The sequence below is a fragment of the Silurus aristotelis genome (assembly GCF_946808225.1).
Source record: "Silurus aristotelis genome assembly, chromosome: 2".
Lineage (NCBI taxonomy): Eukaryota > Metazoa > Chordata > Actinopteri > Siluriformes > Siluridae > Silurus > Silurus aristotelis.
This window is the reverse complement of record NC_139575.1, coordinates 22,550,449-22,619,296: the sequence shown is the minus strand read 5'-3', so window position 1 is coordinate 22,619,296 and position 68,848 is coordinate 22,550,449. Positions and strand designations below refer to the sequence as shown.

Sequence of the window (68,848 nt, the reverse complement as noted above, 5' to 3'; positions counted from 1 at the left end):
TATAAGAGTGGAGGAAGGTGCACACAGGTGTAATATGTTCTATGTAGGAGATGCAACCTGAAGGAGATTGGAGACTGCAAGGTGTTGGCAGGGGACAGTGTAGCTAGACAGCTTTGGATGGTGGTCTGTAGGAGTAAGATAGAGTACATGTATGTAAATGAGAGGGAGGGCAGCGGAGTGGTGCGGTTGCAGGAAGAAGAGGTGGAGAAGGTGGAGGAGTTCAGGTACCTCGGGTCAGCAGTGCAAAGTAATGGAGATTGTGTTAGAGCAGTGAAGAAAAAAGTGCAGGCAGGGTGGAGTGGGTGGAGAAGAGCGGCAGGAGTGATTTGTGATAGAAGGGTATCTGTGAGAGTAAAAGGAAAAGTTTATAGGACTGCGGTGAGACCTGCAATGTTGTTTGGTTTAGAGACAGTAGCATTGAGTAAAAGACAGGAGGTGGAGCTGGAGGTAGCAGAGCTGAAGATGTTTAAGTTTTCGTTGGGAGTGACGACGATGGACAGGATTAGAAATGAGTTTATTAGAGGGACAGCGCATGTAGGAAGACAAGGTGAGGGAGGCGAGATTGAGCTTGTAACTAAACTTAAAAAGTAGTATAAATATAAAACAGATCTGATTTGTTGAAATCTTAACTAATGTTTTATAGTTTACTATATTATGGGTCACCTAACTGACAATACTTAATGCATTAGTTAACAAAACATGGATTTTTGCATTAATACATAATTATCATCAATGCACAGTTTGAACCAACACATACATATTTGTGGTTGGTAACAGCAAAATTCAGAACCGAGGCACAACTTCTTCTTCTTCTTCTTTCGGCTGCTCCCATTAGGGGTCGCCACAGCGGATCATCCGTCTCCATACCACCCTGTCTTCTACATCTGCCTCTTTCACACCAACTACCTGCATGTCTTCCCTCACCACATCTATGAACCTCCTCCTTGGCCTTCCTCTTTTCCTCCTACCTGGTGGCTCCATCCTCAGCATTCTAATTCATGACACCAATATAATTCATGTCCCTCCTTTGCACATGTCCAAAGCATCTCAATCTCGCCTCCCTCACCTTGTCACCAAAACATCCTACATGCGCTGTCCCTCTAATAAACTCATTTCTAATCTTGTCCATCCTCATCACTCCCAACGAAAACCTTAACATCTTCAGCTCTGCCACCTCCAGCTCCATCTCCTGTCTTTTACTCAATGCCACTGTCTCTAATCCATACAACATCGCAGGTCTCACCACAGTCCTATAAACTTTCCCTTTCATTCTTGCAGATACCCTACTATCACAAATCACTCCTGTCACTCTTCTCCACCCACTCCACCCTGCCTGCACTCTTTTCTTTACTTCTCTAACACACTCTCCATTACTTTACACTGTTGACCCGAGGTACCTGAACTCCTCCACCTTCTTCACCTCTTCTCCCTGCAACTGCACCACTCCACTGCCCTCCCTCTCATTCACACACATGTACTCTGTCTTACTCCTACTGACTCTCATTCCCCTTCACTCCAACGCATATCTCCACCTCTCCAGGCTCTTCTCAACCTGCTCACTACTCTCACCACAAATGACAATATCATCCGCAAACATCATAGTCCAGGGAGACTCCTGTCTGACCTCGTCTGTCAACCTGTCCATCACCACTGCAAACAGGAAAGGGCTCAGGGCCGATCCTTGATGCAGTCCAACCTTCACCCTGAACCAGTCTGCCGTACCTACTGCACACTTCACTGCCGTCACACTGGCCTCATACATGTCCTGCACCACCCTCACATACTTCTCTGACACACCTGACTTCCTCATACAATACCACAACTTCTCTCTCGGCACCCTGTCGTACGCTTTCTCTAAATCCACAAATACACAATGCAATTCCTTCTGTCCTTCTCTATACTTCTCCATCAACATCCTCAAAGCAAATAAGGCATCTGTGGTGCTCTTCCTCGGCATGAAACCATACTGTTGCTCACAGATTGTCACCTCTTCTCTCAGCCTGGCTTCCACTACTCTTTCCCATAACTTCATGGTGTGACTGATCAACTTAATTCCCCTGTAGTTACTGCAAGACTGCACATCTCCTTTATGCTTGAAGATCGGTACCAGCACACTTCTTCTCCATTCCTCAGGCATCTTCTCACCTTCCAAAATCCTGTTAAACAACATGGTCAAAAACTTCACTGCCATCTCTCCTAAACATCTCCACGCTTCTACCGGTATGTCATCTGGTCCAACTGACTTTCCACTCTTAATCCTCTTAATCGCTGCTCTCACTTCCTTCTTACTAATCCTATCTACATCCTGCTTCACCAACTCCACATCGTCCAACCTTCTCTCTCTCTGATTTTCCTCATTCATCAGCTGCTCAAAATACTCCCTCCACCTTCTCAACACACTCTCCTCACTAGTCAAGACATTTCCCTCTCCATCCTTTACTGAAAAGGATATGCCTTTTCCTTGGCTTTCGCCACATCCCTCTTTACCTGCTGCCACATCTCCTTGTACTCCTGCCTACTTTTCTCATCACTCTGTCTATCCCACTTCTGTTTTGCCAACCTCTTTCTCCTTATGCTCTCCTGCACTTCCTCATTCCACCACCACGTCTCCTTGTCTTGCTTTCTATTTCCAGATGTCACACCAAGTACTTTTCTAGCTGCCTCCCTCATCACTCCTGCAGTAGTTGCCCAATCATCCAACACCTCTTCAACACCACCGAGCCTCTGTCTGACCTCTTCCCTGAACCTCACACTACACTCTTCCTCCTTAAGTTTCCACCATCTTATTCTTCTTTCAGGCCTCACTCTCCTCTTTTTCTTCGCCTCCAAAACCATCCTACAGACCAACATCCGATGCTGTCTAGCTACACTCTCCCCTGCCAACACCTTACAGTCTCCAATCTCCTTCAGGTTGCATCTCCTGCATAGCACATAGTCCACCTGTGTGCACCTTTCTTCACTCTTATACGTCACCCTATGATCCTCCTTCTTCTTAAAATAAGTGTTCACTACTGCCATTTCCATCCTTTTAGCAAAATCTACCACCATTTGCCCTTCCACATTCCTCTCCATAAAACCATACCTACCCATCACCTCCTCATCGCCTCTGTTCCCTTCATCTACATGCCCATTAAAGTCTGCCCCAATCAGCAATCGATCTTTCCTAGGTACACCATCTACCACTTCATCTAATTCACTCCAGAATTTTTCCTTCTCCTCCATCTCACAGCCAACTTGGGGAGCATAGGCACTGATGACATTTATCATCATCCCTTCAACTTTCACCTTCACGATCATCACCCTATCAGAAACTCTCTTTACCTCCACTACACTCTTACTGTACTCTTCCTTCATAATCACCCCTACACCATTTCTCTTTCCATCCACACCATGATAAAACAGTTTAAACCCACCTCCAATGTTCCTGGCCTTACTCCCTTTCCACTTGGTCTCCTAAACACACAACAGATCTACCTTTCTCCTCTCCATCATATCAGCTACCTCTCTCCCTTTACCCGTCATAGTACCAACATTTAAAGTACCAACCCGAACCTCCACTCTCCTACACTGCTCCTTTCCCTGCCATCTCCGTAGACGTCTTCCTCCTCTCCTCCTCCTCCTTCGGCCAACAGTAGCCCAATTTCCACCGGTACCCTGTCGGCTAACGATACCTGTGGCGGTCGTTGTTAACCCGGGCCTCGACCGATCCGGTATGAAATTCTCGTTTGTGATCCGCATATTTGATTTGGCACATGTTTTACGCTGGATGCCCTTCCTAACGCAACCCTCCCCATTTACCCGGGCTTGGGACAGGCACTAAGAGTGCACTGGCTTATGCATCCATAATGGCTGGGTTAGAACTGAGGCACAACAGTACATGGTAAACAAAGTTCAATAAGATAAAAGCATTTGTATATAATGGTGTAATTAGATGTATACCAATTTAGTTGGATATATTTTTGGCATGTATTCAGACTTGGTGACTTAAATTGATGACTTAAGATGTCAAATGTTACATCTGTATATATGAGTTGTAAAATATATGAATTGGGATGGGGTTACACATCTGCATTTCAGGTCATTTGCCATACCTTTGAGTCTGCCAGATTGCCGAACAAAGGAGCTCACTGCACTTGGCGTTAAGCAGGAAAATAATCCACAGACATAAACTGTTGGAATTTTGTAAAGACAATATGAAAAATTACAACAAAACAGCCTTGAACAATGATCCAGTGATCAGTAAATTAGAAGATAGTAAGCATAATCATAAATATCTAAGAAAATATCAATTATATTATTGTATGTATTATATTTCTTTATTTTATACTGTTTTATATTATTAGATTTTACCGACTAGTCTATGGCAGATATAGGGCTGCACAAATAGTCACCAAACAATAAATCTGTTTAATTTAACAATACGGATTACCTTTTTAATGAAGCTGTGAGATACCAAATTGACCTCTTTTTTGAAGAAAACATGCTGACATTTGTAAGAATAAGGTGCCTGAGCAGCACTCATCTGACATGCTTAAAGCTCACTTCAAGTAAGTGTTGTACATAATTTTATGCATAAATCCCCATAGGTCTGCAAAAGTCTACATTCACTTTGATTCTGATGTTGACTCCTTGGATGTGTTTCGTTGGGAATGGACTACTTTCATAATCATGGATATTTGCCTCAAATTGCAAATTCCAAATTTTTTGTGGTTACATCAAACTTTCAATCTACTCCTTGTTAAGTATAGTGCAAGAAAAAAAGACACACCTTTGGAGGCAAACTGCAACTCCACCATTCTTATATAACCTATGAATAAGTCCTTTAGCTTTGTCTAAGTTTTAAGTGCCATTTTGTGTAATTTGGAATATAGTCTGGATATCTTCTTCTTCTTCTTTCGGCTGCTCCCATTAGGGGTCGCCACAGCGGATCATCCGTCTCCAAACCACCCTGTCCTCTACATCTGCCTCTTTCACACCAACTACCTGCATGTCTTCCCTCACCACATCCATGAACCTCCACCTTAGCCTTCCTCTTTTCCTCCTACCTGGTGGCTCCATCTTCAGCATTTTTCTACCAATATAATTCATGTCCCTTCTCTGCACATGTCCAAACCATCTCAATCTCGCCTCCCTCACCTTGTCACCAAAACATCCTACATGTGCTGTCCCTCTAATAAACTAATTTCTAATCTTGTCCATCCTCATCACTCCCAACGAAAACCTTAACATCTTCAGCTCTGCTACCTCCAGCTCCACCTCCTGTCTTTTACTCAATGCTACTGTCTCTAATCCATACAACATCGCAGGTCTCACCACAGTCCTATAAACTTTCCCTTTCATTCTTGCAGATACCCTACTATCACAAATCACTCCTGTCACTCTTCTTCACCCACTCCACCCTGCCTGCACTCTTTTCTTTACTTCTCTAACACACTCTCCGTTACTTTGCACTGTTGACCCGAGGTACCTGAACTCCTCCACCTTCTCCACCTCTTCTCCCTGCAACCGCATCACTCCACTCCCCTCCCTCTCATTCACACACATGTACGCTGTCTTACTCCTACTGACTTTCATTCCCCTTCTCTCAAGCGCATATCTCCACCTCTCCAGGCTCTTCTCAACCTGCTCTCTACTCTCACCACAAATCACAATATCATCTGCAAACATCATAGTCCAGGGAGACTCCTGTCTTACCTCGTCCGTCAACCTGTCCATCACCACTGCAAACAGGAAAGGGCTCAGGGCCGATCCTTGATGCAGTCCAACCTTCACCCTGAACCAGTCTGTCGTACCTACTGCACACTTCACTGCCGTCACACTGTCCTCATACATGTCCTGCACCACCCTCACATACTTCTCTGACACACCTGACTTCCTCATACAATACCACAACTCCTCTCTCGGCACCCTGTCGTACGCTTTCTCTAAATCCACAAATACACAATGCAGCTCCTTCTGTCCTTCTCTATACTTCTCCATCAACATCCTCAAAGCAAATAAGGCATCTGTGGTGCTCTTCCTCGGCATGAAACCATACTGTTGCTCACAGATGGTCACCTTTTCCCTCAGCCTGGCTTCCACTACTCTTTCCCATAACTTCATGGTGTGACTGATCAACTTAATTCCCCTGTAGTTACTGCAGGTCTGCACATCTCCCTTATGTTTAAAGATCGGTACCAGCACACTCCTTCTCCATTCCTCAGGCATCCTCTCCCCTTCCAGAATCCTGTTAAACAATCTGGTTAAAAACTCCACTGCCATCTCTCCTAAACATTTCCACGCTTCTACCGGTATGTCATCTGGTCCAACCGACCTTCCATTCTTCATCCTCTTAATCGCTGCTCTCACTTCCTCCTTACTAATCCTATCTACATCCTGCTTCACCAACTCCACATCGTCCAACCTTCTCTCTCTCTGATTTTCCTCATTCATCAGCTGCTAAAAATACTCCCTCCATCTTCTCAACACACTCTCCTCATTAGTCAACACATTTCCCTCTCCATCCTTTATTGCTCTAACTTGCAGTACATCCTTCCCAGCTCGGTCCCTCTGCCTGGCCAATCGGTATAAATCCTTTTCTCCTTCCTTAGTGTCCAACCTCTTATACAGCTCCTCATATGCCTTTTCCTTGGCTTTCGCCACATCCCTTTTTACCTGCTGCCACATCTCCTTGTACTCCTGCCTACTTTTCTCATCACTCTGTCGATCCCACTTCTGTTTTGCCCACCTCTTTCCCCTAATGCTCTCCTGCACTTCCTCATTCCACCACCACGTCTCCTTGTCTTGCTTTCTATTTCCAGATGTCACACCAAGTACTTTTCTAGCTGCCGTCCTCATCACTCCTGCAGTAGTTGCCCAATCATCCGGCACCTCTTCACCACCACCAAGCCCCTGTCTGACCTCTTCCCTGAACCTCACACTACACTCTTCCTCCTTCAGTTTCCACCATCTTATTCTTCTTTCAATCCTTAGTTTCCTCCTCTTCTTCTTCACCTCCAAAACCATCCTACAGACCACCATCCGATGCTGTCTAGCTATACTGTCCCCCGCCAACACCTTACAGTCTCCAATCTCCTTCAGGTTGCATCTCCTACACAGAACATAATCCACCTGTGTGCACCTTCCTCCACTCTTATACGTCACCCTATGATCCTCCTTCTTCTTAAAATACGTGTTCACCACTGCCATTTCCATCCTTTTAGCAAAATCTACCACCATCTGCCCTTCCACATTCCTCTCCTTAAAACCATACCTAACCATCACCTCCTCATCACCTCTGTTCCCTTCACCTACATGCCCATTAAAGTCTGCCCCAATCACCAATCGTTCTTTTCTAGGTACACCATCTACCACTTCATCAAATTCACTCCAGAATCTTTCCTTCTCCTCCATCTCACAGCCAACTTGTGGAGCATAGGCACTGATGACATTTATCATCATCCCTTCAACCTCCACTTTCACGATCATCACCCTATCAGAAACTCTCTTCACCTCCACTACACTCTTACTGTACTCTTCCTTCAGAATCACCCCTACACCATTTCTCTTTCCATCCACACCATGATAAAACAATTTAAACCCACCTCCAATGTTCCTGGCCTTACTCCCTTTCCACTTGGTCTCCTGAACACACAGCATATCTACCTTTCTCCTCTCCATCATATCAGCTACCTCTCTCCCTTTACCCGTCATAGTACCAACATTTAAAGTACCAACCCGAACCTCTACTCTCCTACACTGCTCCTTTTCATGCCGTCTCTGTAGACGTCTTCCTCCTCTCCTTCTCCTCCTGAAGTTTACCTCTTAGCAAAGAATGGACAAACTCTGCCATGCACTGTTTAACAAACACATATGACCATGATTATTAGGTGTTACCATATACCTTAGATACCACTGACATATGTCCAGTGTTCCCTGACCCTGTAATCATTCTGAAAGGTAGTTCAAATAGTGGCTTCTCAATTTTTACAAGGCCATCTAGATAAACAATGCCACATACACTATGTGGACAAAGGTATTGGGACACCTAACTTTTGCAGCCATATGTGGTTCTTTCACAAACTGTTACCACAAAGCTGAAGACACACAATTGTAGAGGATATCTGTCTGGAAGAGGCAGCGAGTCAACAGGAACTACCTTAACTTCCGGACTATTAAGCGCACCCATATATAAGCCGCACCACTGAATTTTACAAAGATTTTTATTTTGAACATAAATAAGCCGCACCTGTCTATAAGCCGAAACTGTCTACACTGAAACTAATGAACTTTACACAGGCTTTAACGAAAGACAGTGTCTGTTACACGGTGTAACGGGTAAAATATGTTGTGGCTCCTTTAAGAGCAGAGCGATATTTTGGGAATAGCCTCCCGCCGCATTTTTCCGCTATTACGGCATGTGTGCAAGACCGAGGATTATGTCCTTATTATTATCTGATGCCAATTTTCTTTGACTAACCCGTAACGCTGTTGCCAATAAAAATAAAAAAGCACGAGTTTTGGAAACCTGTCTGTGCTTATATGATTTCTGTTGTAACTGGAGTTAGCGAGCTCTCCCATGACCCAGACTCAACGCGTTACAACGGCTTGTATCTAAACAGTAGCCTACCAAGAAAGTCAATGTTCACTGTCTTCCTCCTTCCGTGGAAGTTTTTTTCTCCCGATGCCGTGCAGCTCAGAACACAGGTTAGGTGCGTTTTTTTGTTTCCGTTCAGAAATTTCATTGGTCTAATGTTATGTCGCTCAGTTTTTTGGCTTGAAGTTTGTGAAACCGGGAAAAACCCAGAAAAAATCCATAAATTAGCCGCTTCATTGTTTAAGCCGCGGGGTTCAAAACGTGGAAAAAAAGTAGCGGCTTATAGTCCGAAAAATTCTGTATATAAATACTGTTGATTACTGCCTGCTTGTGGAAGTATCACCCAGCCATTGTGGACTTTATTTCCTACACTTAATTTACATTTAAAGGCTAAATCCTCTTTACACTTCAAAAAGAAGAACAGTATAAAATTTGAACAAAATCTGTTCTTTTTGACTCAGATGAACCCAAACTACTTTATGTATTTTGTCACTGCTATGCTGGTATAAACTTCTTTATTACAATCATCATTGTCCTCATCATTTTTTCTTACAATAGTGTACCGTCATTTCCGGACTATAAAGCGCACCCATATATAAGCCGCACCCACTGAATCTGACAAAGATTTTTATTTTAAACATAAATAAGCCGCACCTGTCTATAAGCCACAGGCTAAAATATGTAACGGGTAAAATATGTTGTGGCTCCTTTAAGAGCATAGCATAGGTATTTTGAGAATAGCCTGGCGCCGCATTTTTACCGCAATTACTGCATGTGTGGAGACCGAGGAATATGTCCTTATTATTTTCTGATGCTCATTTCTAGGTTTCTTTGACTAACCCGTAATGCTGTTGCCAAGAATGATAAAAAGCAGGAGTTTTGGAAACCTGTCTGTGCTTATATGATTTCTGTTGCAACTGGAGTTAGCGAGCTCTCTCAAGAGGAGTGCCACACTTTAATTACTAGGATGGGTGATGTTAACATTGTAGATCCTGAAGTGGCTACATGGTGATGACCAAGTGGGAGTGAAAGACTTCTGAGTGTGGCATGACTCTATGCGATGTCCATTAGGAGGAAATGATGCCCATAGAGTGGCAGGCAATTTTAGGACTGATAATGATACCCATTTTCCAGTAGAACTGTCTCTAAATGTCATTACAACATGATAAAAGGTTAATTTACTGAGCTGATCATGCTATTTGAGCATAGTAAGGTCATAATAAATGTTAAAACGCTGACAGGTCAATGACCTGGTTTACTAAAGATAAATGACTTTGGGAAGAAACAATGAGTTCAACAATAAGGTCACTTCTGAGTCACTGAGCCATTAGCATATGTAAGGATACAAAGGCACCTTATATTTGGTAGACAGATATCATACATTTTGTTCACAAGTGACAGTCCTTTAGTCCACTTTAGGGCCATGAGCAGCACTTCATCATTGACTTTTGCACACTGTCATCAGAATCACTGTGTACAATAGCCAGAGAGAGGAGTGCATTCTGGCATATTGGATTACTTAGCATCTCCAGGAAAAACCACAATAGACAGTGAGTTGAATTGGCATCAGTGAAAAGGCCAACCTATTCCCTCACAACCTTTTGCATATCTGACACACCATTTTTGAAGGTAGACGACATCTTTCTCTGCATTTAAACTCAATATGGCAACAGACGAGGCATCCTTGCACTATTTGGATGAGCAGCAGAATAAAGAATCGGCTCTTGGGCAATAAGGAAGACTTAATTATGCTCAGCATCAGTTAAGGATCAGTGGGTTTAGTTGAACCACATCTGATGCCAGGTGTGACAGCTTCCAGATTCTTCCTCTGTATATCTGTTTAGTGGACAAAGGAGGGGTTAATGAAGAAAACTTGGCTCTAAATTAAACTATGTTGCTAGAGATTTGGATAACATTGCACTCTTGCAGCACCTGAATATACTAACAGTACAGGTGTGGGAAGATAGAGGAAAACCATCAAGAGAGATTAATAGAGCAACTTTGACAACATACTGAGGGAGATTTAGGCATGCTTGGCCACTGACCCACTTGTCAAAAGATTCTTAAGTCACTAAAGGAGGTCATCATCAATGGGAATACAGGTGAATGGAGGGTAACCCAACCTGTGCCCCTGTATGTATATTCACAAGCTCATTGTTGGAGAGTGTGATAGGGCAGGGGAAACCCACACCAGCATGCTATATGAGAATACTGTTATCTAATTGACTTAAAAAGTATCTAACATTATAATAATGAATTGCTTGCCAAGTTGTTGTACATCGGTAACCCATAGATGAGTTGACTAAAAGTGAAGAGGAAGCAAGGCACACAAATAATGGAAGTCCTAGCAGAACAGAGGACTTATTGATATACCTTTTGAAATCAGTAAGAGGGGGCTTTCACCAATTTCAAAAGTAAAGCATTCCGAAAAATCGGGGTGTCTTTGACACCTGTGACATTGTATAAAGAGACTAGATGCATAAAACTCACAAAAAGTATCCAGGTGATTATAAAATTGCTGCTGAAATGAGGGGTGAAAGAGCCAATATGCAAAAGGCGTTAAAATTCCGCAAATGCAGAAGAGCCCTCATGAGCACCTTGAGAAAAAATAAAGCCAACAAGCATTTCAACTTTAAATAAGATTTGTGCATAGTGTCTCGCAAAGAAATGGCATCCCATTCAATTCCCACTGCACACACAGGTTTCCTGGGATAAGCTCTGGTTCCACCATAGGTGTAACAAGGATCAAGAAGTTATAATATATGAATGGTTGAATATTATGATATAAAGAATAATTTAAAGAATATTATGATATAAAAAATATGCTTACTTTAGCTTAAGTGGCAGTTTCTCCACTAGCCTCCTTCCACCTCTGAGCCAAACTGCACTGAAAACATTAACAAGCAACTCTGTTCTACTGGAATCATTTTTAAACCTAAAACATCTGAACAGATAAATACATCAAATGAGTACAAACATGCAGTGGAATTGCATTTCTGTGTGCAAATGACAGTTTCTAAATTAGTCTTAAAATTATATGATTGTACTACATTAATTATACTACAGACACAGACAAAGACATTTCAGGAATAGATATGTGGTGGGTGGCATGGTGGCACAGCAGGTACAGTAGTTTTACCATTTCATAGCTTCACAGTGTCTGGTTTGATTCTGAGCTTGGGTTAAACAATGCATAGGGTTTTTGTACATGTTCACCCTATAGTTTCATCTGGTTTTTGGGTTGCTCACACCCACAAACAAACAAGTAAGTGGGTGAGCTACATTCATTTGTCCTATATGTTGGTGGCCCACAATGAAATAACATCCCAATCAGGGTGTTTTACCCATCTCATGCCCAGTTTACCCTGAATAGACTCTGGATCCACCATTACCCTGACCAGGATATAACGGTTTTGGAAAATTAATTAGTAATTCTTCTCATTTGCGGCTTTAAAATTTTATCAACAGATATGGATGAAGTTTACTTTTCTTTTACTTTACTTGAGCAAAATTATAGACCCCTTATTTAAATATGACTTCAGTAAAAGTACTTTATTTTGGTACTGCTGGGTTACGGTTCTGGTCTTATAACAGGTTCTTATTTAACACAAATACGATGCACTTACAAAATGTACTTTACCATCTTGTGTATGAAATTAAGAAGGGAAGTATTGTCACAAAAAAATTGAACATGCACTGACTGTGAGTTTAACTTGTTTTAGAGTTGATGGCATTGATGGCCAATGCACATAATGCGATGCCCTAGATTTGTCAGCCATCTTGAAATTATTTTCTCATCCATTGTTAGGGTTTGGTAACCGTTTTCCTTTTCCTTCATGTTAGCAAAGTTGCAACTGTTGAATGCATGCAATAGTCCAACATTCCACACTTTATTATTTCGTTTGAATAGGTGCGTACTGATCTGAGCTCAGGAATTGCACTTGTCCCTGTTGGGATTTAATTATTCGTAATTATTATAATAGATTATAATGTCATATTGTGTAGGATTAGATTAGATTATATCTAATCAATGTACAGGATCTGTGTTTTTTTTTTTACTCAACATATTGCCGCTCAAACACACATGTACATCGCTTATCGGATTGTGACAAGGAAGTACCCACTTTACACAGATTTAACTTTTCTGTTTAACAGATTGTTTAAAATACATTATTACATCTTGTTCGGTCAAACAAGACCAGTAACACGATTTATGTATTCACTTCAAAAAATGCAATGTATTTATGTACTGTACAGTAAGGAAGTAAAATTCTTTTTTTTTTTTTTACTGTCCCTCACTGTTTATTATTCGGAAAAATCAGCATGCTGTATGCGCTGTCAGAGGCTATGAGAGAAACTGCATTTCCCATGATGCCTTTGCTCATTGCGCGTGTGAGAAGCTTTGACTGTCTGCTCTTGTATCGGTGTGCATGTGTGTGTGCAAAGTCTGGGTGTCTCGAGCTTTTCTTTACACCACGGTATCATCATGTTGACGCTTCCACTGAGATATTTAGTCAGGGTGAGTATAAAAGCATGGGTTTTATTTGTACAATATTTTTGGATTTTAATGGTTTTGGTGGGTAGCTGAACTGTGTGTGTATGTATATATGCATGCATGCATGTTATCCGACTGGCCTATTGGTGGGATTTATAGGATTGCAGGCTTTGGCGTGCACGTGCGCGTTCTAAAAGCCGTAAAATTCCAAACACGCTGATAACCGGCTCCGGGTTTAGCCTGTTAGCTTCCCCGTGAAGCGGTTTGCTAGCCGTTTTACATATAATAACACCAGTCACGTGCTACTAAGGCTAAACACCGAGCTGTTTTTTTTTTTTTTTTTTTTGCCGCTGAGCAACTAGTGAAAAAATGATATTTTTTATTCACACGTCCTCACGTGTCGTGTTTTGCAGTTTGCCAGCTAAGTACGCTAGCAAGAAGTTTCACAAACTGCAAGCCTGCACCTAGCTTCCAACTGAACTGAGTCCTGGAAACGTTTTTACTTATCACGACTATACTTCTACTTTTCTTTGTTTTGTTTATCTTTTTCTGTCAGACTGGGAGCGGTTTGCCCTGTGGGTTTTGGGTGTAGCTGAGATTATAAAGCTGTAGGTGTAGTGCTGTAGAAGAACTTACAGCGGAGTGAAGCGCTGATGCAACTCTTTCATCAGAACTTTTCAGGGGAAAGTCGCGAGTGCACGATTAAGAAGTCGCTAAGTGACGTCACGAAACATGCCCTCATTGTATATTCAAGGTTACTTTAAGAAACCTGTTCAAATTGGAACATCAGTACATCCTGTGGTCCAGCTGTAGGTAGGTAACAAGTACGATGGTGTGGATAATATTGCTTTTTATTCAGCAGACATGCATATTGTTTAATACTTGATTCTGATTTGTTGACATTCTACGGTGTGTGGTAAGCCTTCATGTCGCCAAGCCCGGATTAATTTTCCGGGTTGCGTTAGGAAGGGCATCCATCCTAAAACGTGCGAAATCAAATATGCGGATCACGAATCAGAAGATTCTATACACTCTATTTCCTCATCAATGTTTTCTAAAGAGTTCATGCCGTGACTTATCGATCTCCTATCGGTTATAAGTCTTCACATGATAAGAATTCGCAGGTTAGAGTTCACCAAACTTGACTTTTGGGGTGCGGAGAGAAGCAGAACTTCTTCAGCGCTGAGTCAATGGAGAAAAAGTGCAGCTTTACTTGAGGAAAACCATTTAGTGAGGGGGAAAAAACACCTTAAAAGGATTAGCAAAAATATTTTTTATTAAATATAAGCAGTGATTTGGAAGCAGGTAGGTAATAAGTAGGACTGCACACATGATGCTGTTTATATATCCGTTGTAACTACATGAATATTACCTATGCAGCAATGATGAATTCTTGATTCTGCTTGACAATATGCTTAAGGGTACAGTCAATTTTTCACATTAAAACAGCTCAAGTTGTTCCTGTCAGGTATTAAGAGCAAGAAAGTTGAGCATCATTTCGTCTGGTTAACTGAAATGATTGAAAAGTTTACTTCCTGTCTGCCACAGAACCCTGATCTAATAACTAACACACGGGATTAATTATTTATTACTGCTGACAATGCAACAAGGCTTAAAGGTCATTGCTAAAACATAACAAGCTCTTTTTTTGTTGTTGTTTGTTTATTGTTTGAATACAATAGAACTTCTTAAGTCTGCTCTCTCTCACATTTGCTTTCCCCCACCAGTTACTACCTACAGTATCAGTTGCTTAAACCTCCATTACTAGTTGTAAAAGGACAGAATTAGCAATGGCAGCTTGAGTTTGGTTGTGTACATACTTAGTTTCATACACAGAAGTGTTTTAAGGAGAAAAACACACACGGTGTAATGGCAGTGCCACTGTGGTCGTGCATATTTTACTTAAACTTGTCACTTTTTGCTTAACTGAAAATTCCGACACAGCATGGCCAAATATATAGTTTATTTTTGCTAATCAATAAATATAATTCCAAAAGGAACATTTTATTAATCAACACAAGCCTCTTCAGTCAGTGCACTTGTTACCAGGTTTTGCCCCCTGTGCCCACCTGTACCCTAAACTACAGCTGGCTGAAGGCTCACTAACAGTACAGCTCCAAAAGGTTACTCATTCTCACTCAATGTTATTCTCTCACTCTCTCCAAAAGTTGTTTTTCCGCACCGTTGGCTCCGGTCGGATGCCGTCAGCTGATTTTTGGTTTATTCTGCATGTTGAGCGGCGGCGGAGCTCATCGGCGAGAAAGAAAACTCAGATAAGCTATTTAGCTTAATGAATGAGCACACGAGGGAAATAAAGGGACACTCTTGTTGTCATTCTTGCGCTTGTCTGAGCAACTTAACAGACATGATTGCAAAAAGCTACAGAAATCTATTAGTAATGATCGCAGCAAGTGTAAACGCTTGCTTTTCCAGTCTTAGCTTTTCCAATTTACTGTTTGGATGCGAAATACAGTTTACTGCCACCTGCTGGTATGGGAAAGTTTTGTCTCTCACGCAAGCACAGAACGTACACGCACGGTGTATCATTCGGTGCAATAATTGACCTCGTTGGCAGCACAGTCGGCCCGATGGCGTTTCATTAAAAATGCCAAAAAACGCCCCAAGAATCTCTAATTGTAAGTCATAGACTTTATTATAACTGTGGCGATGTTGGAAATCTATACCAGTGTGACATATACCAACTCTAATGACAGTATAGGTTATTATAGCATCAAAGCAGGGAGACATCATCAGGAGTGGGATATTCAAAAGAACATATGGGTGTGATGTGAGGTTTTGGCCACCGAACAGCCTAGAACTTTCTTAAACTGCTGAGCTACACGGAGATTGGCAGGAGCTGCAGCCAATCAGAAGAGATAAAGTTTCAGAGTTTACACAAAGCAAATAAAAGCGAGTGTGTGCCACATTTAGATCTGTCCTGCCATTTTTCTCTATAATAATTGTGGGTTTAGAAGTGATTGCTGGTTATTATATTGAAAAAGGATGGCTTTTTACAACCTCCCAGTAAGGATTATATAAAAAAAAATATATATATGATTGAGCATATGGTCTCTGGCATAAAACTGTTACACATGCAGATAGGAGCATACTGATAGACAGATGCAGGACCATTTGTCATTCTTTAGTCTTAAGCATGAATTTCGAACATGGTACACAGAATAGCTGTTTGCCGTTGAACAATCACATACACACAAAAAAAGTGTCAACTATTTTTAAACGTTTATTCAGACTATGTATTACTAGCTTATTTACTTTCTACTTAATATACACTTTGGGAAATGAAAGTTTGGGGAAGTAATTTTCTTTGTTCATGTTATACTAGTTATTATATAATATCATTATACATCACACATGCATTTTCATTCACTGCTGATAACATTTTTGACTTGTTAACTGGGTTTATATAAACGAGTCCTAGAGCCAGTAGGCATTTCAGCCTGTGTAATTACATCTCTGCCTACAATAGGCTGTGTGACAGTACAGTGTGGGTTAAAGTGAATATTTGGGAGCACATTAAAAAAAAAAAAAATTTTGGTAACAATCACTATGAGAGGTGTTTCAAGAAAATCAGTTGCATTTAATCAGAGAACCTTTTGAGCAGACACCTGTATCAAAAACCGGCACCCAAATCTGATAGGGCAGAAACGATAAATCAGTTCTATCTCAACTTTTATTGCTAAGGATCAGTGCCCTTCCTCAGTCTACAGGGAAAACAAAAAAACAAAGCTTTCATTTTCTGCTATACACCTTAGAGCCAAGTGTAATATCCCACATACTCGGAGACACCAACTCTGTACAGGGACACAAAAGTATGTGGATCTGAGTTGGCGTGAAATGCGGTCGAGTTCACGGGCATCTGTTGCCACTTGCTGAGAAGAAAAGAACCTTGTCGTAGAAAATTGTAGTAGCAATTGCTTTGAGATTTTTTTGTATGATCTATATTTTTAACCTCTTTTAATCAAATCAAATTGTGAGCCAAGAGAATATTCTGTCTGGTAGATTATTCCAATTCTGAATATTGGTATTGGTGTGTGAGTGTCTGTCTGAATACTGGATTCCTGTAACCACACAACTGTAACCATAGTAACATGCAGTCACAATCACATACAGGGTGAGGCAGCTATTTTTATTTATATATATATATATATGAATTGATGACAGCTTTAACTTTTTTGGCAGATGAACACGCTATAAACTGGATAATCCTATCTAATGCGCTCTGTGATGCTTCATGTTAAGGGGTTCTTTGTCCTTCACATCATGCATTACAATTGTAATGCTCACACTATAGGGACAAAAGTATGGGACATCTGACTTTTCTAGCCGTATGTGGTTCTTTCCCAAACTGTTACCACAAAGTCGGAAGCACTCCGTCTGGTGTAAATGTTTATGGATGCAACAGCATAAAATTTAAAAGTAAAACACCCAAACCTGTTGCTCCATGGTGATGCCAGCTCCATGGTATGGTTTATATGGTTTGGAGTGGAAGATCTTTAATGGCCTGCTATAGAGCTATTGAACACCTTTTGGGGAAAAATTGAAACATTGCACCTCAGGCCTCTTCACCCTACAGCAGCCCCTACCTTTACTAAACCCTTGTTGGTGAATGAGTACAGATCTCCACAAGAACACTCCAAAATCTAGTGGACCTTCATCCCAGAAGAGTGGAGGTTATGATAACAAATGTTAGAATGGGATGTATAAAAAGCACATGCAGATCCTATGATCAGGTGCTCTGAAACTTTTGTCTATATTGTACACATCTGTGAGCAACTGTTGAGTATTATTGACTCTAAATAATCTTTACTTTTCCTCTTGTCCCTGTGTGGTTTTTGTGTACTTTCTGTACCCGTTATTGTTGCTTTCATTCAGCTGAAAACAGTGTGTCTTAGCTCATTTTTGATGCGGGAAAAGTTTTAGTTCCAGAATAAAACCTTAAATGACATTTCAGGTTCTTCCAGTGAGAACAGACCACGACAGGAAGGCGCATACAAACTCTCGGGCTGATATCTACACACCAACTAGATCAAATCCTCTGATAAGTGATTGGATAAAGGCTTCAGAAAATGAGGTCAGATGATTTGACTTGGTTTTGACTGAAGCCTTTCAAGACACTCCGTCAGTTTGCTTAAAGCTTCGTTCTTTGGACAAACTCAACTACAACGCCTTTAATACAGTATTATTATTGTTTTAAATTCTTTTCCAAATCCACTATCTCATGCTCTTCATTAAATCATGTGACTTAATAATTAACTTGTGCTTGTGTAATACAGATGAGCCAAAGCTTGCCTTTGTTGTCCGCCAATGAAATTGATTCCTTGGCCGCACACCCCTTCACTGGGTTCAGATAAGTCGGACCTGAACAACCTGACCCACAAATTATTAAGTATTTATAATTAACTCAAGTTTGTTCCTTGGCTAAAGTTTCTGTATGCACTTGGAGACGTGGTGGCTGCTGGAACAGTTGTGTGATATAAAAATTTTTTTTTTTTTTGAAAGATTTAATTTGAAAGAAAATACAGTATTTGTTTATGCAATCTCTAAATCCTTAAGACGTCTCTATCAGTTTCTAAACAACTGTAAGATAAAGCGTGCTAAACTGCCATATTTGGATCAGTCTGAAGGTCACTTAATAATTGATTAGATTATATATTTTAACCGTGTTTATTTTTAGCCGTGCTCTGCAGAAGTCCCAGATTTGCAGACGTGTACGGGTTGGGAGGGGAGCGCTCCAGCTGGCCGTGTTAGCGTTGGCACGACACCGCTGTCAAATCCAGAGCTGATCGAGTGCGCACTCAAAAATGCAGTTACTCTAGATGCATATTAAACCGATTTTTTTTTTCCTCTCTGCACCCACGACGTTTCGCACCCACGACGTTTCCCCCCCACTTCGAAAACAGCTGATGAAAAGCAGGTGAGTCGTTTCAGAGTCACCTCAACGCGACCAGATGTGCCCCATCATGCACCACTGAACACTGGCTGACGGAGAGCGACGCGTTCCAGGATCGCCACTTTTATTCGACTCCATCTCCAGGATTATGGCGATAATGTTCCCCAGTCTCGGCAGGAAATTGGCTTTTCACCCTCTTGATTGTTCTGTGTCACATGGATAGAGCCGAGGGCTATAGAGGAGCAGAATTCTCTTCCTACCTTTCCATCTCTCCTCTTCCTCATGCTTCATCTCGCACTCGTGCTTCCCCCCCCCCGCCCCCCTCTCTCTTTCTCTCTCTCTCTCTCTCTCTCTCTCTCTCTCTCTCTCTCTCTGCCCCTGGCCTGTGTCATCCTCAGCCAAATCGGCGGGTAATTTGTAACGGCTGCTCTCCTATTAGTCCCTGACAGGGAAAGAAAAGAGCATGTGTCACTCTGACTGATTCTCCATTTTGCTGACACTTTTCAACTTTCCCTATCCCTCTTCTCGTGCTCTTCCTCAGTCACCCCGCGTTACAAAGCTGATTGTCATCCAGCAAGACCTTGATGGACATCAGTCATCTGTAAAATTGACTCCTGCCCTTGAAAACAAGAAATAGAAAAGCAAAAAAAAAAAATAAAAGAAAGACTACATCAAACGAAATGACTAGTCCTTTTCTTTTTGGACACACACAAACGTGAGAGAAAGAACAGATGTGAAATCGCAAAATGACAAGTGTGTGCAGACATCGTATCAATCTTGCCAAGTAAGAGGGAGCTGCGTATTTCTGCGTGTATTTGAACTCTTCCAATGGATGGTACAAAGTTCGCTTTCAGAGGCTGCAATCTCTATCTATCTCTCTCTCTCTCACTCACTCTCCTGCCCCCTTTCTCTTCTCGCTTTCTCAGTTCTCCAAAATAGATCCAATCTTTAAAATTTATCATCTTGGTAATCTCCCCCCCCCCCCCCCCCCCCCAATTTCAAGAATTTTTCAATACCGTTTAAATTTTGATCGTGCTCTTAAGAGATGTGTATGTGTTTAGGCACTCGTGTCATCTATAGACTCTTTGACGGAATGCAGTGCGTGTGTGTGAGTAATTCAAGCTGATTGACAAACAGTTCAAAAGCTTTTGTAGAATCCCTCAGTGCTTACAGGTTGACATAACTCGTGGGTTGTTTGTGTGCGTGCACACACACACACTGCAACTTTCCTCCGGTTCCCCCTGTATCACAATAGTTATGTGTCCCTAGCGAAAGAGCAGACAGCAAAGGACGAGTCCTATCAGAGAGAAATGACCTATGCTGTTTGTGTGTGTGTGTGAGCGCACGCACGAGTGTGTGTACATGTCGGCACGTGCACGAGGTGGCCCATGAGAGTCAGGCGGTCGCTCTCAGCGGATGTGTTGCTGGCACTAGGCGAAAGCTAGAGGAGCTGTGCCTCTCTCTCTCTCTCTCTCTCTCTCTCTCTCTCTCTCTCTCTCTCTCTCTCTCTCTGTTTGTCTGTTTGTCTGTCTGTCTGTCTGTCTGTCTGTATTAGGGTGCCAGTGCATCTCTTATAAGTAGCTCCTGCTCTCATCTCAAACATACTATCTGTGTGTGTTTGTAAAAGGCACTACACGGTGGAAGGGTTTTGCTCTTTTGTTTAAGAAACATCTGCAATCTGATAACCGTTCAGCGTCGGTGTATTTTGCACACAGTTTTTTTGTAATTTATACGAATAAGGTTTAGGACCAACGCCATCGTCATTGCCCTTTCACGATATCCACATTTTCATGAGCAGGTCACTCGGTGTCTGCACAGTTCTGTACAAACTGATTTTCTGCACCTCTGCGGTTTGTGCTCTGACCGGCAAGCTGCGAATCAGGGCTCAGCTGAGCACACGTTCCCCTTTAATTACACTTGAAAGCCAACTGTCTTTGCAAAGAGCATTTTGTCTCATTTGTATGCCTCCACCTAACCGTGTACAGTACTGGCTGTACAGTAAAGACATGGCGGTGAAAAAACATCTGGATTGTTTTCAGAATGTGAGCATTACATTCATCCAAAACGTTTTTATCATTTATACAAATGCTTTCGGTTAAATGACTTCATATAAAATGATTTTCCAGGGGTGCAGTCAGCATTCCAATTTATCCCAGTAGTTTTGAGGTCAGAGCTTTATAGCAAGCCACACAAGATCTGCCTCTCCACAATATGCAAACCATTTCTTCATATATGTCTCTGGATGCTCAGCACCATCCAATTGTATGACTCCAGCTGCATGGTAACAATTTGGAGAACTACATGGCTGGAAAAGTCAGGTGTCCCACTTTTGTCCATATAGTATGTTTCTGTAAAGTTGCTTTGTGACAGTGTTCCCTGTTAAAAGCTTTATTTGAATATTGTGTTTTGCATAAGCAAAGTAAACCGAGACTGTAGTTCAAAATCAAGTGAACTGAGCTCTCAAAGGCTTTGGTGCTAATATGATTTTCCTAAATTCAGCACTTATAATTGTGTTTTGGAGGTTGCTTGATTTAAATTCATTGTGAAACACTTTGACATTATTGCCATATTTCCCAGACACCCCCCCCCACCCCCCAAGAACAGCAAATGAGAGCATATCTGTGTTCTATAAGCTTTAAGTGCAGAAATAATTTAGCGGCTGTAAATGGGAACCACACACAGCTAACACCAGTACAAGCAACAATATTAATGCTTTTGATTATTTTAATATAATACACTTTAATAGGAACACCGGAACATTCAAGCCTTCATTCAATGGAGCTGGACGGGTAAAGATTGGCAAAAGACCAGACAATGTTTTTCCAGTCTTAGATTCCTGTTCTTAGCTGACAGAAGAACCCATTCTGTTGTAGCACAATCTGCCCCGTCTTGGCATGTTGTACATTTTGAGGTGCTTTTCTGATCACCATGGATGTAGTGCTTATTTACATTACTCTAGCCCTCTTATCAGGCTCAAACTCGCATCTCTGGTCATTCTTTTCTTCTGACTTCTTTCATTAACAGCATGCTTTTTTCCCCCCAAAGACCCTCTGCTCTGCTTTTTGTTTTATAAACTTTGATCTGCGTTGTTTAAAAAAAAAATTGAACAATTTCTCAGATATTAAAACTGATATGTCTGCCACTTACCCCCCTACCCATGGATTTTATTTTATTTCTAAAAGTAAGCATTTTGAAGCTTTTGACTTTTCACACGTTTTATTCAGTGTTTTGTATAAAAATATTTTTTAGTTTTTTAGTAAATTTAGCATTTTTCTTGTTTTATGCTATGTGCCTTCTACTCATCATGAACCTTTTTATTTACCAGCAAGAATTTTTAGCTTATAATAATGTACATAGTTTAACATTTGGCATTTTCTCATCAATTCTAGTCACACTTCTGTAGTAGCTCTAACCTGTGATTTATTTTCTGAAGACCTGATTTGCTCTTCGAGCTGAAGTAATCAACACTTTATTCATTATGTCCAGTTCCCTAAGGACTATTATGACGCTCGTTAGTGTTATTTATTTCCTCACAAGATTTACCTGTTTACAGTATTTACCCATTATAGCCCTAAGGCACCCTAGGTGCATGCTTTCCCTTATAAGATGGCTCCTGATGAAGTGACCAGGATTCGTTCACCCGTTAAGCACAGCCAGTCTCATACATCGTCTCCTAATGCTCCCACATCATTGAGCTAATTGTTTTTTAATAACGTTTTTTAAATGAAGCAGTTCATCACGCTCCTGGCCTCCCGTGCAGCGCGGCGCATTGGCGGATTGGAAAATGGATGGGGTCGACACTCCATTATCTTTATTACTGTTAGTTATGATGTTCTTGTCTGTTTGTTTGTTTATTCTGCATTGACATTGCGCAGGAAATCTTCGCCAGGAACAACAAGATTCCAATGAAAGGTTTTACTGAAATTAGTAACGCTGAACCATTCTTTTTGCTAACATAAGCACACCCTTGGAATAATTTTTAATATGAAGAGAAATCTAAAGAGAGTGCCAGAGAATGCAAATGAGTGGACATAATGATATGAGGGCGTAAAAGCGGGAGTGGAAAGGGGGAATACTGAGAGCATGATTTAAACTCTGTTTGCACTGTCTGTACATGAGGAGGTGGAGTAATGTAATTATTACTAGTGTGTTGAGATTTCAGTCCGTTCCCAGTTCATCTTTTCATTCATTTTTACTGAATGCACATTCCCAAGTCTGGAAGGATTCAACTATGCACTATGGAACAAGATTTCTGGATTTCCAGTATGTAAAGTTGCCAGAGGATTGATTATCAATTGCAGCAGTGTCTTTAGGATTTATGGGTTCATGGTTGTCAATCAGAAATGAGTCACATGACCATAATGTGACAGTTATTCTTTACTGAGAGGGTTACTAAGGACAGTTTGTAGCATGAATACAAAACTGCCTCGATGTGTCCCACACAACAATAGAAGCTCAACTGATGAACTGTGCCATTGCCGTAAGTGGAAAATATGTAATCATTGCTAGACTGAATGTTCGAGCTGTTTGAATAACGGACAAATATAATGAAATGAGATGAAAGCAACTGCTTTCCCTTAGCTACATTTGCCATCTCATCTGTATTTTATTTGCTTATCGGACTTTGCGATTAAAATATTTAAAACTGTATGTCCAGGAACATTTGATGGACCGTTCTGCATGAAAATAAATGTAGCAGAAGACTGGCAAAATAAATGTGAATGACAGCCTTCCTCTAGCAGAAAGTATGAGATCTAAACAAATGGTTACTGAAAATGCATCCATAATGCAAGATGGGACGTGTCTATACGGCTCAGGTGTCCTGCCTTGAGCCGATCACACAGGATGCATGTTAATGCCAGGTGTTGAATGAGGTTATAAGATGACTGACAGGAACCGATCTTCCAGGTCATTTGTACATCTTAAAACTATTGGACCATTAAAAGATTAGATTCTCTAGTCGTCCTTGCATAGCAATGAATCGTTATTGTTTTCTCTCATACAACCCTAATTCAAGAAAAGAACGCTGGGTAAAATGAAAATAAAAACAAAATGCAACGATTTGATCTTAAACTATTATTTTATTCACAATAGAACATAACTCGTCGAATTTTCAAACTGAGGAAATGTGCAATATTAGGGAACACTAGGAACGACAATCTTATTCAACCGATTAATCCATCGAATAATCGGATAAGTACTTTTCAATTCAAAAGCCAAAATAAATATACAAGAGAAAATAAGACGGGCCGCTTGAAATGAACAAGTAATTTGTTTCCTTTTCAGAAAAACTTTTGTTTTTATTGATGAAATTGCTTACAAGATTATCTGTGAAAACTAAACCTATTTAGTGCATTTTTGCCATATTACATATATAAATAAATAAAAAATGTAAATAAATATAAAATTATATATATATATATATATATATATATATATATATATATATATATATATATATATATATATATAAAATTTATTATTAAAAAAATATTTAATATATAAATAAAAATTAATTTCACATTAAAAATTTAGATTACTCCCAATAGTGACTTTATTTCTCGTAACTCTATTTATTTTATGTAAACATTCAACATATTTGGTGCATCCACTGTTAACCATGTTGATGGCGAGAAGTTTGAAGCTGTAGGTGTATGAACGAGGCTCCTCTGCTTCACCTGTCTTCTTTTGTCTCCTCCAGAGCTGATTGTTAGACAGAGTTCTGTCCAGATATCAGAGGCTTAATTTGGTACCATGCGATTCTATTGATTGTTGCCTATTTCATTTTCAATGTGTAAAGCTTTCTGGCACTACCGAGAAGGTGGTGATGCCCGATTGGCATAAAAAAAGTCTGAATTAAGCAACGTTATTTTTTATGTGGCAGAAACGGGCTTCCATATGAATTTTTCATTCTGCAGCTTCTTCTGTGTTTACCTGTCCAGAGTGCTCCAAAGTTTAGCAGGTGGTGCGTCAGTAATAATGGTCCGTTGGGAAACACAGTGCTCAGTGTGTAGTTAAATGGACTAAACAAATGATTTGCCTCTGGATTTTTTTTTGTATTTAAATTACTCAAGTTACTCGAGGAATCTCTTCAGCCCTACTGCGCTCCTGAATTTGGTGTGTTTGATCTCATAGACAATAATAGGAAAAGTCCCATATCAGTAACCGAAATAAATGATGTGTTAAAGTGTTAGGCTTTATCTTGAGAATTAGGAAGTGAGATTTCACAGGAAATTTTTAAGCAACTAGATGATCCAAATTGGTTATGTGCAACTTCATGTCTGTGTTGAATTTGTTAAAATCACACTCAGATTCTTTTTCATAAAACGTCAAATCTAGGACATTACTTGTGATGTCAGTGCTACTAAAATATTAATTGCTACCAAAATGAGTAGCAATAATGTAAACAGTCATTTTATTTACATATTTACAGTAAAGGCATTTGGCAGACGGCATTATCCAGAACGACTTGCACTTATCTCATTGAACAGTGAAGCAGAGGAGGGTTAAGGGCCTTCCTTAAGGGCCCAGAAGTGGCAGTGCTTGGTGGTGCTGGGATTTGAACTCATGAGCTTCCAATCAGAAGTCCAATGTCATAACCACTGTGCTACCACTCACAACTGCATCCAGAATCTTTCCCATTTAATTTGCACTGATTTTGCACAGTACTTTATGTATTTCTTCCAAATAGACCCAAAGTTGGGCCCACTAAGGAAACCAGCACTATGTTTCTCCATGTTTGTACAATAAAGTCTTTTGTCACAAACGATTACAACCCCCCCATTAAAAAGACCTAGGTAATCAAATTTCGTTGAGCTTCATCAGAACCCATGACTCGAAATGTTTAACAAGCCGCACGCTGCTACCGTGTGATCGCAGGCAGTTTAATGAGAGCACAGTTAAGCTGATTTGCATAGTATAGGTTTGTGAACTATCTAGAAGACGATGTAGTTGAAAGTTGCAGTCTTACCTGGAAAGTATTTTGCAAGCTTTGCTCCATCATTTCTACACACACCTTCTTTTTTTTTTTTTCCTTTTTCCATTAGGACCTTTTTCACACTTCAGCTGTGGATATTTTTGTAACCAAATTTCCAGGGACTTTCTTTGATTATCAGTACTGCTGAATTCAACATAATTGGCCGCACACACGATTTTGTTTCCCCTTTAACGTCTTAATTCTTTTAATAGCCTTTTTTGTATGTTAATGCAACTTTGGTTGCTGTGCTACAATGATATTTATTGCACTGTGGGTTGGCATTCAAACACTAAATCAGTTCACATAAACCATATGTCACTGTAGGCTGAGGTCTGAGGCTATAGAAGCATCACGTGCTCTCTCGTTAATTGTGATTGTGCTGGCAGACACTTGCGGCCTGACACGACACAACAGCCATGCAGACTATTTCTGTTCAGACCGGCAAGTCGGCTGTGATTATATTACAGATGCGGCACGGATTCTTATTCTTCCTTATCCTTAAGCTCTTGGCTCGACGACGCTCAACTATGATCTCTTCCTCACTCTTGAGTGTGTGGCGTGCTGCTAAAAGTAGGATGGCCCTCAATTGGCTGCGAGATGAAAGTGATTAGTTATGAGACCCTGCAGTTGGTCTACATTTATCTAAGATACGGGGTGCTCAGAAAATGATGATCGTGTTCCTTTTTTTAATGCCTGTAATACTCCGTTTCGTTACTGTTCAATATATGTATGTGTATGCCATTAGTTTCTGAGCAAGAATGAAAGTTATGTTGTCAGAATACATACTGTTAATATCATAATTACTCATTAATCATAATCTCTAAATGAATGCGAGAAATCTTTTTTTTTTTAAACATTGTGATTGTATGTATTTACTGCTGTATTGAGAGTTTGAGAATTATGAAGGGAGTCTGCTTTTTAAAAAAAAAAATAGTTTTAAACAAACTTCCCCAAAACTGCTCTGCCTGCAATGTAAGGTATCCCTTGGATAGACTTATGCATGTTTTAGTGGTGGAAAGTGAGTGAGTACTTTATAGACAGTTGTTAGTCTTTAATGATCTGCCAGCAGTTTGTGTTACGACGGAGAAAAATAATAATTTATTGTATAAACCTTTTGTAGTTTTCATTTTCCGTTTTTAAAATTGCCCTAATAGTCCAATTGCGTATTTGAAACCTGGATGCTTTTTTTAAATATCTGCTCTATTTGCTTTTCTCTGTTTGTCGCCAGCCTCTGTGCCAGCGTGTGAGTGTGACTGTAAGAGGGCAGCACTCGTCAGCAGCAAGGGCTCCTGATCATGATCGGCCCTGGACTGGGCAGGACAGCCTGGCACAAGATGATCCCGAGATGTGGGACCTGCTGCAGAAAGAAAAAGACCGACAGTGTCGTGGACTGGAGCTTATTGCTTCTGAGGTAAAAAAAAAAAAAAACATACCTTGTGTGTTATATATTTTTCTGCCTTACTATAGGCTCATAGACAGTTTTTTTTTCTGTTGCATTGAGACATGTAAACCAAATATGCCAAAATAAAAAAACGTTCCATGATCTCGTATCTCAAATCCAAATTCTAAAATCTGCTCTTGTTTCGGAGTCGGCATATTTAGGCAGGTTTCGATATTCAATATCACTCGGTTCAGCATCTTGGGACGGCCATTTTTGATTCTTTTTGAAGTCTTGTGTGTTTAAGCCGCTTTAAACTGTATTTGAAATTTGATGTTTATTCAACTGAAGGAAATATCGCACACGTGGGGCAATAGCAAACGTAATAAAATAGTCCTTAATTACATAATGAAACTGTTTTTTGGCACGTAAAAGAAAATGTAAAAATCGTAGACCGGAGCCATGCTTTCAGGGCCGAAAGTTCACACCTGGTGTTTTTTTTCGCTGTAAATACACAGCAGTGGTCAGCAGAGAGCAAACTTTTTTTCTTAGGTGCTAAGAAATGGGCACACGCTTTTGCGTATTCTAACAGTAACCGGTTCAATTCCAAACACAAATCTTGTGTGACGTTTTACAAATCCACAAAAGACTACAATGCAAAGAAAGGCAGGAATGCTCAGGATATTATTCATTAGTGACTGTCGAAGTGCAAAGTGGTGCAAGGTCATTTATTTGGTTGCCAGGAACCCAAAAACATCTTGAGAAATGTTGAGACAGTAATTCGTCTTCACGGGAGTGGGCATTACGCCAGCGTGTCTCCAGCAGCAGCAGCAGCAACAGCTAAGGTCATTGTATAAAAGTGGAACTTGTGGCACAGTAGCTTGACTGAGACCACGGTTTGATGAAAGATAATGTCACTGTTGTCTCTCTATAGTAACCAAATTGTATTAAAAGAGAAATTCCAAGGAATATTGTGTTAAACCAACAGAAATTCCATCATTTGAAATGCCACTTGTATATAATTTATACCAAAGTAATAAATCTGGAGACTCCTCGATTAAATGTTAAATAAACGCATCCTAAAATACCACCACCTTGCAACTGTTGTACTCAAAGTACATGTAGGAATCTTTCTAAATGTTTTACCAAAGAAAATACTAGAATATTTACATAAACTCTGCCGTAGACAAAACTAGCCATAGAATGGAAATAGCCATCGATGCTGGCATGGCATTTAAAAAAAACCAACAAAAAACTAAACAATAAACAAACGTGTTTTTATAATAATAATTAATTCTTATTATTGGTCTAAGATTATATGCTGTGTCCAATGTACAAGTCTTTGTGTTTAAGCAGTTACTTTGAAAACAATAACATATTTGAACAAGCACATTAATTTTAACCTTACAATCGGAACGGTCTGAGCCTACTGACCAATCAGATTGAAGGATTATTTGGATAATTTCTCAGAGCCCTGCTGGCAGGAGCATCCCCAGCCGTAAGAATTGGATTTATGTGTCTTTTACTGTTTCCAAAAAATCCAAACATGAAATTGAAAATATGTCAGCTGCCCAAAGTCACTTTGACATGTACAAAGTCCAGTGAGTGCAAGACAACACGAAGAACACGTGGAATACAGTTCAGCTTCAACAAATAAAACTTTTGCCTACTGTAATCTCGAATTATTGTGCAGGTCAAATTTTTCCCCTCTGTATAATTACGTGCGATTAATGAACTTGCTGGAGCGCAGATCTTCACTTGGCTGCTTAATATGAGTGAGTAAATATATTGCAGAGATTTGCCTATGCTGACTCGGTATTAACGCTATAAGAGTTCGAGCACATTGAGCTTTTAATCGCCGTCTTCTTTTGAGAACACATTCACCTCACGTTCGAACACCTGTCAAGTAAAAAACAGGCGTAAGAGCGTGTGTTTCGTCAAGGACACAAAACACTGTGGATGTAATCAGCTCCTGGTCAATGAGCGGCCTCGCTCATGTTTAAGGTTTTGAGCTGTGAAAAGACCCCAATGCACACATCTGCAGAAAAATAGCATTCTTTGTGTGCGTGATCCTCCCACACCAGTAATGTCATGGCGTTTATGACGCAGATGGTTCATGAAAACGACGAAAAGGTTGCAGGAGGGGGTTTTTAAGCCTGTCAAAATTTGGGGGCGAACACTTTAGTTCCCTTTATAGCAGGCAAAAAGTGAGGGACTTGTCGCGTTTGTCAGGTATATCGACGGCCAGTTGAACACTGCCATAAATCTGTTATAAAGTGGTTTAGGGCGTTCAGCCTGATGACGGTGATTATATTTGCTTTCAGCTGTAGCAGCTGTAGCGCTTCACTTCGCCTACAGTTACTGCCTCAAATATCTGCATCGTAGATTATAGAGTAAACACTCAGATTAGCTTTTGTTATAATAAAACAGGAGTCATAAAACGTGAAAAAGCAGAATTGCATCTTTTCGATATTACAACATGGTAATTGTTTTTCTTTCTCTCTAATTGCATGTGCTAATTGGTCTCAGATTGGGGAGGTAATCACTAATTGAACAGCTAAAGAAAACGTTTTTTTTTGTTTTTTTGTGTGTGTCCCAATTTTGTTTGTGGTTGGGAGTGGAAAGGATCTGTGCATATTATTTCTTACCTTTCTAATGAAGCTGGGCAGCAAAACGGACGCATCATAAGTCTCTCTGCTGTGAAACAGCCAGTACGAGGAACTTGGTTTCGGAGTTTCAGCATGTTGCATGGCTGAATATTTTACTGAGAGTGTTTCAGGCATGTAATTAACTCTTGCGTTTTCTGCGTCGTGACACATGAAGCTTGTAACACTGAATTTGCACGCTGCTTGTGTGTATTCTCAGCAATTCAAACACTCGGTGATCGTCTGGAGTAGTGTATAAATATGTAATTTGAGCCACACTGTTAGTTTGTTCATTCAGCTATTGATGTAGTGTCACATGGTGCTTTACTGCATCCATTGTTTCTTTTCACACTGCAACAAATAGATGTTTCGTTTTCGTAAATACACTTCATAGACAAAAGTGTTGGGACACCTTACTTTTCCAGCTATATGTGGTCCTTCTCCAAATTGCTACCAGTTGGAGGCAAACTGTTGTATATGAAATATGGGACTTGTAAAGGTCTTTGAATATGGCATTACATTTTTCCTTCACTTGAACTAGGAGACCCAAATCTGTTCTAGCATGACAACATCCCTATGCACAAACCCAGCTCTATGAAGATATGGTTTACAACGTTTAGAGTGGAAGATCCTGCTATAGAGTTCTCACCTCAACCTTATTGAACAACGAGATAATTCCGAATGCTGACTGCACCCCAGTTTTCCACTCCCTACATCAGTACGTGACTTAAAAATTTTCAGAGAAGAGTGGAGGCTTTTATTACAGCAGGTAGGGACTAAATATGGAATGGAACCGGATATGGAATTGCCAAATATTACAGTTAGACTTTAGCCAGTTTAGTTATTGCTCTTTTTTTTCTTTTTTTTTTTTTTTTTTTTTTTTTTTTTTTTTAAATCTTTATTGCAGTATATCCTCTAATCTCTATTACAGCAGGAATTTGTAATTTAGCACTAACAATCGTTAGGTAGTGTTTGTTCTCCTTTGGATTGATTTATTTGTGGGCAACGTGTTTGAGAAGCATACTAGTACATTTGGTACTGCTATCAAGTTTTTAGTATAACAACGGACAGCGAGTACCTCAGGGATTTTGTCTTGTATCTTACAGAGAGAAAAACTTGGCCTTTTTGTGGCTCTTGTGTTTGACATCAGTATAGATCTTAGATAATTGAATTGTTTTTGATATTATCCATGTTCCTGATTTCAACTGGTGCCAAACTGCTTAACTGATGACACATGAAGTGTTTAGAATCCTAGTGCAGACAGATGTTTGCGGTGCTGCCACAGCCTGAACACTTTTTTCCCTCTCATCTGTACTGTGCTGACGTGTCTCAGTCCTGCTTGCCAGAGTATGTAGAGCCTTTTAGACAGGAAGATCAGAAAAGCACAAGGGAAAACCAACACCTTCCAACTTTGTCCTTCATGCATGTGATTTTTAATTTAATTTATTTCTTTTTCCTCTTCCACCAGGACTCCATAATGCATGCCCTCTTTTCGTTCGTTCTGTCTCTCTCTTTCGCAGCACTTGCGGATCCCCTGTAGTGGCAGCATACGAGGGTGCAGAACTTCTCAATTGCGTTTGCAATCTGTGTATTCGCTCGCACAGCGTGACTACGGCATGCTTTCGAGAGGTGTTGCCTCCTCTGTGGTGTAGGACAATCTGCATCCAAACGTATAACTGTGTGTCGGGGAGAAATATAAAATTGCAAGCAGTAGAAAGTTACAATGAAGTAGAGGCTCATCAGAATGTCACATTGCTGGGACATTTTTTTTCCCCCCTTTAACTTAATAGTGCTCATGAATCATCATGTTTTTTACAAACGTTACTAATATTTACTCTCTTACCCCTCTATACCCCCCTTTTCCCCTTTACCACAGAACTTCTGCAGCCGAGCAGCACTTGAGGCTCAGGGCTCTTGTCTCAATAATAAGTATTCAGAAGGCTACCCAGGAAAGAGGTGTGTATGTTTGTCTCCAATTCTTCGGCCGAGATTTAGTTTTAAGTGGAGTAACAATTTATATTTTGAGCAGCACGATTTTCTTTTCAAATATTTTATAATATTTCATCATGTCTGTAAAGCGGGCAATATGACAATATAGAAAAGATATGTATTTGTTCCACATTAGCCTGATTGTTCATTTGTTTTGATTCCAGGAAGGTCATAGAAATCATACACTGTCTGTAAGCTTTGAGAGAACATAACATGAATTTAGAATTGATTCTGCATGAAACCATTCTAGCAGCCATCTTTAGAACGATGTAAGATTAAGGAAAGGACTGTAGGTCTGGTATTGATGCAGTTTTTAAGTGACAAAAAAAACACAAAAAAAACAACTGGAGTTGCATTGAAATGAAAAGGTTGGGGAAATATTGTAACCCCTTCGTGTCGCTTATCATTTACTGTGATGAGCGAACTGTGATGTATATTTTCCTCATCATAACAAACTGTATTGTAATTATAGATTTAACAAGCAAATATGTTTGTACTTTTGTTAATCATAAACAAATCTTTGTAATTACCGTATAACTCTAAAGGGAATAAGTGCAGATTTTTTTTCACTGTTCATGCTTTAAGCAGCCAAAACCTGCTGTCAATTGCTAAACTTAAGAGAACCCCTGAGCATCCAAGTAAAAATTCCTAGTTAAAGGTGTATTTTATTGTTTTGCTTAGGATTTTTCCCGGATCAGAAGTGAAGAATTAGTTAAGTTGTGACCTCTAGTAGAACACAGCATGTCACTAAAAACTATTACTGCAACAAACTATTAATGCTACAAGGTCTTCAGAAATCTTAATCGGTCTCGTCTGGGTCTTTTTTTTTTCTCCTCACTAGAAATAATCACTACTTTATTACATAAGGTATAATGCTCTATTAACTCAAATGTAACATTTCAGGAAATACTATAATTACTGCTTGACCTCACAAGACTTGTTCTCTTGTCAGTATGCAAAAGTAAATGTAGAATTTTGCAGCCAAGCTGTTAAGTGTGTTACTAATTTGAAGAATGTGTGTACAACTTGTGAATGTAGGTATTATGGTGGTGCGGAGGTAGTGGATCAGATCGAGCTGCTCTGTCAGAAGCGTGCTCTGGCTGCTTTTGATTTGGACCCAGCACTCTGGGGAGTGAACGTCCAGCCGTACTCTGGCTCGCCAGCTAACTTCGCCGCCTACACTGCAGTGTTAAAACCCCACGAGCGCATCATGGGTCTGGATCTGCCTGACGGAGGACAGTGAGTGACACATTCGGAGATACCCACTGTTATTTAGTTGTTTCGGTGTCATTCGTGTCGTATTACTCAGAGTCGATTTTTCTTACACACTGGTTTTCCTATTGCCTCACCCCTTTACCTGCCATAAACAAATAAGTACATCTCTCTTGATCACGGTAGCCTCAATCCAGGAGACTGTCTGGTGCGTTGCGCAGTCTTCGTTAGAGCTGGTAATGTTTGAGGTGTAATGAGAGGAAAAAGAATATGAAAATGTAAAAATATAATGAGAAAAAAGAATGTATAAACACTATAAATGACGAAACTATAAATTGTCAAATTTTATTGAAGGACTAATTTGAATGATTTTATACGTTGTTTGGCAAATGGTAAACGTTCATTATAATTCTTTAATATTCTCCAATATCTTTTTCCCCCCTCTTTGGCTTCCTCTAGTCTTACACACGGCTACATGTCTGATGTGAAGCGAATCTCTGCTACCTCCATCTACTTCGAGTCGATGCCCTACAAACTCAATGTAAGTCAATCCTCCATCACTATACCATGTCTTTTCATGCTGAATAATCTTTTACTATTGATATTTTAATCTCAGAATCAGTCCAATTAACCCAATACTTGTCATGTTATCACTGCAAACCCGTCTCACTAGTCATCTGTCTCTGCCTCGGTTAAAACAGTAAAGATGATTGGTTAGTATCCATTTTTTTTGAGCGAGTTGCCATCTGGGAAGGTTTTTTTTTTTTTTTTTGCTTTCTCTTACTGTTTATTTATTTCGAACAAGCAAATGTTCAACCTGCACTGTAGCTCAGTCTGGTGAACATGCTTGTTTGTGAACAGGTCTTAGTCAGTGGACTGTCTTTACAAGTGACCGTTAATGCTCTTGTGAGATCGATTGATCACTGTGTTGGTGCAGCTCATCGATGCAGGCGAGTTTTTTTGGGTGATCAATGTGCAGGGGTGTGTCCTGTCTTCGTAGTCTGCCGTCTGATGGATGAGAGGGCCGTACCCTCTCTGCGGGAGAGATAATAGGAAATCGACAGGCGGGCCGCGGCCTCACACACACATTCACACGCACACATTTTTACGGACCCTCAGATCCCACGTCAGTGATGGGGGAAGAAGATGAATTAAGAGTAAATGCGTTGATGAACCAACTGGAGATGTTGGAACTAGGGCTGCTGCTATTGATTATTTTAGTAATCGAGTATTCTAACGATTATTCCATCGATTAATGGAGCAATCGGATAAGAAATACCTTTTCTTTATTAAAGAGTAATACAAAAAAAAAGAATAAGATGGGTCTCCTAAAATCTAAAAAAAAAAAGCTTATTAAAAGAATTTACATATTTATTGCTGAAATTGCATAAAAGAAATTGGTGAAAAATGTAATTGCCATATTACATCAAAATACAAACACGGTTGCGTTCGGGGAAAAAAAAATCCCTCCGCAGTGGCCACGTAGAGTAGGTTATGGGAAACTTTTCGTGTAATGAAACTCATAATTATTCTCACTCGTGTTTATTTATTAAATGTCGCACTGTATCGCGATGTGGTTTTCTTGTCTCTGGAAAAGCTGATCGAAATCCGTGTATTTATTGCCAGCTTTAAAAACCTGCTCCAATACCTGCTCTACACCGCCACTGCGGGGAAATATTTTGAACGCATTGTATATAAGTAAAAAAATCTATTTTAAATTACTTTAAAAACTGTAACCGCAGTGTACGGTTTGTTTCTTTGTTTTTGTTTAAAATGATCCCAAACTTTGAAAACTTTCTGGCGTTTTATTTGGCCTGAATCTTCTCCTCGCCCCTCACTATTTTCTTCCCGTTCCACTATTTTTCATTCTGCAGCTCCAGAGTTTAGATGAACACAGTGCTCCGTGTTTAGTTAAATGGACTCGAATGGATTTGAATTCTTGTAATTGAATTACTTGAGGAATCGTTGCACCCGAATACGTACTGTAACGCTGTGGTTACACTATACAGTAGGTATTTAAGTAGATTGTAAGTAGTAGTGGTGGACAAGGTATACTGTAAATCCCCTTATTAAATATTACTATATTAAAAGTACTCCTTTTACATCTCTACTTGAGTAAAATTACAAAAGTACTTTCTTTTTAATGTGAGAGAATTTTTTTCAATCATTTATCCTGATCAGTGATTCTCTTGCACATCATACCCTTTTAAGGAGAGATTTTTCAAATACTACAGACACAGTAAGTGAACCTTTACTGCACAAAGACTCCTGAGAACTGTGGGGTTACAGAATACGGTCTGGTTTAATGCAGTTTATGGCATCACTTCAGTGTAGTGAGGAATGGCGTGCTTTTTTTTCTGAAATGTAGTGAAGTAAAAGTTTCACTGATGAAACGGAAATATGTTGTTATCGGTCAATAGAGTGATGCTCTGAAGCATCTGACACTCATTTCAACAAATGGTTGTGGCTTAAAAGTTATAAATCAAAAAAATAAGTTTTTTGCTTTGTCAGTTACTTGTTTATTGACTGCCAGCTTGGAACAAAAAGCAATTCCTCTGTAACTGTGGAAAGGCAAAAAGATATCCATCATGCAAACTGACACGAGTTGTAGAGCCGTTTACATGCCCAAATAAAAGTTTAGGATTTTTATGCTTTTTAGAATTGCTCTTACTTGTTTTATTTACAGTGTATGTAAGAATAAATGTATTCTAGTTTGCTCCAAGAATCAAGTATTAACATTGCAAGTAACGAAGCTTAATCCCCTTGAATTGTTGAAATATTGTGTGTATATATAGAAATACAAGGTTTATTGTAGCTATTTTATATACAAAAAAGTCAGTAATTGCTTAGCCGTCTTTTTTATTTATTTTTTATTGGATGGAATCTATAGTTTCTTCATTATTTTATAAGGATTCACTGTAAAATTGTAAAAAAAAAAAAAAGCCATTGTGCCTAATAAAGATAATCAATAATCAAATATCCAGGGTAAAGTACAGTTGTGAAATTGAGGCTTGAAGGCTGTTTTGTTACCAGTAATACACATGCATTTGAGAAGCATCACACATTTTTACCTGCAGATGAATTCCAACAAAACTCGCACTCGGAGCTCGGTTTGCTAAATTTAATTGTTTGTTAAAAACATCCTTCAAGCCTTGGTGCAGTTAACAAAAGAAAAATTACCCAGAACAGGAATTACTCTCCAAATCCCATCCCCCATCATCATTAATATTCCTGATTTATCATAAAGATTTGATTCTGCATGTTTTATAATCCATGCACAATCTTGAAGCTTAATTCTGATGTGTATTTAAAATTTAAATAGTAGAAAATGACTGTTGTGAAATGAGACATTCTCCTTTTCCCCCCCTCCCTCTTCCTAGCCTAAAACAGGTCTAATAGACTACGACCAGATGGAGCTGACTGCAAAGCTGTTTCGGCCTAGGCTGATCATCGCTGGCACCAGCGCTTATGCCCGCCTCATCGACTATGCTCGCATCAAGAAGGTGCCACACACCTCTTTCTCTTTCACATTTTTACACTTTCTCCATCATCATAAGCCTCTCCATCTGCCCTCTGTTTTGTGTTTGTTCCTCCTCAAGCTTTCTCTCCCACTGTACTTTTCTCTCTTTCACACGAACACACATTTGTTAAATTGCTTATTCCTGGCATTCCTGGATTTTTGTTTTTTTCTTTTCCCCACACTTCTTGTACATTGTTCGTCACACAGATGCTTTCTGCCACGTTCACTCTGAGACACACGCATCACACTACTCTCTCTCGGTCTCTCACTCTCTCTCACACACACACACACACACACACACACACACACACACACACACACACACACACACACACACACACAGACATTTTTTCTGCATTCTCATTCTGTCTCACATACACACAAGCTGATGCTGTTAATGCGTTTTCATGAAGCGGATGTTTTTAAAGGTGTCTTTCCTCATTGCATGAGATCCATGAGACTAAGCAACCTTGCATCTTTCATATTCCAATGCCCACTTTTTGACCTTCTTGACCTTAACCATGGTCCCAGAATTCTCCTAGCACCTCCATACCTCCAGTCAGACACCAAACTCATCAAATGCCTCTTTACCGAAATCTTTCACCTGTTGCTTATTCATCCTGTGGGAATGTCCCTACATTTGTAACCCACATGACTGTACAGGATTGTATAATCAAATATAGAAACGGTGAGTCCTGTGGTAGGTGCAGAGCTAAAGTTCACCTGCCAGTTCACTGAAGGGGAAAGGATACAGGGTGTATTAGTTTGTTGGCAGTTACTTTCTTTTAAGTATGTAGGTGACCTCTGACGAGAAACAAGACTGGTCTCTTGGAGGAGATGCCTATTTTTTTAATAGCAGTAAATACCATGTTGCTTATTTGCTGTTGCTTGCGCATCTGGGGGAAGGATGTATTTGAGAGGGGATGAAAAATCCGGGTTAAGTAAATGTAAAAAGTGTGAATGTGCTCTGTTCACATAAAAAAAAAAAAAAAAAAGTGTTTTGCAAGTGCATTATAGTTTGTTCATTAATATTCTATGCTCCACTGTTTAGCATTTTTTCAGCATGTGGACAGTTTTTTTTTTTTTTTTTTTTTTTTTTAATAGTAATTAATTTTTTTATTTTTTAGCCAGACGATTTTTCCCCTTCCCTATACATGTCAGTAATACGAACATTTTTATCTGTATACTATACCCACCTATCTACAAGTAAGTCAGTTTGCTTACAGTAAATCTTCTTTTCAATAGAGCTGTAGACAGTGTTCTGATGTACTATACAGACAAAATCTAAGGAAACCTGACTATAAGATTTGAGATTTTCTTTTTGAACAGTTCAATTGACGTTTAGTCCCCATTCGCTATTATAATAACCTCCACTCTTCTGGGATGTTAGATTTTGGTGTGTGGTTTGGGTCGTGCTCGTTCAGCCAAAAGGGTGTTAGTAAAGATAGGTAGTGCTGTAGGGTGAGGAGGCCTGTGGTGCAGTTCCAGTTCATTCCAAAGGTGGAGATTTTATATATATATATATATAAGCTGTTTTGCTTATTATAACTATATAGAGGTATGGTTTTCATAGGAGTGCATGGGAGAATTCTCCTTTCAACAAATATACTCATGCTGGGTTTGTTTCTTTTTGTTTTTGTCATTTGTATTGTTTTTAATGATAATTGCAGATGGCAAGTTGACAACCGTGCTTTAAAGGAAATACACAGACATTTTGTTTAGTTGTAGATATAATCATATAGAATATAATGAATTTAGTAGTAAAAACGTGGTAAAGCCGTGTTTAAAAACAGATTAGTTAACTTTTGTAGTGAACAAATGCTTTAAAAAGAGAATGGAACTGAGAAACGCCGCAAGCTAACAGGCCTGATTAAAGCAAAAAGGGAAAAATCTGCATTGGTGTACAAATGCATAAGCATTTGCTGAAAACCACAACAGTGACTAAAAATATAATTGTTTACTGCTTGCTGTTATTTGCTGCTTTTAGATTTAGTGTTTGTTCGCACTGTTTTAATTGAATCCATCACTATGTCGGGAGCGAGTTGATCGTGCAACCCGAAGCTCGCGAGTCACGACAGAACAGATCCAGTGCGAAAGTCCCGAAGTTATCAAACAAATAGTTTACACAATAGCACTTCATTAAACTACACCATTTTTACATGATGAGGATTATAGTGAGTTTTTGCTCACCGTGCTGATGTTTCGCTTTCATCCGTGACACCAGTGAGTTTTCTAGTTCCTGTTGTTGAACTGTACTCTCCACCATTTTACAAGCAGCCGCGTTATCATGCCGTCATGCTAACCCGTAACTTGATCAGCCCAACTAATCGATAACAGCATTTGTTGACAACGAATTTCATTATCGATTATTATGGATTTTATCGATTAGTTGTTGCAGCCCTAGTTCTGAGCAAGCTCTTCCATTTCAGCCCATGTAAACCATATCTTAATGTGTGACTTTGACTTTGTGCACAGAGGCATTGTCATGCTAGAACAGGTTTGGGTCTCCTAGTTCAAGTTAAAGGGAAACGTAATACTGACACTTTCAAAGACATCCTCTATAATTGTGGGCCTCCAACTTTGTGGTAACAGTTTGGGCTGGGCTGGGAAAAGTCAGTTGTCCCAATACTTTTGTCCATATAGTGTATGTGAACATGGAGTGGATTGGGTTTATAAACCCAAATATTATTTGTGCATCGCTGATGAATGAAAACGGCACATCGACTGACAAACGCTGGGTTTTTGCGCTAGAATTCATTTTTCACATATGCTACAGTGCAGACACGAACATCGATCGTTTTTAATAAATAGTTGTTAAGAAGTACACATGCATTAGGTTTTAAGTAATGTTTTTGGATTCAATAGAAACACCAGTGCTTTGAAAGTAAAAGCGGAGTTGCTCTCGCTTCTTTCCTCTAATGCAGCATGTCATATGATAAAGGCTGTGTTTTGCAAACAGCTGGTGTACCAAACGGTGCTGAAAGAATGTGTTCATCAGTAGCGTGCTAGTCAGCGCTGTAACACAGCATTATGCTAATCTACCCCCTCCTTTTATAGAGAAGCAAAATAGTCTCTATAATTATCACGCCGGAGTTTGGCTGCATACAGCACGGCAGGCTGTTTGACCTCGTTCTAAATATCGTTGCTCAGGATTGGGTGCTTTCTTTGTTTAGTAATTAGCCGAAAGAAAACGATAGTGGGATGTAATGGACTTTTACACTGGACAGTTCTGCAAATCACCACTGATCTCATGTTACTTTGCTATTTGGACCACCGTATTAACCCCGTGCCTCAGTATTCATTCTGAGTCTGGTTACATTTCTGGCCAAATGTGAGCCAGGACCTATAGTTAGCGGTAAAATTATGATAGACCTGTACTCTAACAAAAATCTCAACAGCAGGCCACTGTAGTGTAGTCTGTGGGAGTTTGTTTCACTCACTGCTTACTTTAGAGTAGTAACGACATCCTGACATTGTTTTCTCCTCCGAATGAAAGTTTTGGATTAGTTTTTACCTACAATAATGTTCTTCCATCTTACGTCTTCAGCTGAGCATTTACAGTCCCTCGCTGTGATTAAAGAAATATTTCAAATGCTTCCAATAATATCTTCACTTTATTAGCTATGCTGTACTTTATGTAGGGCGTCACGCTTAGTGCCCTTCCGTAAATATGGTGTACAACGCCAATTTGGGGAGTCAGACATTTAAATCCACTTAACAAACATCCACTTTAAATAAACTTTGCATTGTTAGATGAAGCATTATTATACTGTTTTTATTTTAATAACTATGAAACACATCACTAAACACGACCTCACAGCGAAGAGAAAATAAGAAATGCTTTCCATTTTCATGAGTAATTATTTGATGCTAAACTACTATATATGCACACAGCCAATAATACATATATGCAATCCTTGATTAGGGTTTGTGTCTGTTCATCACTTCAGGCCACCCTTCCCTTTCCTTTCATCCTCTTTTGGCTGCTCTTTAATGGCTCTTTATCTCCATCTTTCTGTAGGGCCAGATGTGTCTCCTGTTTGCTGCTCTGTCCTGATTCTGCTTGATATAGATCAGCTACACACACACACACACACACACACACACACACACGTGCAGATCCATGTGTGCAAGCATTTTATACATGCTTGCAGATCCATGTATAAAAAAATATGTTCAATTAAATCTCCTCCAGTTCCTTGCAGTGATTTTCCTTCTTGGTTTATGTAAACGACCACATGATCATTTTAATTAGAAAGCAGATGTTTTTTTTAATTTTTTATTTTAAGAAGGTACTTTGGTGTTTTAGGTAACACTTATTCGGTCTGCTGCTGTCTGTCTCTGTTATCGCTCCCTTTTCTCTTGAGCCTTTTGTTGAAAATAAATGTTTGCAATCATGAAGCAAGATTAAAGAGAGAAATATTTTACTGGCGTTATAATAGTTAAAGGTCCTTTTTTTTTTTTTGTCTCTCTCTCTCACTCTCTTTTCTCTCATACTAGCTGTGTACAGAGTTAAATGCATACCTGCTGGCAGACATGGCCCACATTAGTGGCCTCGTGGCTGCTAAAGCTGTTCCTTCTCCATTTGAGCATGCTGACCTCGTCACCACAACCACACACAAATCCCTCAGAGGAGCCAGGTACTGTGTATGCAAAGCCCATACATGTGTCAAGCACTGCTATTCAGTGACCTCACTAATGACCATAATCCTTCGGATGCAAGATAGATAAGATTTATTTCCCTCAAGATAATTAGCTAATTAGTTAAAAAAAAAAAAAAACGTAAATGGATCAGGTGTTAATTGCTTTTTTTTTTTGTTTAAGGGGAAGTTTAGATCATTATCTTGCGCTTTGGTCGTCCATTTGTAATGTAAAATCTTCTCCTTCCTCCACAGAGCTGGCCTGATATTCTACCGTAAGGGTTTGCGCTCTGTGGATAAGAAAGGTACACAGGTGATGTATGACCTTGAGGATAAGGTCAACTTCTCAGTCTTCCCCTCTCTCCAGGGAGGTCCTCACAATCACGCTATCGCTGGGGTTGCCGTGGCTCTGCGACAGGTACGGCGGAAATACAAACACCACTTCATTCTTTTTTTTTTTTTTTATTGCCCTCTCTTTGATTTTTAAATCTTTTTAATTGCTTGGCTTATACACATATGAAGTCCTCAGTAATTATTCCTGCTTCTGCAACTATTGCAGGATCTTTTTAACAGTTATTAATTAAAGATTATTCTCTAAGACATTACTCACATGATCTGGGAATTTCTCAGTCTTGCAGCAGACACACACTCACACACAGAGACTAGTCAGTTTTTGGACAGAAATCTGAAACCTGTATGGAAGTATGCACTTCTTGTGACTCATTTGCATATCTTTTTTTTTTTTTTTTTTAAACCCATTCTTAGGCCAACACCCCAATGTTTAGAGAATATATTACACAGGTAATGAAGAACGCTAAAGCCATGGCTGATGCACTGCTGAAAAAAGGATACACTCTTGTGTCAGGTGAACACACAAACACAACATTTCATGCCTGGAATTTCTTGACTTTTTAATAATTGTAAATGAATATTAAAAATCTCTAGATAGGGGGTTATGATTACTGTACTGTCTCTCTCTCTCCCCTCTCTCTCTCATTCTCTCTCTCACCATCACCTTGTTATTCGCTCAGGTGGGACTGATAACCACTTAGTGCTGGTTGATTTGAGGCCACAGGGGATGGATGGAGCACGTGCCGAACGGGTTTTGGAGCTGGCTTCAATTACAGCCAATAAAAACACCTGCCCCGGGGACAAGAGCGCACTCACACCAGGAGGCCTGCGACTGGGTTCGTTACACATCACATACACGCTCAGACTTCTGCTCTGCAGCCTTCCTGACACTCATACGGTGGCTGGGTGTCATCTGTGCTTCTTGTATACCAGGCGCCCCGGCTCTGACCTCTCGTCGGTTTAAAGAGGCCGACTTTGAACGCGTTGTGGACTTCTTGGACGAAGGCTTCAAAATCGCTCTGGATGTCAAGAAAAAGACCAGTGAGTTCATGAGATCGTTCATTTTTACTGAATGAATCTGGCTAGTTTCTAGCTTGCATATTAAGAGCCTATGTGGACAAATCATAAATCTATTAACTATCCCACCAGGCAATTTCCACCTTATATTTTGGTTGATATAGTTTGGAAACTTTTACCAGGCTGAAAGTTGCAGCTGAAAGGAAGTGTGGCAGGTTAAGTAGCCAATTAAATGCATCAACAGAGACAAATTACATAAATATCTGAAGTAAAATATTCAAAAGGTGTTTGCAGCCTTTAAATGTTGGAGCATTTTTAAGAGTGATGAAGCTGTGTGTTGTGGCATCTTTACATTGCCCTTTAAGTGTTTCTACATACCTGCTTTTGCAAAGGGTGCCTGTCATGCATGCAAGCTAATTAGTGCAGTAGGATTCAGGAGTAACATGCTCTATAATTATAGAATCATGCGTGAACAACACAGTTTTTTAAATATGTAAACCAAATAAAACTTTAATTCTGCAAATGTCAACAGTGACTATGCCCCCCCCCCCCCCCCCCCCCGAGGGAAAAAAACACAAGGAACATAGAGTCCACTTATCTGGCTTGAGACTATGAATAAAACCTAATAGTCCAGACACGTAATCTTGTCCCTTGTGTCTGGGTTAGTTATTTTTGCACCCCCTGTGTAGTATCAAAAGAAAGGAAAAGAAAAGCCATTGCAGTCATAGTCTGGTTCTCACTCACAAAAAAAAAAAAGGGCAGACTGCTTCTTTAATTGCTGCTGATTTTGTACTGCAGACTCTCCTCGAGTCCACCCTCTCACTTTTACCTGTCTCGTGTCTCTCTGTAACGGCGTGTAGAGAAATTAGCGGAGTTTAAGAGCTTCCTTCTGGAGGATCCTGAGACCGTAGCACGGATCGGTGACCTGCGCAGTCGGGTGGAGGAGTTTGCTCGGCCTTTCCCCATGCCAGGCTTCTCCGATCACTAACCCGTAGCCGGACCTGAGAAATGGGCGGAGCTCCACATCTATCGAGGAGCTTTCTGGCTACTCGCAGCAAAGTGAGAAATGTATCAGTATTGGGATTTAACTCCCCCAATCTGTATGAGCCTTTGTTTATCGGGCATCTAGTTGGTAACAAACTAAGTGAAATGTTGCTAAATGCTCTTTGAATATCTTTATCACTGCACACAATCCTGCTGAAATGAAAAACTATATATTTTTTTCCCCTAAAGTCAAAAGTCTTAATAATTAGCCTAACAGTGCATCTAAAAATAGTTTTTCTTCACATTGCATATTTTTTTGTGATGTATAACCAGAACTGTGTATGACTAGTTTGGGATACCAGCACTGTTTATTTTTTTTTGTTTTTTTAAGGGCCTGAAAATACCATTAACTCAACTTGAACCAGAAGCAAATATTGTACTGGCTAAAGTTGTTCAATGGCCTGTGATCACAAAATAGACAGCTCTTGTTCTATATCCTGTAACCCCACCCAGAGTAAACAATCGCTAGATGTAATTCATTTTATACAATTAACAATACTTATGAGACCTTGTACAATTCTTGGTGGATTATTGTATTGCACTTGACACTTGATGTTTACAAATCCCACTTAATCAAACACAGATCTGTGTCTGCATCAGCATGGACCATCTTGTGTTTCCTATTGCTGCTGTAAAATAAAGGAAAAAAAAAAAAATTAAACGCAATATGTTTGGAACCTATAGAGTCTATTATTATGGAACATCTGGAGGCGAAGCTCATAGGAGGTTGCGTAGTCCTTAAAACTGTGCAGTTCTGCCAAATATACACTAATTATAACCTTTCCATATTAACTAAAGTGGTTATAATGGGACAGACTCATATAAATGTGACCAACTGTTCTTTAACTGTTCTGTACTTTTCTTATCTTTGCCCTGTTTACATTACTCATTCTCCAGCACTCTGTTCATCAAACCTTTTTACCTGTAAAGTTTTTTAAGTAAACATTTACTAAATGATTTTATAAAACTAATCCCAATAAATTTGTGCATTGTCTAAACTACAGTAAAAACTGTTTTTCTTCTCTGTAATGAAACTCGACACCTGGGATCACATCCTCGTCCTGAATGACTGGATGATGATGTATCATTAAGAATTTTTTTTCCCCCTCTGAGTCATAACCTGGGGCACCAAAGAAACTGGAGTTTTCCTTCTAAGCAGATATGTAGACAGCTGACAGAATGTAAGAAGAACAGCGAATGTTAAGAAAAGTGAAATGTGTGTGTTTGTGTGTGACTAATAAAGCATGCTGGAGATGATGGCAGAAGAATGTGTCCTGTTCCACAGCTTTGCTTTAATGACAGACCAGCAGAGGAAATTATCCCTCACAAAACCCAGGTGTGAGAGAAAAAAAAAAAAATACACACGCACACACTGTAGCCTATCTGCTCTGTGTCAGAGAGTAGTAGCTTTCCTGTCAGCTTTGCTCTTTTGTTCATCCTAACCCTGTCACTGTTAGCATTGCAGCACCACAGCTTGTCTCCCCTTCTTTTCTCCCCTCTTCTCTCTCTCTCTCTCTCTCTCTTTCTCTCTCTCTCTCTCTCTCTCTCTCTCTCTGCGCTGAGACAGGCAGGCACTAATTTGACAATGAATCACCACTGTTCAGCGAGGGACAGATAAGCGACAGTGCCTGCAATTAATTGGACTCGTTTATGTAGAGTGGCACGCGTCGTCGGAACTCTTGTCATAATTAAAAACGCACAGCAACATGACGCGTCATTATGGCCAAGACGCCTGCTTGGGCTTTAAGTGCCATTTTAGTGTTAAGCTCCACACTGTCCTGATGCACCGTAATTATCTAATAATAAAGTGTAAGTGTCTCTTATAGTCCTGTGTGTGAGGCATAGATGGATGGATGGATCACAAGGGAGAAGGAAAAGCGTTCTACTCGTCAATTAACAGCTTGACAGCCCCCTGGAGAGGTGAAGAAGGGGAGGCGGTGCATCCTGCTTACGTAAACACATGCTTCCTTCTTACTCTCACTTTCTCTCAATGTCTCCGACTGTCTGTTTTTCTGTGGTTTATATAGTGTGGTTAATATAGTGTGATGAAACCTCCACTCCTTTACTAGCACTGAGAACTCCAGAGTAGCATGTAGCACTGATAAGAGAGTCCAAGTGTCCAAACTTGGACACTCATCTACGTTTGCTTAGAGCTGTAAGTAGTACTGGTAGTGATGCAACCAAGCCTATGCAAGCACATGTGCAGGCAGTCAAGTAGTGCACTTTTTTTGTTGTTTTCTTTTCTTTATTGCTGTGGTGATGTGTGATTCTTTATTTCTTTCTCTGAGGAGTAATAGCTCAGTGGTTAAGGCTTGGGGTTACTGATCTGGAGGTTCAAGTCCCAGTATCGCTAACTTGCCACTCTTGGGCCTTTTGAGGAAGGCTGGTAACCCTCTGTGCTCCCTCTGATCCTGAACTCTGACCCCAGCTTCCTAACGTCGCTGGGATATGCGAAGAAAGACTTTCACTGTACTGTAATTTACATGTGACAAGGAAAAAAAAAAAGTACTGATTTTTAGCTGGTGTGTGATTTTTAGCTGAGGAATAATGGGCAAGCGTAAGGATTTGAGCGAGTTCGAGAAGGACCAAATTGTGATGGCCAGAGAATCTCCAAAACTGCAGCTCTTGTGGGAAATTCCCCTTTTGCAGTGGTCAGTATCTATCAAAAAATGGTCCAAGGAAGGAACAGTGGTGAATCGGTGATTTTTCTCACAAGGTTTGTATACATGCTTGGAAATGTAGCACCGCATACAGGTTTGCATACCACGATACAAGGTTACCCTGGTCAAGTTCAAGTGAAAACGCAAGAACACTGGACACAGTGCACAAAAACATCCTGGATGAAACCCTGGAGATTTTAAGGAGCATCGATCCAACATGACCCCGAGCAGGATAAAGTAATTACAAGTGTTTATCAAGTGTAAATTTTGTAATGTAGGTTTAATTATCTTGTCCAAGGTTTGCAATAAGCACAGAATTATTAATTACTATTTTCAATTAAAGGTAGTTTAGGTATGGACTTTTGGTTAATCTTTGGAAAATAAATGAATACGATGCAGAATAAGAATTCTCTCTTTTACTTTAAGTGTCTTTCCATCTCACATTCTCACTGTGTTCTCACAACAGTCAAGTCAAGTTTATTTCTATAGCGCTTTTCTCAAAGCAGCTTTACAGAATTTAACAGTTAAGGTGAACGATGTGTATTTATCCCTGATGAGCAGCCATGTCTGTGGCAAGGTAAAACTCCCTTAGATGTTATGAGGAAGAAACCTTGAGAGAAACCAGTCTCAAAACGGTGAACCCATCCTCATTTAGGTGATATCAAGAGTGTGATTATAAATATTTAAAGCAATACAAAACACTGGAGAGTGAGCACCAATGTCCAAACTCCGCAAACATTCACAACATTCCATATTTGTAAGTTCCCTTTCAGGATCTTGAGCTGCGTCTGAAATAATGTGTGTAATCAGTAAAAAAATGGACGCTGGTTGTCCAGCGGGGTGACGTCACGACCAGGAAGTAAAAAAACGCATTTGGAGTGAGGCAGTGCCAGCTTCTGTTTGTTCACGAAGCGCTCTGTTTGTTGTGTTGTCTGTTATATAGTTTGTCAAAGAAAAAAAAATTTAAGCAAGCAAAAATTGCTCTCTGCGATACGGAATTCGAGAGCTTAGAGAGGTTGTGACGTGCCGTTGCCAAGCTTGATATAACTTGGCCAGCTCATGAGCAAAAGGTGCTTTTGTCTAGTAAATTAACGCTTTCTGACACCCGTGTCACATCCTCCACGTCGGGGTCTTCCTTCCTTGTACACCGAGGTGTGCAGGTCATGGGACTTTTTTGGCCCGCCCCTTTTCCCCCTGTTCCACTGAGTATTCCAGCATTATAGGGCGGAAATAACATGGTTATGAGGCGATGCTGCGTTTTGAAGAGACGCTTGACACCCATCTCTCTCCCAAGATCGCCTCTTCCCTTAAGACCCTCACACTACTTACGAAGCCCCTACGCAATACATCAGCGCTCGTGGGTAAAGCCTATGCTTTGGCAGGTCAAGCCACATGGCAGTGTTGCAGGCATATCAGGCTGACCTGCTGCATGAGTTGGATGTGGGAGGTGCCCCCGGCAGCCATTTTCATGTCTCAGGGCACTGCCCCGGCTTACAAATAATGGGTTCTTCTGTTTGGCCTTGCCCTCTCACCCCGTACCTTCACAAAATGTGTAGATGCGACTCTGGTTCCCTTGAGGTTTTAGGGCATCCGCTTCCTCAACTACATCGACGATTGGTTGATCCTAGGCACACCAGAGGTCAGTCTCGAGAGACTGATACCCCTATGGCACTTTCTGGCAGCTTGGAAAGCTCTTCCAGATGTGTCTCAGTGGGTCCTGCACACTGTAGAGTGAGGCTACTCGATTCAGTTCGGGTCTCCTCTGCCCTGTTTTCACGGGATTCTTCCCACCCTGGTGCGAAGACAGCAGACTCTGGTCATAGAACAGGAAGTGAACACTCTTCTGTGGAAGGAGGCCATCGAGGTGGTACCTCCATCAAAACGAGAGTCCGGGTTCTACAGTCGGTACTTCATAGTTCCCAAAAAGGAACTTCAAATGAGATCCGAGGACTGTTTTTTTTTTTTTGTTTTTTTTTTAATGGTAGAACTAAAGGATGCGTACTTTTATGTATCCAGCCTACCTTCTTACAGGAAGTTAATGAGGTTTGCTTTAGGGGGCTGAAGCATACCAATACCGGGTTCTTCTGTTTGGCCTTGCCCTCTCACCCCGTACCTGGTTCCCCTGAGGTTTTAGGGCATCCGCTTTCTCAACTACATCGACGATTGGTTGATCCTATCTCAATCAAAGCAGTTGGTGGTCCAGCATCGAGATGTTGTTCACACCCACCTGAAGGTGTTGGGGTTTTGACTGAACACCGGGAAGTGTGTGCTTTCTCCATTACAGAGAACCACCTATCTCGGTGTCATATGGGATTCGACTACTTTGCGCAAGCAGTTTTCCCCTGCCCGCATTGTGGCCATCCTTACAGCCATCAGAAAAGTCAGAGAAAGGGCAGCCTCTCACTGTCAAGCAGTTCCAGAAAGGCAGCTGTGTCCAATGTGAGCTGTGTCCTCCTGCTGTACATGAGAAATCCCCTCTGCTTCATTAAGGTCACACGGCGATGCCTACGTGGCTTAGATGTTTGGAGAGAGCCCGGGTTGCTATCTCTGGTTCTCCCTTACTCCTCCAGCCCCACTGGCTCAGGCATGTGTGGGACCTGGCCATCATTTTGGGGGCTCTCTCTGAGCCCCCCTTCGAGCCTCTAGCCAAGCACCTTGGAGGCACCTTTCCATCAAGACCGCGTTCTTGTTGGCCATCTGCTCTGTCAAGAGAGTGGGGAACTTGCAGGCCCTTTTTGTGGCCCCGTCCTTCCTGAAATTTACCCCAAGTATGGCTAGTGCCTTCCTGTACTGCCGTACGGGTTACATCTCCAAGGTGCCTTCGGTCGTCCCACGACCAGTAAGATTACAGGCATTCTATCTTCCTCCGTTCCAGGCTTAACCAGCTCTACGGTTCCACAGGACAACGTACGAGTCCTTGCAAGAAGACCGATCAGCTGCTCGTCTGCTATGGCCCTCCCAAGAGAGGCCTCCCTGCTTATTAGCAGACTCTGAGCAGGTGGATTGTTGATCACATCACAGTCCTCTTGTCTCCCCGCTCTTTTTGGGGTCAGAGCTCATGCCACGCGGAGTGTGGCTGACTCAAAATCTTGGTCCTCTGGAGTTCCTCTCCAAGACATATGTAACGCTGTGGGTTGGTCCACCCCGCTGACCTTTGTGTGGTTCCGACGTCCCTGCAGCGCTTCCTTCTCCCATACAGAAGCTGGCGTGCCTCCCTTCTTATGCGTTTTATACTTCATGGTCGTGACGTCACCTTGTCTCTGATGGCCAGCATGTCATTTTTGATTGATTACACACATTATTTCAGAGTGTGAACACTCGGGCACGTTCCCAAAGCGTTTCGACGCAGCATCTTGTTCCCTCAGAGAACTAGGTTTACATACGTAACCTAGAGACGTTCTCAGTCACTGATTTTCTGACAGTGTTGTTCGCTTATGTTTCATGTGGGCTTCCTCCTTTATCCTTCATAATTGAGTGTGCAGGTGGGTGTTTGTGTGTTTTTTTATGCCCTATGATGAAATGGTGTCCTGTTTTATATTATATCTCTGCCTTGTACGCTGTGTTCCCAGGATGGACCTGAAGAGTCCATCATGATCTGGACCAGGATAAATGGTTACTGAAAATGAATGCATGAATAATGCATCAATGACATTTACATCTGACAATTACCATTTACAGAGACTGAGTGGCATAGTACATTTATCTTTTAACCTGACTGAATTGTTCATGTTTGAAATACAAGTCTTCGGCTAAGTATTTAACGTGTTGTAGAGCCTTCGAGTCTGAATCAATCATTCAGCAAAGTTTTTTTATGGTCTGCATTAGTCTAAATGAGAGAGTTTTCCCAGAAATGAGAAGTAAAATTTTGGGTATTGATAAAAACAAAAAAGAATCTTAAAGTTTAAATATCCTGATTTTGACGAAATATTGAGTTGTCAGAAAGGTTCAAAACAATAACAGATAATAATTTTTTATTATTGTTTATACAGTTTCATAAAATTGTATAAAAAAGTTTTAGGAACATTGATTTAAACATAGCCCATGGGTTAAAAAGGAATCAGAGGTGCCTTTTTCTGTTGTCAGGCCCCAATTAGTTTAAAAAAAAAAAACCTGCCTGTGTGTTCTCCCTTGCTAAAGGCAGTGAGAAACAGACTGGCAAAACTGTAAGTGTTGGAAAGCACAACCAGCATGCCATTTCCTAAATATCTAGTTGCCTGATGATCTGTGCTAGATTTGTGATTTCAAAACATACACCCTACTGTCCAGCGCTTCTTTGGCAGCTGTCCCACAGAGCTACCCACACAAACAGGGCACACTGTTTAGCACACTAATTCAAGTCTTAGGATAGGAGGACCACAAAGCCGTTATGAGAGCTATAAAGAGAAAGGTGACCACATCGACAATAAGACATTAAGTAAATAAATATAGACCCCATACCACTCATCCAGCGGTATGAATCTGCATGAATTTGCAAGGAAATACATAAGCCCCAAAAGTGATTGAAAAGCCAAAGTATAGAGAAGGAAAGGATCTGTTAATGATCCAAATCATACACTAATTGGTCAAGCACAGGTAGTGGAAGTAGTGTTGCATGTTACTCATGATGGTAGCAGCAGGCTGATTTCTGAAGTGTACAGAGAAATGCATCGAATTGTAATATATTTCATTATGCAGCAACACCGCACATGCGATGTCATGATCAAATGACATCATGGGGGGGAAAGTGAAAGGGTTTAGACAGGCTAATTAATCACCAGATCTCACCAATTGTGTTTGCATTTCACCTACAGAAGAGCAAACTGGAGCGAGAATCCCCTCTAAACAATAGTTATAGAAAGAAGCTGTGGTGCAAAAAAAAAAAAAAGCGTGGCAAAAATAAAGGAATGCAACAGTTTGGTGATGTTAGTGAATCACCAGGTGGTGTATTTTTAAGTGCTGAGTGCTGAGTTTGAAGTGATTAAAACAATGTTAGCACAAGCCATGTAGCATGGTTAGCAGTTGCTGTCTAGTTCCAGACATTGTTTGTGTAGAAGAAGTAGCCCTTCCACACAAAAGAGCCGTGAATTAGTGGGAATCCCATCAAAGTATAGCAGATTCAGCAGCTAACCAGGATGGAGCACTGACTACACAATGCTTGTGTTCCAAGAGACTCTGACATGATCTAGGTGCAGACAAAAGTATTTGAAAAATACTGTATCAGAGCCAAAGAATGTGGGAAAAATAAAATCGCAGTGGTTCCAATAGATCCAGTTTATGTAAACATTAACCAGCACAGCTCCTGTAGCAGATCCTTTGTTTCGACTCTATTTGATTTACTCCAACTGTATTAATCTGAAATATTTCGACAAAGGCAGCTCATCAGGTCAGAAAAGGGAAAGTTTTCACAGACATTCATTAAATAATTTACATGGTTTGGAGTGGAAGATCTTGACTAAATGGGACTTGGGAAATGTGAACTGGGAAGTTAAAATGCGCACACTGATCTTATGGGCAGTTGGCCACAAACTTTCGTTCATATAGTGTGTGTGTATATAAAAGGGACAATTGTAAGTCACACTAGATAGTGGTGTTTGCCAAATATCTATATATAACCTGACATTTTTAGTAGCATACCACTGTATGGGTGGCTTCCTACTTATAGCTAATCCAACCTAATTGTAAACTAAAACAAACAGTAATTTATATGGCCAGAATAACTTTTTTTTATATTTATATAAAGAACATTCTATGTGCATGAAGAAAAAGTTTTCTAGTCTGGCTGAGTACAGTGAACGCCATGATGCGTATAGAAATATCACTATGCAGTCTACAGCTTTTTTGGACAGGACACCTAAGGTTGTGATACAAAGCTCCGTACCCTTCTCATGCAATCACATGATGAAATTTTTATTGGAAATACAGTCATATGTCGCTGTTTTTGGAATATCTCAGCATGCATGTGCATGCACACAAGCAGTGTTACGCACCGCCCCTGGTGGTAAGGAGAGGTGAAAAAGAACTCTCGTTCTTGCACGCTCACGCTCTTTCTTTCACACGTTTGCCTCTGAGCTCACACTAACATTTTTTCACATACTTGGATCACAGCTGAGAGATGAGTGAAATAACATGCTCCAGACACACGCTTTTATGCTGTGCTTACATTCACACTAGGCTCCAGACTGCAACTCGCAGCTTGTGGTGTCTATTCTCACTTTCTGTCCTCCAGTGCACGTTAGAGCTTAAAAGAGGAAGTAGACACAGAGAGAAGTAGAGGCAGAGGCTGTAATTATAGCGCCACGTGCCAGCCTGTACATCTTCTGCTTGCCAGTTTAGGTTTTTTAATCGTTTCCATGTTTGTGGCCTTTTTCATCTCTATATATAAATAGCTTGTCTTCTGTTCTCAGACTAATTAGCATAAAACATTCTCAGGGTTTGATTTGAGCTTTTTTTTTTTTTTTTTTTTTTTTTTTTTTACAGACATGCTTATATAAGTTATTATTAAACATTTAATGTGCATTGTGGTTTAATGTCCATGGGGGTGGGGGTAGCTTAGTGGTTGAGAGTAGAAGGTCATGAGTTCAAATACCACCGCCACTATTAGGCCCTGATATATTTCAAGTATTTAATACTTTTAACTTTTATGATTTTGGCTCACATTTAACAAAAACCCACCAATTTACTATCTCAAAAAATTAGAATACCGTACTTTATAAGACCAAACAAAAAAAAAAACATTTTTTAGAGAAAATCCCCTTGATTGTGTAGTCTGAACCAGAGTGAGACACCATTTAAAGGCTCAGGACACCTGCAAAGGTTTATATATATATATATATATATATATATATATATACAGTAAGGAAAATAAGTATTTGAATACCCTGCTATTTTGCAAGTTCTCCAACTTAGAAATCATGGAGGGGTCTAAAATTGTCATCGTAGGTGCATGTCCACTGTGAGAGACATAATCTAAAAAAAAAATATCCAGAAATCACAATGTATGATTTTTAACTATTTATAGGGATTTTGGCCCACTCCTCCACACGGATCTGCTCTAGATCAGTCAGGTTTCTGGCCTGTCGCTGAGAAACACGGAGTTTGAGCTCCCTCCAAAGATTCTCTATTGGGTTTAGGTCTGGAGACTGGCTAGGCCACGCCAGAACCTTGATATGCTTCTTACAGAGCCACTCCTTGGTTATCGTGGCTGTGTGCTTCGGGTCATTGTCATGTTGGAAGACCCAGCCTCGACCCATCTTCAATGCTCTAACTGAGGGAAGGAGGTTGTTCCCCAAAATCTCGCAATACATGGCCCCGGTCATCCTCTCCTTAATACAGAACAGTCGCCCTGTCCCATGTGCAGAAAAACACCCCCAAAGCATGATGCTACCACCCCCATGCTTCACAGTAGGGATGGTGTTCTTTGGATGGTACTCATCATTCTTCTTCCTCCAAACACATTTAGTGGAATTATGACCCAAAAGTTCTATTTTGGTCTCATCTGACCACATGACTTTCTCCCATGACTCCTCTGGATCATCCAAATGGTCATTGGCAAACTTAAGACGTGCCTAGACATGTGCTGGTTTAAGCAGGGGAACCTTCCGTGCTTTGCATGATTTCAAACCATGACGTCTTAGTGTATTACCAACAGTAACCTTGGAAACGGTGGTCCCAGCTCTTTTCAGGTCATTGACCAGCTCCTCCTGTGTAGTTCTGGGCTGATTTCTCACCTTCCTTAGGATCATTGAGACCCCACGAGGTAAGATTTTGCATGGAGCCCCAGTCCTATATATATATATATATATATATATATATATATATATATATGTGTGTGTGTATATGTATGTATGTACAGTGGAACCCGGTTATGTCGAGGGCCTAGGGGACGCCAAAAAGCGTCGAGGTAACCGATGATCGAGATAAACGAAAACCAATATGGTGGCAATATATTAACATGCTTGAAATTTCTTTATGTACATGATGTGCGTTATTAAATGAGAATGTGCATGCACGTGTTTTTGGAGGGTTTTTTACACAACAGCGTTGCCGTGATTTGATTGATTAGTCATGCGGATCGAGAAAACCTGTAATGCGGATAAGGAGGCGGAAGTAAACGCAAACAAAGTTTATTAAGAATACTCAGAAGATAATCCACCAATACTTGTAGCGAAGCAGTAATATCCAGTGGTGCGCTCCGGGAGCGCGGTCCACGAAGGTTTGTGAAAGCAGAGACAGTTCGTGTAGAGAATCCACGGATCCGCGCTATGGAAAGCGCAGCGCTGGGCAGCAACGGATAAACATGGTGCAGACAGCGTGAACATGGAAAACAGCAGGATCGGGGTAATCCAGGGTGCCGTTGAGAGAATGCGGAGTCCGAGAAGAAGGGTACGTAGCGGGATACGTATACGCGATTACACAGACCGACATGGACCAACACATACGATCATGCACAAACAATAACGGACCGCGAGTGTGTGGAGGTGAGGGGCTTAAATAGGAGATGGGATGAGCGAGTGAATGAGAGTCAGGTGTGTGTGTGATCACCATGACTGCGACGAGCTCCGTGCGGGAGAAGAAGCAGGGTGCTTCGGGGAATGCCGAGGCTTGACAGCCGCCGAAGGGGGTGTGGCAGGGGGATTTCTGACATAACCGATGTTAAGTGGCAAATTTGCCACTTAACTATATATATATATATATATATATATATATATATATATATATATATATATATATATATATATATATATGTGTGTATATGAGGTAAAATTAAAACCTTCAGTGCAAGATACGTTAATTCACAATGTCCTTTCTTTACTCAGATTTAAAAAAAAGTCTGCCGGAATTAAAAAGAAAAATTAATTAGCATTTGTTTTACTGATGCGACACGTCCCAAATCAGCACCAAAATCCACCATGATGCACACAATTAAATAATTAATTAATGGGGTCGACAAACACACCAGCGACAAACGCATTTTGGCATTTTTTTTTTCCTCATAATGCTGAAACTAACTTAAATTTAAGTCTTGTCTGATTGTACCCATAAGAGCAATACGAATTCATTAGATTCTATAGTGTTTACTTTTATTTGTATACACTCATAATAACAACAAAACCCTGTGCTTTTGTAAAATATAGAAAACAGACAGGGGGCGCTCTCTGCCGTCTCTGTCATCTCTCTTCACAGACAGATAAATAAAACAACCAGAATCTTAGTGAATACTTGCCTCACATCATAAATATATTAATAGAATGCTTGAAATATCAACTTTATAACCAATTTATATTGAAAACAAATATCTTCTGATTATGTAATCCATATGTTATAAGAGGTACAGTTTCTCTGGTATCACCTCTGGTCTGTGTAGAAACAGCAAAAGTTCCGTTTGGTGTCCAGATGATTTACATAAAACACTACAATTACTTTTTTTTCATGCTCTATGTTAGTATAGTTTTACTAATAATAAACATATATTTGCATAAAGCATCAATATTTGTCCATGCCCATGTTGATTAGAGTATTAAAAATGTGAAAAGTATTAGTTTAAGGTACATTTAGAACAGTTGCGGTTTATCGCATGATTTTCAAAGATTGTACATAGGATTTAATTACATTCGTAATCCAACGATCAATTTGGAAATTCTGGATCACAAAGAACCTTAAAATTTCATTTAGCAAGTAGAGCCACTTTTAGTGATCGTGTTCAGCCTGGTGTATAAATTCTGATGACCAGCGTTGCTAAAGTAATCACTAAGAAATTGCATATAGCTATTCGAAACTTGTAATGCCTATTGTGAATACTTTATAGAAGAAAATATTACATATGCTTCAGGTTGTCTTGTTGCCTGTAAGAATTGTGTGCAGAAAGATGTTTTACATCACAACTGGAAGCTAATAAAAACAACCTTACCTTAATCTTCAGTTGCTACAAAGCAAGCCAGTCAATATAAACCAAGCAAATACCCACTTTGACACAATTCTGCATGTGCATGCCTGGGATTGTATTGAAAATCATTATGAAGAAGGGGGTTTGTGCATTTGGTCAGGTTTTCTACACCATGTTGTATAGGTGTGCGTTTGTATAAAGTTCAAAGTTCCACTAGAGAAGTTGTACGTGTGTTGGGATTGCATGTACACAGTGGGTGCTGCGTATGCTGATTGCCTGAGGCCTGCAGGCAAATAGCAATACAAAGAATAACAAATGGAGGCAATGCAATCATAATGGGCCGCCAAGCTTTCCATTTTGGCACTTGTGTTTTGGTGTGTGTGTGTGTGTGTGTGTGTGTGTGTGTGTGTGTGTGTGTGTGTGTGTGTGTGTGTGTGTGTATACACGATTATGCCTGGCGCATTGCCTGAACCAGCCTGATTACCTGTCAGCATGTGCTTGGACCCTGACAGAACTCTGCAGTTCTCTCACACACACAGACCTGGATGAAGCTTTCAGGAAATTCATGTTAGTAACTAGACTAACTAGTGTGTGGCTTCAGTAAAGGAATGCAGACAGGGAATTGTGTTGGAATATTTCCTATAGTGAGAAGCTGAATGGTTCATCATGGGTATAGATCTGCTTTTCTGTGTGTGTGTGTGTGTGTGTGTGTGTGTGTGTGTGTGTGTGTGTGTGTGTGTGTGTGTGTGTGCAAGCCAGCAAACACTTCTCTATGGGTGCTCATCTGTGCAAAGGACTGGCAGAGATTGCTGCTAGATAGCATGTATTATTCTCGCTACACTGACTCAGGCTAGCAATTCTCTCATATAATGTCCCACGAATGAGCTCTCCACAAACTTAGCAATGTTTCTGGATCTCCACCTACTGGTTCAAATATCACATATTTCGATTGTCAAATACGAAGAAAGTCTTGTATATAAGAATTGTAGTGCTGGTTCTGGTTCAAAATATTCTCAAAAAGAAACAATACAGTATTGAACAGTCACAGAGGTAACATTATTCAAATTGGCATTACAGCATCATGGCATTAAAGAGAGAGAGGCATTTCACATATAGAGGGTAAATACCATTTTACTAAAGCAAGCGCCAAACCTCTACACTACAACTGCAACTGTGCCATGTACATCATCTGGAGCAGTTCAGAATCAATATTTGTCTAATAACATGACAAAAACATAATAAAAAAAAATAAAAAATACAACCTACTCACCAGAGATGCATACTCATAATTTGCACTGCTCCTCGGGGGCTGTAAGCCAGTGGTACTGCTTGTATTCACTGGTCTGGAAGTGGTGAACAAACCCTTTCCGAGGCTAAGAAAAGCTAGCTAGCTTTGGGGTTGGCCGACCTCTCCTCACAATGTCTAGCTTTTTTTCAAAATCTATTTTTAAGTATGTCTGAAAGCAAATAAATTTATCTTCCTTTGTAGCCATAAAATAGTCTAACTCAAAAGTATTAATGTGTGCAGCACGCTACAGACGTGTTTTGCAAGTCGAACTTGACTGTAACAGTTTCACGCTGACCAACCAATCAGTGGACTGGAAAATGCTGACACTATTCTGGGCCAGCTAGCTAGAATATGAAATCTGATTGGTTAAAGAAACAGACCCATTGATAATATTCTCTATGGTAAAAAGGCCAGCAGTACAGACTTTGAAGGCCCTGGGCAGATTAGAGTGACATGGCAGCACATAGACGCTGAAATCTGACAAAAAATCTAACATCCACATGCACGTATTGGAAGCAGTGCAGCCAAGAGAAACGCTACGAAATAAAGATAAACTTTTGGGAATAAATTAATACAATTTTATCTAACAAATATTAAAATTTAGGTTGTAAATGTAGGTCGGTGCTTCTGATAGTGTTTAGGCCAGCAGAGAAGGCTTTGCTGGCCCTGACCGCCAGCCACTGAATACAAACTTACAAAAATAAAGATAAGGATCTGTATTGTCTTTCACTGAAGAGCACCACAAGTGGACCTTAAACGAGCAAACGTTGACAAATGAGTCAGCTATTGACATATCATAGGAACCAGAGGCATAAAACAAAGTGTTGAAAGGCTGCAGGGATGTTAAAAGAGAGCAATCATAGGAGTGGAAGTGTTGGCTATTCTTTTGAGGCTGCCCTGTCCCCTGAAGTCTTAAAATCTACTTGACTCATGGCCTTGAAAAATGTGAGCAGATAAAGTTTCCATTCCTCACTTCTTACTGCCAAATAAATAGTGTTTTCATGTGTGGCAGCTTCTATTCAAGATCGTTTCATGAACAAATACAAATTTGTGCCAGTGTCAATGCTCCTTGCACTTTATCTTAATGACTATATAGCGTTTTGTGGGCTTGTGTTATATATTATTTAAATGCTATGTATGTAGCATACACTATATGACCAATAGCATGTGCTTATCAGATCAACAAACTGTAAAACCAGAAAAATTGGGGATTTAAGCCAGAGCAACCTACAATTGAGCAATTTAGGGGGTTAGAGGCCTTGCTTAAGGGCCCAGCAGTGACAATTTGGTCATGCTCAGTATTAAACTCATGACCTTCTGATCCCAAGTCAAATGCCTTAACCACTGAACTACCACCTCCAAGTACAAGCGCATTAGTGAGCTTGGGCAGTGAAAGAAAATCTTAATGCTACAGCAAACGACATTTTAGAGAACTGTGTGTACCTCTATTCGACAATAGTTTTAGGAAGGCCCAAATTTAGTTGTAAAGTTCAGGTGTCTAGTGTATAGCACAGTAATTGTCTGACTGGAAAGTAAGCAAAAAATTACTATTGCTCTACTATTGCTCTTAATTTTATACCTGTATTTTTATAATTGTAACTGTGTCTCTCTTAAGTCTGGGTAACTGTTGGAAAGGGTACGAATCACCTGGATAGACATGCCAAGACCTTACAACAAAGTGACCATATGGCAGGCAGCCATCATTTTCTTGAACTTGTAGACAAAGTGTTTGGTGGTGACTGCTGCACTTACAAAACTGGGGATTGAGGATATTTTAGCATGGTAGAACATAGAGAACCTCAACTTATACCCATTAAGAGAATAATATCCTTACACAGTGACATGTCAGAACCGTGGTTTGCCAAAATGATGTCCATGACCCAGTGGACTATTCTCTGTTTTGACAGGAGAGTGCCTCATATCTGATGTTCCAAATAGGGCCATGTTGTTTATGCTTGGTATAAATAGCAAGATATAGCCAGTTTGTCTTCATGGAGTGCTGTGTGGTCAATCGATTAATAATTAATCTATTTAATAAATATAAGAAAAGCTATCTACAAGGTCACAACAGAGTCATCCAGCCTTGATTGTAAGTTCAAATTCTAGACAAAGCATTGTCTTTAGAAAGACAGTTTGATCTACTGAATGGACTTTTTAAAAGAAAGGTCTAAAGAGACTTAAGTACAGGCAAAGAATCCCACACAGTGCCCTTGGTTAAGAGCAGAAAAACAGTGGCACCTTGCTCATTTCCGTAAGACTTGACAAGTTTATGAGCCCCCAATGAGACAGCAATGATGATGATGCGATGCATTGGCTTAACAGAAATGAATCACAGAGGGGTTAAAAACACCTTTACAGAGAGAAAGAGGAGCTGCTGGAGAGACTTGGCTCAAGCCCCAGAGTGTTGTTAGCAATCCAGCTAATGAAGTAGAGTAGCTATAAGCAGCTTCTCAATGTGATAGCAGGGTGTAGCCACAGGCCCCTGCATGAGAAGATAAGAGTATAGAGGGAGAGTAGCAGTCTGGCAAGCTCAACTGCAGCCAGCAGCATTCTATTGACTCAACAGCACAACTGCATTGCATTGCCATTGCCACAGGCATGCATCAACACAGGCCTGCTAGTCAGGAGACTTCACAGCTGTGGGACTAAACCAAAGCAGCAAAGGAGGTCCCACTTAGTGGTGATGAGGGAGAATGGAGGGAAACCCGACTCTATGTGAATCCAGCTAATTCACCTACAGTTAGCAAGGTTGGAAAAATATATCTTCAGGATTTGACTGCAGTTTTTCACTTGCATTTTCTAACTATGTCTGTTATATAGGACTTGTTTGTGCTGTTCTGGAAACACTTGGGGTAAGAATTGTTCAAACGCAAGCTCTTCTCAGAAAGCTGAATATGAATAAAAGCTACACGAATTTGCCCGTTGTATATGGACAAAATTCAGACACAGACAGGAACACTGGTAAACGGTACCACGGGAGAAAAGTATGTTTGTGTGTATCCCCAGAGTCACAAAAAGGACCTTTAAAAGTCAATCGCTTTCCCTCTTCAGATTTGCGTAGTCTGTAGTGATGGCCACCAACTGTGAAGCAAAGGAGCGAGGGGAATATATTTAAATCTACTTAGCTTAAATTAAGATAATCAGGGTGTCGACGAGAAGCGAACACACACTAATGTGTGCATGCATACACGTGGATACTGTCTGCCTGCTTTCCCCCCACTTTCACTTAGTTGCTTCTTTTACTGTTTTAGGAAACCAATTACTCTCTATGACCTGCAACAGCTTCCACTGTCCATGGCAGCAGACCCAGATTCCTTGATTATTTGAATTGATTATTTGTCTCCTGCATATTGATCACTTGGCTGCCTAAATACTCTTGCGCTCACACACACACACACACTTTTTGCACTAGCGTGTAGACCATTCCTGACCTTTAACAAATGTTGACAATTAAGCATATTCTATCAGAAAATATCTTCCAGAGCCAATATAAATATAATATAAAATATCTTCACCTTGTCCCCAACTATCTTATCTACAGTATTTTTTGGACTATAAGCCACTACTTTTTCCCACGTTTTAAACCCCGCGGCTTAAACAACGAAGCGGCTAATTAATGAATTTTTCCTGGGTTTTTCCCGGTTTCACAAACTTCAAGCCAAAAAACTGAACCCCATAACATTAGACCAATGAAATTTCCAAACGAAAATGAAAAAACGCACCTCACCTGTGTTCTGAGCTGCACGGCTTCGGGAGAAAAAAAAGTGTTTTTTTTTTACGCAAGACGATGCTAAAAGATAAACTAATTAAAGATAAAATAGTTGTGAAAAGAAGGAGGAAGACAGTGAACAATGACTTTCTTGGTCGGCTACTGTTTAGATACAAGCCGTTGTAACGCGTTGAGTCTGGGTGAAGGGAGAGCTCACTAACTCCAGTTGCAACACAAATCATATAAGCACAGACAGGTTTCCAAAACTCGCGCTTTTTTATTTTTCTTGCCAACAGTGTTACGCGGTTAGTCAAAGAAACTTAGAAATAAGCATCAGAAAATAATAAGGACATAATCCTCGTCTTGAACACACGCAGTAATACCGGAAAAATGCAGTGGCAGCCTATTCCCAAAATACCGCTATGCTCCTAAAGGAAGCGCAACATATTTCACCCGTTACACCGTGTGTAATGTGTCTTTCGTTAAAGCCTGTGTAAAGTACATTAGTGTAGTGTATATTTGTTAAATTCAGTGGGTGCGGTTTATATATGGGTGCGCTTTATAGTCCGGAAATTACGGTATCTGCATTTGCACATTCTATTAGCATTCTTAATATATGTCTTCATTAGCCGTTCCAGACATGAACAAAACATTCTTAGAATTAGTGAATGTCTTCCAGCTACACACATTCACATGCATCAGATCTAAATACTCAAAAGCCTAAATCCTAATCTTTACTCTAAATTCCAAACTGGGTGTGAAGAGATTACAGACCTTTTCGTTAACCTATTGAAAAACGCAACTCTAAACAATTTTCTTAAAAAACAATTTAAGGCCTGACTGTGATTTTTGTTTGTTTGTTTGTTTGTAGGTAATATATTGGAGCAGGAGCAGTCAGAGAGCACTTAACTGTACGGATAGGAGGGACTGAAGGGACTTGTGCCACAGCTCAAGGTTACAGTTCCTATTCCCTGCTGACAGAATGAGGATAAGGCTGGGCCCAGGAGAGAGAGAAAAAAGTGAGAAGGGAAAAGAGAAAGGGGGGGGAGGGGTGAAAGCAGAAGATCAAGATGAGCAAAAACAGAAGGAGTGAAGAGAAAAGAGATGAAGGGAAAGCAGAAGGAGGGCGAGTAATTATCACTTGAGGTGAAGAAGGGCAGTGTTTTGGCAATCTGCCGGTTTTCATTAAACAAAGTTTGTTTCTCTCAGAGGCAGAGGGGCTGGCAATAGTGCAATGCATGCCCCAGACACCCCAGTGCAAGCACACACACATACACCATGGATAGGCAGGTAGCAGTAATCAGATGAGAGTTTGGAATGTATATAAGTACAAAATCTGACTATCAGTTCACACTAAGCCTTAAACCTTTTTGAAATGTGTTTGCTGATTAGCATGATCATGCAGAAGCTTTGTGCAGTGGATGATTTACCCAGAAAATGTTGCATAATATATCAAAATCTGTTTACATTGTAAGATGATTATTTTAATGCATTTTTTCAGGTCCTTTCTATTGACAAGTTAGTATGCATTCCCAAACCAAGACAAATCTCAGCATAATTCACAGAAAAGTGCAAACTTGTAATTCTCCTGTCATACTCACTCCATTATGGCTTTTATGATTCAAAATTGCTTAATTCCAATTCTGTCTCTGGTTGTTGGTTAAGCTTTCTAACATAATAAAATCATTCATTCTTTGCTTTTTTCCCGCACAGAATTAGATTTTTTATCCATACACTGTGAGGCCATTTCTCTCTGCTTCTTCTTATAGTCAAAGCATGAATTTTGGTTTTTGTTGATGCTGCCAGATGATAAGCAATGATTTGGCTATGTTTCTTTCTGTATTCTGAGGAAATGGGAAGCAGTCTTCAGGTTTCAACAATTCCGACTTACCCAGTTTCTTGTGGTATTAGTAATCACCATTTAATACTTCCTATTTATTTACTAAATTTACCAAATTCTCATAATCAGTATCTAATGTCTAAAATCCAAAACAGCATAGTTTTCAATTTGAAGTGGTTTTGTTGTTGTTGTTGTTGTTGTTGTTTTAAACCATGTGACCTCAGGCAGTGTTTCCTTGCCACTGTCACCTTGCTGAAAAATAAAAAGTATAAAGAAACCTAAATAGATGTTGTATTACCTTTAATGGGTATAATAGGACTTGAATTGGATTTAATAGAAAGGTTCCAGGGTGTGTCTACTGATAATTTGTTGCCTTCTATGCAATATTTTCCCTTTAAGGAGCAACATAACTCCTTTGGTTTCACCTTTGGATCACATGTTGGTATCTGGCTGGCACCAATAATGACCATTAGGACATTACTGATGGTATGTAATGGTATTTGTAAGAAAGAAACCGTATTTAAGTGAATGTTTCTTTTTTCATGGTTTTCATGGTCATTTCTGTGACTTGCTCATTTCTTTGTTTGGTTGAAGTTGCTTTGCAACAGTGTGTTTATTTTCCAAACAGATTTATTTACAAATAGTTTGTTTGAGCAGTTACACAACAAATCTTAATTGATAGTAGAAAGATACACACACACACACACACACACACACACACACACACACACACACACACACACACACACACACACACACATATATATATATATATATATATATATATATATATATATATATATATATATATATATGTGTGTGTGTGTGTGTGTGTATCTTTCTACAGTGGCAATTTATACACACACACATGGTACATGGTTGTTATTTCCCTCTGTCTCTATTTCATATGGATGAGAGATGGCATGGAGTGTGTGTCAGACTGGGCTAAGCAAGCAAGGAGTGCAGCAAATGGAGAGAAGTGTGTGTGTGTGTGTGTGTGTGTGTGTGTGTGTGTGTGTGTGTGTGTGTGTGTGTGTGTGTGTGTGTGTGTGTTACAACTTGCATGCATGCCTGTCATTTTGACTGACAGGATCAGAGACACTCATCAGGGGGACCTATGAGAGGAGGTGGGCTCATCAGTTATGTGTTTGTGCAGTCCATGTTCAGGATTAAGCATTTAAATATAAATAAATGGTAAATATGATATGCCAAAATTTATTTTTTTAAAGTATAAGATTTACTCTTATGCTGTGAAAACTCTTTTCTTATAGCATTTACATAATCCTCACAAATTTAGTCTCATTATTTTATCAAGCGTGTTCAAATTATCTTAAATTTCCACAGCATGATGCATGCTAAATGTTTACGTCATTCTCGCACCTCTGTGAGGTTAAGCTCTGCGATAGATATTCATGATTAATATGTTTGATTAAAGACTTTTTAAAAGCTTTCCGAAAGCCATTTTTGGCTGTAATTATAAGGCAATGTGTTTGTGTCTTGCTTGCTGACCAAATGGGTGAAAATGGAGTCTCCCACTGTTTGACACATAATAACAGATTCCTAAATGGACTAATTGTGGTTATTTATAAAGATTTTTTTTTCTTAATATTTTTGATCATGTGTCACACTTTACTGTCTGCATGCCAGCTATAAAGTTTGTGTAATATCTTATTAAAATATTTTCTTATCTCTCCGTTCTTCCTAACTGATAATGATAATGTAAAGTCAGGTACTGATTTAGTATGAGGAGGCCTGGGGTGCAGTCAGTGTTCCAATTAACCTCAAAGGTGTTCAGTAGGGTTGAGGTCAGAGCGCTATAACATTCCATTTAGGATCTTCCACTCCAAACCATGTAAACTATATGCTTATACAGTTTGGGGAAAAACCACATATAACTGGAAAAGATGGTTGTCCTAATACGGTGTCCATATAATGTATCTGTAGTACAATGTCTCAGCATTCAGTGTAGGTGTATTTCAATTTAGAAAGATTTGTGATTTACTATAAATGCAGTTGACAGACATCAAAATGAAAGCATGCCAGGTTATTACAGGTTTTTTAGTGTGAGTATAATTCTTACGATTAAAACTCCTGGCACATCTGCTCTTCAGTGAATGTCAATAAGTCCATGTTTAACCCTCAATCATTTTTCACTCCCTACGTCTGACTGCTGGATCCTTGTGAATGCTAGTTTCAAGTTTATGAAACTTGCGCAGTTTCACTCATTTAAATGCATGAACCTAATCAGAGCCCATGTTCCAGCCCAACTACAGCTATTCATCTGTGATAGAACACCTGGTCATGCAACCATCATGTGGGGTTAGGGGGCTAACATAACCAGTAGCCCTGCATGATTTATGTGATTGCTCATTTTCCATACAGCCAATCAAAATGTGTTGACAGCATGAGCCAGAATATTCGGAGTACTCAGGCCTGCCGAGCAGCTAGCCAAATAAAACAGAAATGCAATCTGAAGTGTCAGTTGGACGACCCACAGATTTGCTGTGATTGGGGAAAAATTAAGATAATTATGAAGCGTTGATTATCACTGCTCATGACTCATCAGCGAGCTACATTTCTACAATTACACGCCCTGATATTCCAGGTTTTTTAATGCTTGGTTGGTTGCTTGGGTCTAACTAACCTTATTTAAAATGAGAGAGTATCAGGCATCTGTTTGGCTCTGGTCCACCAGCTGGCTGTGATTTCTTAATGGCCATCGTTTATGATTGTGCAGGGTTTCTTTCAGTCATCAGTGTTTGTTTTTCATTTTATATATACTGAGAACTGTATTCCTGGAAGCCAGTAGCTACTTTTATTTAGTCCCCAGAATCCTCTTACTTCCTTTATACAGCACTCTGAAGGCTTAAATCTTTTGCGAGTTTTAAAAAAACCTTTCCACATTATGTCTGTGTGCTTTCTTTTGCCATGATGTTCCTGGTATTAGATAACTAATATTCTTGTGGCTACAGATGTTTATATTATCACTTATGGTTTGACTGTATATATACAGTGAGGAAAATAAGTATTTGAACACCCTGCTATTTTGCAAGTTCTCCCACTTAGAAATCATGGAGGGGTCTGAAATTGTCATCGTAGGTGCATGTCCACTGTGAGAGACATAATCTAAAAAAAAATCCAGAAATCACAATGTATGATTTTTTTCAACAATTTATTTGTATGATACAGCTGCAAATAAGTATTTGAACACCTGAGAAAGTCAATGTTAATATTTGGTACAGTCGCCTTTGTTTGCAATTACAGAGGTCAAACGTTTCCTGTAGTTTTTCACCAGGTTTGCACACACTGCAGGAGGGATTTTGGCCCACTCCTCCACACAGATCTTCTCTAGATCAGTCAGGTTTCTGGCCTGTCGCTGAGAAACACGGAGTTTGAGCTCCCTCCAAAGATTCTCTATTGGGTATAGGTCTGGAGACTGGCTAGGCCACGCCAGAACCTTGATATGCTTCTTACAGAGCCACTCCTTGGTTATCCTGGCTGTGTGCTTCGGGTCATTGTCATGTTGGAGGACCCAGCCTCGACCCATCTTCAATGCTCTAACTGAGGGAAGGAGGTTGTTCCCCAAAATCTCGCAATACATGGCCCCGGTCATCCTCTCCTTAATACAGTGCAGTCGCCCTGTCCCATGTGCAGAAAAACACCCCCAAAGCATGATGCTACCACCCCCATGCTTCACAGTAGGGATGGTGTTCTTGGGATGGTACTCATCAATCTTCTTCCTCCAAACACGTTTAGTGGAATTATGACCCAAAAGTTCTATTTTGGTCTCATCTGACCACATGACTTTCTCCCATGACTCCTCTGGATCATCCAAATGGTCATTGGCAAACTTAAGACGTGCCTGGACATGTGCTGGTTTAAGCAGGGAAACCTTCCGTGCCATGCATGATTTCAAACCATGACGTCTTAGTGTATTACCAACAGTAACCTTGGAAACGGTGGTCCCAGCTCTTTTCAGGTCATTGACCAGCTCCTCCCGTGTAGTTCTGGGCTGATTTCTCACCTTCCTTAGGATCATTGAGACCCCATGAGGTGAGATCTTGCATGGAGCCCCAGTCCGAGGGAGATTGACAAGTCATGTTTAGCTACTTCCATTTTCTAATGTTTGCTCCAACAGTGGACCTTTTTTCACCAAGCTGTTTGGCAATGTCCCCGTAGCCCTTTCCAGCCTTGTGGAGGTGTACAATTTTGTCTCTAGTGTCTTCGGACAGCTCTTTGGTCTTGGCCATGTTAGTAGTTGGATTCTTACTGATTGTATGGGGTGGACAGGTGTCTTTATGCAGCTAACGACCTCAAACAGGTGCATCTAATTTAGGATAATATATGTATTGGAGGTGGACATTTTAAAGGCAGACTAACAGGTCTTTGAGGGTCAGAATTCTAGCCGATAGACAGGTATTGAAATACTTATTTGCAGCTGTATCATACAAATAAATAGTTTAAAAATCATATATTGTGATTTCTGGATTTTTTTTTTTAGATTATGTCTCTCACAGTGGACATGCACCTACGATGAGAATTTCAGACCCCTCCATGATTTCTAAGTGGGAGAACTTGCAAAATAGCAGGGTGTTCAAATACTTATTTTCCTCACTGTATATATATCTTCTTCTTCTTTCGGCTGCTCCCATTAGGGGTCGCCACAGCGGATCATCCGTCTCCATACCACCCTGTCTTCTACATCTGCCTCTTTCACACCAACTACCTGCATGTCTTCCCTCACCACATCCATGAACCTCCTCCTTGGCCTTCCTCTTTTCCTCCTACCTGGTGGCTCCATCTTCAGCATTTTTCTACCAATATAATTCATGTCCCTTCTCTGCACATGTCCAAACCATCTCAATCTCGCCTCCCTCACCTTGTCACCAAAACATTCTACATGTGCTGTCCCTCTAATAAACTCATTTCTAATCTTGTCCATCCTTGTCACTCCCAATTAAAGCCTCAACATCTTCAACTCTGCTACCTCCAGCTCCACCTCCTGTCTTTTACTCAATGCCACTGTCTCTAATCCATACAACATCGCAGGTCTCACCACAGTCCTATAAACTTTCCCTTTCATTCTTGCAGATACCCTACTATCACATATCACTCCTGTCACTCTTCTCCACCCACTCCACCCTGCCTGCACTCTTTTCTTTACTTCTCTAACACACTCTCCATTACTTTGCACTGTTGACCCCAGGTACCTGAACTCCTCCACCTTCTCCACCTCTTCTCCCTGCAACCGCATCACTCCACTGCCCTCCCTCTCATTCACACACATGTACTCTGTCTTACTCCTACTGACTTTCATTCCCCTTCTCTCCAGCGCATATCTCCACCTCTCCAGGCTCTTCTCAACCTGCTCTCCACTCTCACCACAAATCACAATATCATCTGCAAACATCATAGTCCAGGGAGACTCCTGTCTGACCTCGTCCGTCAACCTGTCCATCACCACTGCAAACAGGAAAGGGCTCAGGGCCGATCCTTGATGCAGTCCAACCTTCACCCTGAACCAGTCTGTCGTACCTACTGCACACTTCACTGCCGTCACACTGTCCTCATACATGTCCTGCACCACCCTCACATACTTCTCTGACACACCTGACTTCCTCATACAATACCACAACTCCTCTCTCGGCACCCTGTCGTACGCTTTCTCTAAATCCACAAATACACAATGCAGCTCCTTCTGTCCTTCTCTATACTTCTCCATCAACATCCTCAAAG

At 40.3% G+C, this 68,848-nt stretch overlaps 1 protein-coding gene across 2 annotated transcripts; it reads left to right on the top strand.

Moving 5' to 3' along the window:
* Positions 1-12,936: 12,936 nt before the first annotated feature.
* Positions 12,937-44,763, top strand: shmt2 (serine hydroxymethyltransferase 2 (mitochondrial)). Of its 2 annotated transcripts, none has more exons than XR_014531638.1 (12): positions 12,937-13,094; positions 27,186-27,368; positions 31,857-31,936; positions 33,008-33,208; positions 33,641-33,722; positions 36,562-36,684; positions 41,202-41,341; positions 41,597-41,759; positions 42,107-42,206; positions 42,373-42,528; positions 42,626-43,147; positions 43,191-44,763. XR_014531638.1 is itself a non-coding variant. In XM_083530325.1 (12 exons), the coding sequence occupies exons 1-12, from the start codon at positions 13,062-13,064 to the stop codon at positions 43,695-43,697; spliced, it is 1,497 nt and encodes a 498-aa protein (XP_083386451.1). In that variant the 5' UTR covers positions 12,937-13,061; the 3' UTR covers positions 43,698-44,763. The 2 variants fall into 2 exon arrangements, 1 of the variants encoding a protein (XP_083386451.1); XM_083530325.1 differs by having other exon boundaries at positions 42,626-42,733; positions 43,570-44,763.
* Positions 44,764-68,848: the final 24,085 nt, after the last annotated feature.

Coding starts and splice junctions, on each gene's coding strand:
- shmt2 (XM_083530325.1), top strand. CDS start 13,062: ATGTTGACGCTTCCACTGAGATATTTAGTCAGG. Junction 27,369..31,856: donor TGGAGCTTATTGCTTCTGAG/GTAAAAAAAAAA, acceptor CCTTTACCACAG/AACTTCTGCAGCCGAGCAGC. Junction 41,342..41,596: donor AAATCCCTCAGAGGAGCCAG/GTACTGTGTATG, acceptor CTTCCTCCACAG/AGCTGGCCTGATATTCTACC.